This window comes from Lathyrus oleraceus, chromosome 6 (genome assembly GCF_024323335.1).
Source record: "Lathyrus oleraceus cultivar Zhongwan6 chromosome 6, CAAS_Psat_ZW6_1.0, whole genome shotgun sequence".
Taxonomy (NCBI): Eukaryota; Viridiplantae; Streptophyta; class Magnoliopsida; order Fabales; family Fabaceae; genus Lathyrus; species Lathyrus oleraceus.
The window spans coordinates 302,601,639-302,673,727 of NC_066584.1; the positions used below are offsets into that span (position 1 = coordinate 302,601,639).

The 72,089-nt window shown below is 32.8% G+C and overlaps 4 protein-coding genes and 2 pseudogenes across 4 annotated transcripts; all 6 read left to right on the forward strand.

Moving 5' to 3' along the window:
• The first annotated feature begins 517 nt into the window (after window positions 1-517).
• LOC127098165 (ureidoglycolate hydrolase) lies at window positions 518-4,052 on the forward strand. Its single transcript, XM_051036674.1, has 12 exons — window positions 518-799; window positions 878-963; window positions 1,346-1,420; window positions 1,613-1,741; window positions 2,015-2,101; window positions 2,187-2,389; window positions 2,472-2,574; window positions 2,793-2,884; window positions 2,962-3,024; window positions 3,204-3,444; window positions 3,528-3,568; window positions 3,846-4,052. Exons 1-12 carry the CDS (start codon window positions 533-535, stop codon window positions 3,941-3,943), a joined length of 1,485 nt encoding a protein of 494 aa, XP_050892631.1. The 5' UTR covers window positions 518-532; the 3' UTR covers window positions 3,944-4,052.
• Window positions 4,053-4,882: 830 nt separating this feature from the next.
• On the forward strand, window positions 4,883-8,087 carry LOC127098166 (protein WVD2-like 3). Its single transcript, XM_051036676.1, has 7 exons — window positions 4,883-5,049; window positions 5,706-6,282; window positions 6,410-6,498; window positions 6,614-6,707; window positions 6,828-6,899; window positions 7,023-7,133; window positions 7,575-8,087. The coding sequence occupies exons 2-7, from the start codon at window positions 5,710-5,712 to the stop codon at window positions 7,854-7,856; spliced, it is 1,221 nt and encodes a 406-aa protein (XP_050892633.1). The 5' UTR covers window positions 4,883-5,049; window positions 5,706-5,709; the 3' UTR covers window positions 7,857-8,087.
• An 8,329-nt stretch (window positions 8,088-16,416) lies between these two features.
• On the forward strand, window positions 16,417-28,803 carry LOC127095321 (uncharacterized; annotated as a pseudogene).
• A 2,370-nt stretch (window positions 28,804-31,173) lies between these two features.
• Window positions 31,174-32,768, forward strand: LOC127095322 (uncharacterized; annotated as a pseudogene).
• Window positions 32,769-40,223: 7,455 nt separating this feature from the next.
• LOC127095323 (uncharacterized) lies at window positions 40,224-41,857 on the forward strand. Its single transcript, XM_051034028.1, has 3 exons — window positions 40,224-41,084; window positions 41,283-41,432; window positions 41,636-41,857. The coding sequence occupies exons 1-3, from the start codon at window positions 40,224-40,226 to the stop codon at window positions 41,855-41,857; spliced, it is 1,233 nt and encodes a 410-aa protein (XP_050889985.1).
• Window positions 41,858-49,310: 7,453 nt separating this feature from the next.
• Window positions 49,311-50,947, forward strand: LOC127095324 (uncharacterized). Its single transcript, XM_051034029.1, has 3 exons — window positions 49,311-50,171; window positions 50,370-50,519; window positions 50,726-50,947. Exons 1-3 carry the CDS (start codon window positions 49,311-49,313, stop codon window positions 50,945-50,947), a joined length of 1,233 nt encoding a protein of 410 aa, XP_050889986.1.
• The last annotated feature ends 21,142 nt before the right edge of the window (window positions 50,948-72,089 follow it).

Consider the following 72,089-nt stretch of genomic DNA (forward strand, 5'->3'; position numbering starts at 1 on the left):
CCTCGCACCGGAACTCCTGCAAAAAGACTTCCGGTATGCATTTTTCCAAACCGGAAGACTTTAGGAAAGACTTCCGGAACACAAAAAAAGCAAACCGGAACACTTAAGGAAAGAGTTCCGGTTCATATAAAAAAAAATTCAAAAAAATTTGCATACCGGAACTCTTCTCCAAAGAGTTCCGGTATGCATTATGTGTGTTCCGGAAGTCTTTCCTAAAGTCTTCCGGTACGTTTTTTTTTAATTTTTTTTTTTTTTAATTTTTTTTTTTACAGAAATGGAAAATATACCCTATTTATATGAGGGTATTTTGGTCAAAAAAAATTTAATGTAGGGGTATGGGTACAATTGTAGGGGTATAGGGTAAAATTTTCTAAGAGTTCTGACGCGATTTAATTTCTAATACCGTCCGAAAATGCATATCCAAAATAAATTTGAAGATGTATCTCCGAAATATGTTAACCTTAAGTTAGAATTCTGGATACTTAGAGTTATTTTTGCATCTCTAAAAATAAATGATATTTTTATATTTACTATGGAGAACACGTGCGCGTGCAAAGGCATCTTATATCTCAATGCACTATGGATGACTAGGGAGTGTGTGATGAATTTGAGCAACACACTCAGAATGGTTCATCACTATGTCATTCTACTCTTCTGCTTATGCACCTCAATTTCAGCCCATCAACATGAACACGACCCTTCAATCATCTCAACCATGGAACAATTTTCCGGTTACTCAATTCACGAACCCACTTCCATCTCTTCACTATCTGTTGACGCTCAGGGTTTGCAGAACCAGGTGCTCAATCATCCATATATTCCTTTTGCGGCTTCTGATGCTCAATTTTTGACATTTTGAACTCTACCTTGTTCTTAGATTGATCAACTTTCAGGATTTTCTGACGCACCTGCTCCAGCAGTAACCAGGGTTTTGTATACTCACAAGGATGTTTTAGCTCGAAGGTTAAAGTTTCAAATTTTAGATATTTTATACTATGTTAACTTGAATTAGTAGCAAAGTGATTAATGTGTATTGCTATAAATTTAGGTATTACCAAATATTGTCTAGGTATTTGAATAGACCAAAAAAGATGATTAGTTTGTATTGCTATAAATTTAGGTATGATAATAATTCTTTGCAAAACAACATAGTTGATGTTGTACTACATTGATTCAAAGGTTAAATTAGTGGTGCAAAAAGGATGTGTAAGTTTTTTTTCTTCTAATTTTTGTATATATGAATGACATTAAGTCTAAATAAAGTAGTCGACGAGCTTGACTATATTTCTCTCTAGAATGTGAGATATTCGCCTTTATAAACTTTAATATTGTCTTCAATCCGTAGGTATGTAAAAAACCTCATGGGAATTGCTGGTCTATCTGTGAGAGAGGATGCTGTTGGTAACATATTTGGTCGTTGGTGAGTGTTTGTTCTTCTAATGTTTGTTCTCGAAAGCTTTCTGTATTTAATAACCATTCCATAAGCTTCTAATTATCTCTCACTGATAGCTAAATATGATCAACTCATCGTTGACTGGGTCTTCCGATTCATATTAACTTCGTAATCTATTGCTGGCTAATAGATGTCTATACCTGTGCTTATTTTATGTAGGGATGGCAGTGAACCCGAGCTTGCTGCAGTTGCAACAGGTTCTCACATCGATGCCATACCTTATTCGGGAAAATACGACGGAGTTGTTGGTGTTTTAGGTGCTATTGAAGCCATCAATGTCCTGAAAAGGTTTTTTGTTTCTTATTATGGCCGATACAGGGCTTAATTGAATGTGCAGAATATGATATTGATAGTTGTCATTAATTGGTTTCTTCTGATTATTAGTAAGCAAGGCTGGAAGTTTTGGCGTCTTGAAATTTACTACGGCCTTTCACTGTTCTGTATTAGTCTGTGTAAATGATTTTCAAAAGATGAATTTGTCATATATAGTGTGTTTGGAAAGCCACGTTTTCACGGTAACTGCGTACGATTGACAATTTCTACAATTCTCTGCTTTTACAGGTCTGGCTTCAAACCTAGAAGACCATTGGAAGTCATATTATTCACATCAGAAGAACCCACACGCTTTGGAATAAGTTGCTTAGGAAGGTCAGAAACAGCCGCTGTTACTTTGATCGACTAATTTAGACACCATACTCTACTCTAAGTTTCAACATTTGTTACTTTTGTGCAGCCGCTTATTGTCTGGGAGCGAGAATCTTGCAAATACTCTAAAGACAATAACTGATAGTCAGAACATATCCTTCTTAGATGCTGCACGGTCTGCTGGATACGCAAAAGATGAAAATGATTTATCGAGTGTGTTTTTAAAAAAAGGAACATATTCTGCTTTTGTAGAACTGCACATAGAACAAGGGCCTATTCTGGAGGATGAAGGTACATATCTCTGGGCTAACATAATCTTTGTGTTGGCCAAAACTTTAAATGATCGTATAATGTCATTTGTTTCTTGATCCAGGCATATCTATCGGCATAGTCACTGCCATTGCAGCTCCAGCAAGTCTAAGGGTTGAATTTGAAGGCAATGGTGGCCATGCAGGTGCCGTCCTTATGCCTAACAGGTGGCTGCTTGCTATCTTAAAATATATATTTTTCATTTTCTTCCATATATTGCATCCTTCTTCTTCTCGATAGTTGCAGTAACTTGAATTGAAGTAGTGCGCTATTGCTTGATTGTGTTATATTTTCCAGTTCTTTTCATTGATCCCTTTTGAAGTTGAAATTTCCTAATTCACGACCTCTAATGTTCCAATTATAATTTTTAAATCACGGGGATCAGAAATGATGCTGGTCTTGCAGCCGCCGAATTAGCCCTGGCTGTTGAGAAACATGTCTTGGAATCTGGATCTATTGATACTGTTGGCACTGTTGGTAAGTTATTATTGTAGCACCTCAATTTGATTAAACAAAAGCGCACCTTCATTTAAAACAACCTCTTATTTTACAAGGTATCCTTGAACTGCATCCTGGAGCAATCAATAGTATCCCTAGCAAATCGCACATAGAAATTGGTATGTATTTACAAGAAACCTGAGTCGTACCTGGTATTCATACAAGAGTTGTTTATTCGTTTATTTTATTTCAGAGAATTGCTTAGATTTTTCCCCTTGCCTCTGGATGATTCCAGTTACTAGTATACTATAGTTGGTAACATAAATATTTACAATGCAGTTGTTTTGTGCTTTTGCAGATACTAGGGACATCGATGAGGAAAGAAGAAACCAAGTTATTGACAAAATCCATGAAACAGCAATTAGAATAACCAAAACACGAGGTGTCAAGCTCTCCGGGTTTCATGTCATCAATCAGGATCCACCGGCTCCATCTGATGAAGCAGTCATCAATGCAATGGAAACTGCAACAAAAGAGCTAAACTTGACGAGCAAGTTAATGATTAGTCGAGCCTATCACGACTCTTTGTTCATGGCCAGGTATTTGCAAGAAGACAGGTTCAAACGGGTTTAATTGTGCTTATATAAACTATCTGTTGCTCATGTATGTTATGTAATTGCAGGGTGTCTCCAATGGGCATGATCTTCATTCCATGCTACAAAGGTATTTACTGTTCTTCTTTTTGTGCTTTATGCATCAATCTGATACCACTTATCCAATTGTTTTTTCAATCAACAATCAAGCTGAACCTTGTAGTGTCCTACACCTACACAAAAACCACACACGTTATTACGTTTAATTACTTCTATTTTCTTAAATTATTACGGGTGTCGACCTATCAGTCTCGTGTCTGAATAGATGCAACTCAATCTATTATTTTTGCTAACATCTTTATAAAGGAAATACTTAATCAATATTCTCGTTGTTGTCGCTTTTGCAGGATACAGCCATAAGCCTGAAGAATTTTCCAGTATTGAAGACATGTCAAATGGTGTAAAAGTATTGGCTTTCACCTTAGCCAAATTGTCCCTTCAGTAACATAATATCTTATGTAGTAATGACTTATGTTGATTCTCATTGCAAGACAAGGACATGTAATTTATTTCTGTTACACCTCAGCAATTAAATAAATTTCAAAATTTAGATATACCCCTACCAGAATAGTGTTACTATATCCTTGTAGTTGGACCATTCTTGAATGGAGGGAAAAGACATGTTACCTTTGTCAATTATCCACAAGTTGCATTCAAAAACTTAGCTACTATGATTAAAATAGCCTTTAATATTGAAGTTAAAAGCCACAGTATAAGTTATGAAATGGTAAATATTGATTATAGAAAAAAATGGTAAGAGGGTGTTGGGCATTTATCAAGGGGTTATGCAAGAGCAGTCAAGTATATTATAGAGTCTAAGCAATGCTTTAGATGAAGTGTCTTTTCTTCTAATCGCTTTTATACAAAGATATGGACATCATGTTTTGTGGTCATCCTTACAAGTGAAAAAAAAAAGAAGCTAAAACTATCATCGTATGAAAGGTTTGAGTTTTTTTAATTAGTTATATTAGTGAGGTAATTAAGTGTGCTTAGCTGGATAATAATACAACTTATGTGTGGATATATTATAATATGATGACAACCGACACTATATTAATTTGTACTTTACGTCCAGAATGAAATCAATAATATACATATTTTTACTATTATTTTGAACTTAAATATACATTGAAAAAAATTAAATTTTCTTGGAAGTTTTTAGCAGGAACATGTTTGAAAAAGATTGATTCCCAAAAGCTTATAACTGGTGGCTCTAAACAAAGCATTTGATAAAGTATTTTCTTTTCAAATAGATGTAGAGGGAAACAAAAGCAACACCCAAAACATGCAATTAAAATAAAAAAAGTAAAAATGTATTAATAGAAAAAAAAAATAATGAATCTTTGACAGTAGAATTTGGCAGAAATTCAAATTCAAAAATTGGAAAGGTGGAACTTAACACCGTGAAGAAACGGCGTGAGACCGACTAAACACATATAAATAAAACCACAACATCAAAACAAAACAAAAACTCCAAAATTTACGAACTCATAATAACTCAAACAAACACAGTCACTTCCATTATTTCTCTCCAGATCCCAAACTCCAAATGTAAGTCATTCTCATCTCCCCTTTGCGTTTTCATCCACTTTCTTTCTGAGATCTGTTCTAATCCCTGTTTGTTTCTCTCTCCTTACGATGTTGTTCAATTGTTACTATGGATCCAGTTTTGGGATAATGATAATAATGTGTACATTTTGAATTTTACAATTCACAATCTTTCGTTTGTGTCTGTGTTTCTTTAAACCAACCACTTCGTTTGTCTAGCATAGGATGCTTTGTTGGATAACCATATAGTTATTGAGTTGTTAATTTTGAATTATTAGAGTTTTAATCATTGATTCAAGATGCTTGCCAACCAATTTCATTACTTTCCTTTTATGTGTTTTTGTTTTACTTTACTTTGGTAGATAATATTTATTTATATGCTAACAACTTCAATGCTTTTGGAATTTGTCCTGTTTGTTACTTAGTTTTTTTTAAATTAATCTTTGGTCCCATAGTTCAACTTTTTTTTTGTTGAAAACAATTATTATGATTTCTAGAGAATATTCTCATACTTTTCTAGGGTTTATTAAAATAGTTAACTTTGTAGCATGTTTGGTGCAAGAGTATTTATATACATGTTAGTATAGATATGTTCCAAGAGATTGTACATTCTGATAACAATTCAACTACTTTTGTTCTGACACTTTGATGTTCCATAGTGCAATGGGAATAGAAGATTCAGATATTTGTGTCATCAAGGAGCCAGATCTTGTCGTAGTCTACTCCGATGGAATTTCGCATGATTCCGTTCATGAAACCGGAACTGATAATAATCATGATATTGCAGAGACTTATGAGCATATCAATGAGACTACGGAACATCATAGTTCAGGGGAGAGCGCAAAGGAATATGAGGTGAAGGAATGTACAACGGAGGTTTCTGTTAAGGCGGCGTCTGATGTTCCTAACATTAGAAAAAGTGACGAGAAGTTAGCCTCGGATTTTGAGGGCGTTCTCAATGGGAAAAACTCGAAACCGTATAAGACAAGGGGTGGTGACAAGCCGTGGGATACTGTGAAGCATGGTGCAAGACCTTCTGTTGGGGGTATTCGCAGTAAGTGTAATGGAAGTGTTCAAATCAAACCTACCGTTCCGCAACCATTTTCCCTAGCAACTGAGAGGCGTGCTACAATTGTAACACGTCCTACTTTTGAAGAAGATAACAAGGGCGGCAACGGAGTAAAATCTGTAAATAAAAAGAAAGTGCTCACTTCCAATATGCTCAAACAGAATCAGGTATATACTGATGTTGAATCTGCTTCCTCCATTGTCGAATAGGTTGATGAGTTATTTATGGTTAATTTGTTACTTTGCACTCAGAGTTAATCTTGAAACATTTATTTTGACTGTTTATGTCTTGCAGTTGAAGCCTCCTTCAGTCACAAGAAAACCGTTGAAACCTGATAACAAGAAGCATTCTGATGAGGACGATTCTTGTTCAGTTGCATCTATGTATCCTTTTAAAACTTTTTGTTGAAGGGTGTTAAAATCTTATCGCATGTTTTTCGTGTTCTTGCAATGATTCTTTCATTTTATGAAATTGATATTGCTCCTTGACCATGTAAAGAACTGCTGCTTCTGTGCAATCATACAAGTCCAGGGCAACTGTTGCTTCTGCTCCAAGCTTTCGGTCGACTGAGCGTGCACAAAGAAGGAAGGAGGTAAAACTTGTGGATTAATTAGAGCCTCTTTACTTAAGACGCTTTCTGTACCCAATTCCACTGATAAAACAAACATGAATTTTTTTAAAAATGCATGGTCCCTTATTGTGTGTGCCATAGTTTTATTCAAAATTAGAGGAAAAGCAACAAGCAATGGAAGCGGAGAAGAATCAAAGTGAAGCAAGGAGCAAGGTACAAAAGACTTTCTTAATCATCTCCAAAACCGTGAATTACATTGCCATTTTGTTACTTCTTTTCTGCATATAAATATAAACTTATATTAGTTTTGTCAACCAAAATTCTTCAACATTTAAGGAAGAGAAAGAGGAAGCCATCAAACAGCTGAGGAGGAGTTTAAAGTTTAAAGCCAGCCCTATGCCAAGTTTTTACCATGAGGGGCCTCCACCTAAGGTTGAACTGAAGAAGGTATGTAATGTTCTTGTACTTATGCTTAGGATCTGTTTAGATAACAACTTAATTAAGCGCTTATCGTATAAATGCTTATGCAAAAGCTATTTTTATGCCAAAGGATAAAATGAATTCAAACTGTTTATATATAATAAGCTATAAGCCGTTTTTTATAAGCTATCATGGGAAGTTAAGGAAATAAGCTGAAAATAAGTTATAAACATTTGTTTTCATAAATTCTCCCAAACAATCTCACAAGTGCTTATGTCAATAAACACACCCAAATAAGCCTTTATAACAGTATCATGTACTAGGTTCAATCTTTGCAGCAAAGACAATGTTGTAGTTCATGTTAATCTCTCAACAAATGTAATCAACAGTCACATAAAAACAACACATAATCATCATATTATATATGCATAAACATGTTCATGACAAAAGTTAACATGTATGGACCAGCTACCACCGACACGTGCAAAATCTCCAAAGCTGGGCCGGCGAAAGAGCAACAGTGGTGCAAGTAATTCATTTGAAGGGGTCAAGGAGAAAGGCGCTGTTGCTCAGAGAAAACATCGCATGTCGAATGCTAACAACGGTAACTTGAGTAATGTGAACAATGACAGTGGCATGGCTGGTCTCGAAAACAAGATCGAGCATACCAAACTGATAGAAGAAGTTAATACGATCAAAGTGACTGGACAGGGAGATATGGAGATCAGCAGCGAGTCAAGTTTTCAATAAGATTAGAGTTTTTTCACTTCTAATTGAAGTGTTTTTGGGGAATGGAGTATTGTTTCTTGCAACTTTCTGAAGGGTGTTGTTGACTTTATTTCGTTTAACTTATAAGCACTTGTTTCTGTGTGCAGTGTTTGATATGTGAAAATGTTTATTTGTAATTTATCTCAACTTATTTGTAAAAATGAAAATCCTATTCTCATAGGGAGCTATTTAAGCATTGTCTGTCTAAATGAACTTCAGGGTCACACTGTTTGAAGTTATTGGAAATTGATGTTGTTCCCTGAACAGCAATAATCCAACAAAGGTTCATCATCCTAACCAGATATAAAAACCTAACTACACACAGGAAGGAAAAAGCATTTTAACACAATAAGAAACAAGAAATGATGATAAGAGAAAAACTAGGTTCTCTACATTCATTTTTTTTTGGTTAGCCCCATACGCTGCACTATCGTTCAAGGTGTTTTTGGTCTTTTCTAATCATAAATTTTGTTGATTCACCTTGCAATTTGAGTTAGAGATAAAAATTCAAGAGACTTAAATATAGAAGTGTATGATGTTTGATTCAAATCTTGCCTACGTAAGTTTTGTCATGAATAGTCGGTTTTAAACTTGGGTAAAATTGTGTTGGGCAATCGACAACCAACGTAAAATTATGTCAAATCTCTATCTATGATATAAATCAACTACAAAATAATGTGAATATTAGGTAGTGTATATAGGGGCGTTCAAAACCGAATCAATCCAATAGAAAATTATAAACCGAACCAAAACAAACCAAAAATTACATTTAATTCGGATGTGTTTGGGCAATATTTTAACAAAACCGTGCGGTTCAGTTTGGTTTGCGGTTTGTATTTTGTAAATCAAACCAAACTGAATAAAACCAAATTATATTACAACCCAAATTTCACTTAATTCACATTCAACCTAAACCTAAATCTATCATGCCTTAGCCTCACGATTACAAATGATTTTCTCTTACTCACACTTAGGATTTTATTTTTTATTTTCTCAAATCTCTCATAACTGTATCACGCCTTCTTCAGCAGATACATATTGTCTCTTCTTCTCTAATCTCTACTATCTTATATTCTTTCTTTTTCACTTTCTCATTTTCATGCTAATGTTCTTTTTTTCAATTTCGTTTTTATCGCATATCCTCTTCTCTAATCTCTCATCTCTTATGTTCTTTCTTTTTCATCTTCGCTAATCTCTAATCTCCTATATATTTTTCTTTCATTATAAGTTTTTGATATTGTTTTATACTATTGTTTAATGTTTATTATTCCTTTTTTGTATAATCTGATTTTTGTATATTAAATGGAAAGTTGTCCAAAAATGATGAGTTTTTTTGTTATTTGATAATGTATGAATGATTAAATACAAAGTTATGTTGTCATTTATATGTGTATGTATGACTCAATAAAAGTTTTAGAAAAAATCGAACCAAACCAAACCGCATTGGTTTGATTTGGTTTTATTTTTAAAAGGCAACCGAACCAAACCAAATCACAATTTTTTTCTCTTGCGGTTCAGATGACTTTTAGAGTCAAAATCGTTCAAATCGCACTATGAACATCCCAAGGTGTACATGAGTTGGATTGAATCGTGGTTGACCTAATTCGAGACCAAATCAATTCTAACTTCAATGAGTTGAGTTCATCATCCAACCCACAATTTCACGGTCAAATCAAACCAAACCAACCCGCTCATTTGTGGATTGTGTTGACTTGAGTTCGGAGGTTGTTTCAAATAATTTTTTTTTTGATATATAAAAAAATTGTAACAAAATTCAATATAATTACACTCATTTCTAACACTCAAATTGAATGAAATATATCATGTAATGTCTAATAAAATTTACCTACATGACATAACACTTGATAATAGTAGAAAAATCTACAAAACTTGTCATTTCTATAAAACACGTAAGTTGGAAATTGTACAAAATAAAATAAGAAACAACACTTAACCTTAGAATTTTGTAAACTCATTGTTCTAGTAGTAGTATTGTTGGTAAATAAAATTTTTTGACAAAATTATAGTTAGTTGTGCGATATTAATTTTATATTTTCATTTAAAATAATAATAATAAAAGAAATAACTAATGACATATCAACAAGTCCACAGGTTGAACAACTCAAATTATATAGGTTGTTGCGGGTTGGGTTGGGTACATCCGTAAATGAACAGGTTCAGATAATTTATGAGTTGGTTCAGTTTGGGTAAACGGGTTCGTTGGTTGATCATCACCCATGAACACTCCTTGTCATTCTCTGTAAGTATTATACTGTATAACTCGAGTACATTATCAAAAGAGTAAGGGTTGCTACATCGCCGTTTGTATGCAGTGAAAAATAAGTAAGGGTTCTCACGTTTTTCGTGAAGAGTGTGAGTAAAAAAGTTAGTTCATGAGAGTATAATTTATTTTGGATCATGGAATATAGACACGCTTACTAGAAAATCTATAAAAAATAGTGTACAATATGGTTAGGAGGTAAATTAATTTCACGTGCCTACAAGAAATTAAGTGGAAAGGTAGGCAAAATTATTATACAACTTAGTATCTACGTTTTGGTACATCATAAAAGTTAGATCGAGAAATGAGGCGGTAATTATTGTGGACAAGGAGTGGAGGAGTGAAGAATTGATATAATGGAACAAGACATCTTTAATGTTAGTGCTTGCGCATCTCATGTTGAGTTAGCAGAAAATCTTAAGGTAAATTTTTTTGGAGGATTTATAAAGTTTAATTCAGAATATACCGTAAGGAGATAAACTTTTTCTAGGAGGGAATCTAAATGAACATGTAATAAGTGTAGCAAGAGATTTTGAGAGCATGCAAGATGGATATGGTCTCGAGGAGGTAAATTTAGAGGGCAAATCCATCTTAGAGTTTTTGTAGGATTTTGATCTTATTATAACTAATACCTTATTTTAAAATAAGAGACGAGCATCTTATAAAATATAAGAATGAGGTGATGTGTTTTCAGATAAATTTATTTCTTATTAGGAAGTCAGATAGGAAGATTTGCTTGAACTATAAAATTATTCAGGGAGAGAGCTTAACTATCCAAAATAGAGTATTAGTTATGAATGTAAGAATAAATAGGAGAGAAAAGAGAAGTAGTCACATGGAAGCACCACATATCAAGTGGAGGCATTTGAAGGATGAAAAACAAGGAAGTTTCCAACACAAGATATTGAAGGGAGGTTTTGGACAACCACAAAGAAGTGTGAATGATATGTGGAATAAGATGGCCAAAGAAATTGGAAAAGTAATTAGTGAGATGTTGGGAGAACCAAGAGGTTGTGAACCTAGGGCTAAAGAATCGTGATGGTGAAATGAAAGTGTTTAAAGTAAAATTAGAGTAAACAAGGATTGTTTTAAAGAATGATCTAGGTGTAAAAATGTTGAAATTTGGAAAAAGTATAAGAAAGCTAAGAATGAGACCGAGAAGGAAGTGCATGAAGCAATACTCTAAATTGTCTACCAATATTTAAGAACCAAAGAAGAAGGAAAATCTATATATAAACTTATTAAGGAAAGAGAATGAAAGACAAGAGATTTGAATTAAGTGAAGTGTTTTAAAGATGAAGAATACAAAGCATTGGTTCAAGAAAAATATATAAAGGATAAGTGGACGACATATTTTTATAATTTATTTAATGAAGGATATGATATCTCATTAGACTCTAGAAAATTCAATATTAAAGAAGAGTATCTGAACTATAATTACTACCGTCAGATTCATAAATAAGAGGTAAAAGTAGTATTACGAAGGATGAGTAAGAGTAAGGCAGTTGGGTTAGACAACATACCTATTGAAGTGTGGAAAATTCTTGGATGTAGCGGTATTGAGTGGCTTACCACACTCTTTAATAAAATTATGAGGTCAAAACAAATGTAAGATGAATGGAGAATAAACACTTTAGTTATAATCTATAAGAACAATGAGATGAACAAAATTGTGCAAATTATAAGGGGCTCAAACTTATGAGTCATACCATAAAATTATGGAAAATAGTGATTGAATGAAGACTAAGAAAAGAGGCTCAAGTCATTAAAAATAAATTTGGTTTCCTGCTTGGGAGGTCGACCATGGAAGCAATCTATCTACTACGACATGTGATGAAGCAATATCGGATGGACCAACAAGCCTTGCACTTAGTTTTTATTGACTTGGAGAAGACATATGATAGAGTTCCTAAAAAGAATTTGTGGAAAGTCCTAGAAAAGAAAGGGTTCAGGATTTCATATATCCGAGCTATCTAAGATATGTATGAAGGGATATAAATTAGTGCACTGACACAGGAAAGAGAGAAATATGATTTCTTCATTACAATATGTTTGTACCAGGGTTCACTCTAAGCCTATATCTTTTTACTTTAATTTCTGAGTGACTCGCGAAACACATACAAGAGATAGCACCGAGATGCATACTTTTTAGATATGATATAGTCCTACTTAAAGAATCGAAGGTGGATTTAAATGAAAGGTTGAAGGCATGCTTTAGAAACACATGGATTTCACATAAGCAGAAGTAAGAAAAAGTATATGGAATCTAAATTCAACAAAAGGAGAAACGTTTCTAACTTAGAGGTGAAAGCTTGAGACCATATCACTACACACGTCGTAAGTTTAAATATCTTGGACCCATAATACAAAATAATAAGAAATAGAAGAGGATATAAACTATCAAATTCAAGATGAGTGACTGAAATGGAGGATATCTTCAGGGTTTTATGTGACACAAATGTATCACTCAAGCATAAGGGAAAAATTTATGAGACGGTCGATGTTATGCGTGACAAAATGTTGAGAGGTTAAGAATCAACACAAAAATAAAGTAAGTGGAACAAAGATGAGGGTGTTGTATTGGATGTATGATAAGACTAGACACAATAGGATTAAAAATGACAATATTAAAGAGAGTGTTGGAGTAACATCTATAGTAGAAAAGATGGTGGAAAATAGATTTAAGTGGTTTGAACATGCAAAAATAAGACTTATAGATTATGTGGTAAGGAGAGTAAATTATATGGAGATAAGTCAAACAACTATAGGTAGAGGAAGACATAGAAAAATTATGAGAGAAGTTATTAAGAAAGGTATCAAAATTAACAATTTAGATATAAAAGTATGATTCTGAATAAGATTTTATTGTATACAATTTAGTGAAAAAAGACTTGATTGTTGTTGTATACATATTGATTCGATTTAAAATGACATTTTATAAAAATTTGATTCAAATCGATTAAATTTAATGTAATTTATTTCAAATTGGTTTTTAGTTATTTAAATTTACATATTATAATTTTTCATTTAATAAAACTTTTAAAAATATATTTTAATCTAAAATATATTAAAATTTAGTATTATGACATGAAAAATAGAAAGTAGTAAAAGAAAAAGATTAATTTAAACTAAGTTGCAATAAAAAATAAAAAATAAAAATTAACTAATAATAGATTAAATTTATACTTTATATTAATATAATTTTTTTTATTAAAATATATGCATGCGGTTTGATTCTCTTTTTAAAATTCAATCTCAAATTCGATCATTCTGGTTTATACAAAATAATATTCAAACACAGTCAATAATATTTAATTTTACGTGATTTTCAAGTTTTGTAAATTCATTTGTAATTTCATTTTAGATTGATTTTTAGATTTGAACATTCCATACTAGAACGAATTTTCAATTATTGATTTGTTTATTTATAATTTATAATGCTATTCCTAATTTAAATATTTAAAATTAAGAAAAAAACATGTATTTAGTTTAAATGTGAACAATAAATCTAGAGGCAGTATTATAGGACTATAAATAAGTTAAATGAGTCAAAATTTCACATCAATTAGATTAAATAATAATTTATTTAATTTGAGATTAAGTTGACACCTGACTCGGATACAAAAAAACTATTTAAACTCAAAAGTAGCTCGTTTAAAATTCACGAAAAACTCAATTCAGTTTGTTAGACTCAACCAATTTGCTTGAATCATATATTGTTAAGATTAATTACTTTTGTTGTGTAAAAAAAAGATTAAATATTTTTTCCAATATTTTTTTAATTTTAATTTATTTTATTAATTAAAATTATTTATATATATATATATATTATATATATATATATATATATATATATATATATATATATATATATATATATATATATATTAGGTGCATATTATTAAGTGATACAACACCATATGCACTGTTCATCTTTGAATCAACACCAAAGAATTATCAAATAACAACTACTTGATTTTGATATGCCGTGCTCAACATTTGTGACTCAAACAACAACTACTTGATTTTGATATTAAACTACAACCTATTCCTATTATGTGCGACAACACTAGTGCTATTAATCTAACCAAAAATTCGGTGTTACACTCTCGCACTAAATATATTGAGATACATCACCACTTCCTACGTGACCATGTTGAAAAATGAGACGTCGTATTTGAGCATGTTGATAGCAAAAATCAACTTGCGGATATCTTTACAAAACCTCTTGCGACTGAATCATTTTTCAACATTCGAAAGGAATTGTGCATACTTGATATCTCAAATTTCGCCTAAATATGAATTTTTTGCATGCATTTTATATAAAATTTCTCTAACTTTCCTTGGAAGTTCAATCACATATGAGTGCATGCTTCATCAATTCATAAGTGAGGTAATATTGTTTTATTTTCCCTCTTTGGAAGTAAGTCTTTTACTTTTGTATGTTGTCTATGTTCCAAATGCTTGATATACTTGATGTACGAACCATACAGGTCGACACATGACCTATACAGGTCGACTCATGCATCAAGCAGGTCGACACATGACTTACATAGGTCGACACATGCATTAAAAATCTTAAAAATTTGCATTCCTTTTTAAATCTTTTGCATTCTTTTTTGCCTCAAACTTGCACACACACATATATATACTTCATGCATGCATCATTTCTAGTAAGGTTCTAGAGAAAACCTACATTAAACCGGGATTTCAAAGTGTTCTCATCATCTTCAACCTCATTCTATGCATACACACAAACAAACTACACATAATCATTCTTTGTTTGGGTGCCATCTAGAATCGGTTGATAACGTCCAATTTAGGTTGTTGAATTGTAAATTGGGTTGAGATCTTTGAGGATTTCAAATAAGAAAACCAATGTGGAGTTTTCCTTAAAGATCAATTAGGGATTTGAAGGTTTTAGACAAAATTATGCAATTTGGATCCGATCGGGTGAAGGATTTGAAGAACAGAATGTTCTTGCAAAAGAGTAGCGTGGAATGATGGATCATATTGATAAATCTTAGGTTACAACAATTCACAATTTGGATTCGATCGAGTGAAGAGTTTGAAGAAAATAAGGTTCTTGCAAAGGAGTAGTGTGACACGGTGAATCAAATTAGCTTTGTTGAGTTACTTGATCAAGCTCAGATCAAGGGAAGAGAAAGTGTCAAAATCAACATCAAACTTTGGGTTGTAAGGTTGGATTGCTACATTTATCTTGTATTATGCTTTTGCAAAGTAAGGTTAATTTCATTATCTCAATTTGAGTTCAAATTGAGGACATACGTACCCATAACGAGGTCAATTGAGGAACTGCATAAACAAATCCTTGTGTACTCTCTCTCTCTCTCTCTCTCTCTCTCTCTTTTATTTTTCACTTGTAAATTATTGAATTCATCGATTGTGTAATCAATACGTATGGATAAATTTTTGATAAACCTTTTGAAAGTGGTTTTGTTGAGTAGATCACAATCAATTAGATTATGGTTGGATTTGAAGATCAACAAAACCATACATATTTCCAAACGAAATCGATTGTACACAAGATGTTCGATAATTTGTCTCAACAGTCTCTACTTATAGTATTGTATTAGATTGGTTGTGATTAATTTGTGGTCATTATCATCGCTTTGATTCAATATACGCATATCCGAGTTTTTCAATAGCGGTTCGGTTATATGATTTGATCCAGGTCACTTCAGCTACGTCATAACGTTTTTAAAACAATTTTTGTTCAAGTTTTATAACTAACAATCTATTCACCCCCTCTAGATCGTTCCCTATCATCTAACAATTTCAATATATGAGATGTACTTACATGATTATGTTATACATATTTCTTTATCGAACAAACTTAGTTATGTGTTTCTAAATTCTTTTTAAAAACTGTGATAATGTTTTTTAAAGGTGTGATAATGTTTTTTTATACAAAAATTGGTGATATAATGTTATTAATCCAAAAATAGGTATGTACAATACCATATATTTGCATACATTTTTCTGAACAGTTAACAATCGTGCAAAATAGCAGATATTACACTATACTATCTATAAATAGTTATATAATTGTCCGAAATGTACTTCATATAAAAAACCTCAAACTCAACACAGATTAGTATTCAACTTTAACATTGATCAACTGGCGCCAAGTCATGCTAGATTAAGCATATTATTGAGAATTTCTATATTATAAAAGCATCAAAATCAACTATCATATGCACAAAACTTCATCACCATAACAAATAAAACATCTCTACCATGAGGTTTATATGTCAAAGGGTAATATCTTTATCATTAGTGTTGGTGTTTCTATCAACCTCATCATGTGCAATTTATTCAGGGGATGAATTTGAAAATAAAAATATAAAATCAGCTACTTTTGTTTCTGAAATGTTTGAAATAGGTCCTGGAAAAGTTGCAGCTAAAACTTTTTTTGATGTTGAATTTCCAAAGGGCCATGTTGGAGTAAAGAGCTTTGATGCTGAATTAGTTGATGAAGAAGGAAATTCTGTCCCATTATATGAAGCATACCTACATCATTGGTTTGCGATTAAATATCATGCAAAAGATTGGAATATGTTAAAAATAATTCCTAAAAATCCCTTAGAAGGTGCTATTTATATTAGAAACGAAGGAAAATGCAATAGTTACATTCTTCCTGCTTATTGGGGTTTGGGAGGTGAATCATGAAGGAGAATTGCGACCCAAAGCGCAGCGGAAATTAAAATTTTCTCCTTTAGAGTTCCTTACGAATGGTCATGATCAGTGATAGAATATTTACCTCTTGTGACGGTTGAAACCTTTGGTGCAGATCTCTTGTGACGATCAAAACCTTTGATGCAGATCCACGAAGCGATCACGAACGTTGAACGATGACAACGTCTCTACTCAGTCCACACGAACGGGTTCCTTCAATCTCAGTGCTAGCTGGTACGAATGAAGGCTTTGAGTGAGAGATAGAAAGAGAGTGAAAACGAAAAGAATGCAACCGCAAATTTTTGCTTCTGCACAAGGGTTCTATTTATAGAACCACTTGTGTGGGCTTCAAGCTAAAAGCCCACTTAAGTGTATTTTGGCCCATATCTTATAATATGCCCAAAATCACTTAAGCTCATGGTACCTTACCATATTTCGTATTCTACTCAAGTACATCGTACCTTACGATGCTCTATAGCTCACTTAAGGGCACCGTACCTTACGGTATTCCTTAGTTACTCTATCTCTCATCAATCCGTCCTTTGTGTGTGACCCTGTAGGTTTTCGTGACGTTGGCAATTATATTAAATCACGCATTTAACATAATAAACAGTGAGCGGTATCTAGCAACACATCACTGCTACCCAAGACACGAAAATGTCATGTGATCTGACAATTCCTTCTGTGATAATACTTATGTGTATAATTACCCTTTTGCCCTTATGTCTATATTGAACACAAGGCATAGACCGTGTCATCCTTGTCCAGTTCAATATTGGGCCCATAGACATTTATCCTGTTATGCAGGATGGGCAAATTCCATCTAGGTCACTCATGTCCCTCAGCATGCTTTGTGGAGTACCCATCAACTGTCTTTATGGTTATCCAGTTACGGACAACGTTGGATCAGCAATAAAGCACTCGACTCTACATCTAGGATCCATAGTGGTTTCAGGTCGAATAGTGGAATACACTATTATCACCATGAGAATAACTTATGACACCTTGCATAACTTTCTATATAGTATTCTCATAGCGGGTCAATCCGGTATAAATATTACTCATAATATTCATACCTATGTTTAAGACTTGATAACTCTTTATCCATGATCCATGAGATGTGATCATCAGTCTACAAACATAATAGTCTTAATGCTTTAATGTTATCCCACTTCACACTAAAGCTCGACTACGGATACTTTAGGAATAGTGTCCTTATGTTTAATGTGTTCTCATGATTAAGTCACACTTAATACATTAAACGGACTATCTATTCCAGGGACTTTATTAATCAACTATAATAAAGAGAATGCCTTTTATTATTCGATACAAGTACCAAAATGTATTTGCCTCTAGGGCTTACACCAACAATCTCCCACTAGCACTAGAGCCAATCAGGCATACCCCGTATGCCCATTGATCTAGTATGGCCATCATGCTTCTGCTGCGCAAGAGGCTTTGTCAGTGGGTCAACTATATTGTCAAGTGTGGGTACTTTACATATTTTCATACAACGTCTAAGTATGTGTTTGGATCGTTGGTGAGATCTAGGCTCCTTAGCTTGTGCGATAACACCATTGTTATCATAACAGAGACCAATGGGATCCACAATGCTAGGGACTATGCCAAGTTTATTGATCCAAATAGCTTCCTTTGCTGCACTTAAGGCAGCAACATACTCGGCCTCAGTTATAGAATCAGCAACTGCATCTTGCGTTGAACTTTTCAAGCTCACAGTGCCACCATTTAAGCAAAACACATAACCATTGGAATCATTCATATTAAAGCGTCTCATCACCTTGTCTATGTACTCTGACTTAGGCCAAGCATTTTATGATCTATCTCTATAGATTCTGATTCCTAATATATAGGCTGCTTCACCTAGGTCCTTCATAGATAAGCATTTCCCCACCCAAGACTTTGCTTGTTACAGGGTAGGGATATCGTTTCCAATAAGTAATATGTCATCTACATATAATACCAGGAATACGATCATGCTCCCACTAACCTTCTTGTAGACACAAGGCTCATCTTCGTTCTTGATGAATCCATACAGTTTTACTGTTTCATCAAGGCGAAGATTCCATGAGTAGGTCACAGGCTCATCTTGATCCATGAGTAATACATCACCTTGATCAGATATCCATATATCTCAGGTAGGTGACGTATCCTGCCTGACCTACGCTGGTCTTGTTCTACTTGAGCAGGTTGCTCTTACACAACCACTTGTGTTTCCTGCTCTAATTCCTCCATAGGTGTATCGATAATTTGTGATTCTTGAATTTCTTCAAGTTCCACTTTCCTCCCACTGATTCCTTTGGAAATAAAATCCCTCTCTAGGAAAACTCAGGTTCGAGCGACAAACATTTTGCCCTCAGAAGGATTGTAGAAATAATATCCTCTTGTTTCTTTAGGATACCCCACAAATAAGCATTTGTCAGATTTGGGCTCAAGCTTAGTTGAAACTTGTCATTTCACATAAACCTCGCAACCCCAAATCTTTATGTAAGACATATGTGGTTTCTTACCACTCCATATCTCATATGGTGTCTTCTCAACCTTTTTGGATGGAACACGGTTAAGTGTGTAAGCTGCTGTCAATAGTGCATGTCCGCAAATGGAGTTTGGAAGATCAACGTGACTCATCATGGATCGGACCATGTCTAACAGGGTTCGATTTCTTCTCTCAGATGCACCATTCCATTGGGGTGTTCCAGGAGGAGTAAGTTGGGATAGGATCCCACACTCTTTCAGATGGATCAAACTCTAGGCTTAAATACTCACCACCTCGATCTGATCGAAGAGTTTTAATATTCTTACCTAGTTGGTTTTGTACTTCATTCTTGAATTCCTTGAACTTTTCAAAGGACTTTGATTTGTGTTTCATTAAATACACACAACCGGATCTACTGAAATCATCGATAAATGAAGTACTGAAAACCTCCTCTGGCTGGAATGTTCAGTGGTCCACATACATCAGTATGTATGAGGGCCAAAAGATCATTAGCTCTTTCACCTTTTCCTGTGAATGGAGATTTTGTCATCTTCCAAGTACTTTGTGCAGTTTCTCTTCCAGTGTTCGGTCTTACCGCAATGGAAGCAGGTGCCTGCCTTTGTTATGCCTCCACTAGGCCTCAAAACAGTAACAGTGGGTCTGGGTTTGGCAACTTCCTTGCCCTTCCCTTTATCACCCTGCCTGGTGGGCCTTTTGTTCTGTCTCTTTCCATTTCCGATCATCAGAATGGACTTCCCTTTTGTCTTCAAATTCTGCTCGGCAGTTCTTAACATGGCGAGCAGTTCAGGAAGAGATTTGTCCATATCAATCATATTGAAATTTAGGACAAATTGACTGAAACTATCTGGCAACGATTGCAAGACCAAATCAGTCGCAAGTTCCTTTCCGAGGGGAAAACCCAACCTTTCAAGCTTTTCCATATACCCAATCATCTTGAGCACATGGGGACTTATAGGGGCTCCCTCAGCTAACTTGCCTTGAAAAAGGGTTTTTGAAACTTCAAACCTCTCATGCCTTGCTTGCTCTTGATAGAGCATCTTCATGTGTTCGATCATATCGAACGCTGTCATGTTCTCATGTTGCTTTTGCAACTCTGAGTTCATGACATCCAGCATGAGACAAGCAGTTTCATTGGCATCATCGACATGCTTCTTATAAGCATCTCTTTCAGCCTTAGGTGCAGAACTAGGAGGTTCCTCTTCAGAAACAGGTGTCTCCAAGACATACAGCTTTCTATTATGTTTGAGGACAATCCTCAGGTTTCGGTGTCAATCCAGAAAATTTGTCCCAGACAATTTTTCCTTATCAAGGATTGATCTCAAGATTTTGTTAGAGGTGTTTGCTGTCATGGTAATCTACATAAGGATTAATGAAAATATAAGTATCATTGACATATTTAATCAGGCCTTTAATTAAATATACTCCCACTATTTTACTCAAAACAAATGACCCTCATCATTTGATTCGGAAAATCCCGTTGGAAGATTTTCTAGTGGGTCGAGATCCATATTTCACTTCGTTCTAAGTCCGCGTAGGCGGATTACACAAAACTAGGTTATTTAGGTAGGAACTCCTTCCAATTGTATCTCATACAACTCTCGAATATTTCAGTTGGGTGAATAACTCCTTATTCCAATCCATCATATGGATTATTCCCAACTCTTGCTTCTAAACATATATAAGAAAATTATAATCAAGTTTGACTCATCGTTTTAGCAGTTGGATATTACAATTATCCCATCGCACCTTAACTAATACAAAACATGCACCTCGCGTAGGCGAAACCTACATATCCGATACCAGTCTTGATGAGTGCTAAAACTTGGAAAGCAAACACATATAATATTATTATAATTTGTTTAGTTAAGTTTGACCCATTGTTTTAACAGTTGGATATTACAATTATCCCATCGCACCTTACTAATATATAGATCATGCACCTCGCGTAGGCGAAACCTACATTATCCATTACTAGTCTTGATGAGTGTTAAAACTTGGAAAGCATAAACTTAATATTTAATTTTGAGGGAATTGCAATTGTACTGATCTCACCGGCTTGTTTATCATATAAATCGTCTCTCACATGCATCAACATACATTCACATACATTCACATGCATCAACATACATACACAATGAAACAGTTATGGCCCCTAGCGCAATTGTTCTCCCAAGCCAATGAGAGAACCTAAGCTAACCTAATAACGATCTAAGCTTCTCCAAGCAAGATCTTCAAGGTTGTCCTCCTTTAGTATTGAATTCTTCTCTAAGCTTCTCCAAGCAAGATCTTCAAGGTTGTCCTCCTTTGATCTTGAATTCTTCTCTTTCTTCATAACATTGTCTTCTTCTCTTTCTTCACAGTATTACATTCCAGAAGAAACTCATTTTACATACGAGGGTTTGAGATGAGAAAAGAAGTTACATTAAGAGATCAAAAGGAGAGGCACGACACGCAGGTCGTATTTAAAAAACTCAAAACAAAATAAAGGATAACTAAGGCCATAACTGATCACCACAAGGCAATAATAATAAACACATTGTTATTATTAAATTTTAATTCCTTTAATTAATTAAAACCAAATTAAATTTCGGCGACCGATCACACTACGCAGAGTTAGCCGGGGGTTCCGCTGCCCGGTCAGCGGACGGGGTCAAGGGGCAGCGCCCCTGTCCAAAATTTTAATGAATAATTCATTTGAAATGGACATTGTTTTTGCATCCACACAACTCTTGCGCAGGCACAAAACAGAGACCCTAAATTTTTTGACTCTGTGAGTGTGACGACCGTCACAGGCGTGTGACGACCGTCACAGGCCATGTGAGTGTGACGAGCGTCACAGGGTTGTTACGACCGTCACAGGTCAAAACAGAAATGCCTAAAATTCTGTGAGTCTGTTACGACCGTCACAGGTCAATCTATGGGTCTGTTACGAACGTCACGCGTCTTGTTACGACCGTTACGCATCCAGTTTGTTACGCTTGTTATGCTCGTCACACGAGCTTCACGCGGCCAATTAACAAACTTTGAAACAGTCAACACACGTGTTCCAAAAACCCTAAATTGACAACTCCTTGACGGCACAACCCTTGCGCCGTCACCAACCCTAATGCGCCAATTTCAGACCGTCAAACACACCTCGATTGTTGATTCAGTATGATTGATCAACATGTCATTGCTTCACCATACTAATGTCGGATTCCGAAGCAAATGACCATTGATCGCTCAAAGGAAAACAATCATTTAGTGTTCGAATGAATGAAATAGAAACAGTATATCACATATACTGTACTTTGCATTAGGATTACTTATATCATATATAAGTTGATCGGTCTCAATTGCGTAACCTATGGACGATCGATGTATCGCTGCTTCACCATACTAATGTCGGATTCCGAAGCATAGTCAACATCAATCATCCAACTCGTACACTCATGATGCCAAATTTAATTACCCGTTTAATTAATTGATTCATTCTGTCTTTTAATCATATTAATACAGAAATTAAACACCTATCCGATTCATGGTTTCGTGAGTGGCTCTGATACCACTGAAGGAGAATTGCGACCCAAAGCGCAGCGGAAATTAAAATTTTCTCCTTTAGAGTTCCTTACGAATGGTCATGATCAGTGATAGAATATTTACCTCTTGTGACGAATGGTCATGATCAGTGATAGAATATGTTAAAAATAATTCCTAAAAATCCCTTAGAAGGTGCTATTTATATTAGAAACGAAGGAAAATGCAATAGTTACATTCTTCCTGCTTATTGGGGTTTGGGAGGTGAATCAAGAGGAACAAAATCGAATATACCAGATCCTTATGCTGTAGAACAAGGAAATCCTTCATATGTTCCAATTGGATATGAAGAAAAGTGGCTTCTCAATCTCATGGTTATTGACACACGTGGCACAAAACATAGAAAACATTGCACAGAATGTAGGTGTAACCGTTTTAATTTGCCAAATAATTTTTATAATGTCACACTTGGCATCGATGGAAAGTCGTTGAGCTCAAATTATAAAGGAGGAATTTTTTGTTGCCAAGATAATTTACAATGCAAATTGAAAAAGGATTTTGAGGCACCTACAAGAAAGCTTTCCCTAAGATACAAAATAACATGGGTTGAATGGAACCAACAACAAATTCCTGTTAGATTCTATATACTTGATTCAACCGATCGAGTTAGAAAAAATGGTTCCCAAATAATTCATGATTGCCAGGTAAGTAATTGTTTGTTATTTTATTTTTCATATTTTTGTCAAGTTTTCATTTGTAGTTTCATTATAGATTTTATATTTAAAAAAAAACTCATACATCAAACAGAAAAACACTTTATAAATATATATTTTTATTTTCTAATAAATTACAAAAATAATATTATTTATCAGTATTAACTATTTTCATTTAATTGGATTACAGTCAGAGTTTACAATTCCGTCAAATAATGGTAAAAAACACTCCCCTCCTCATATTGAGAAAGCAAACATTCCAATTGAAAGAGGTGGTTATCTTATATATGGAACTTCTCATATGCATACAGGTGTCATTAATGCAACATTATATGGACAGGTAATGTTCTCTCTATATAATATTATAATTTTCTTATTTCATTGTAATCTTTATGATTATGTTGGTACGTATGTTTTAATAAACTATGAATACTTGACATGTTGCTTAAGTGATACATTTTATTCTTTTTATATTGTTCTAAGTTGTATACTTTAAAGCATCCTAAAGCACCTCTAAATATTATAGCATTTTTATTAACTTAGGATGGAAGGACTCTGTATACTTCGAAACCAACGTATGGAGATGGAAAGGAACCAGGTAATGAGAAAGGTTATGTTGTGGGAATGTCAGGAAGTTATCCCAAACCGGGTTCAATCAAGATAAAAGATGGAGAAATTGTGACAGTAGAAACAAGATATAAAAGTGGTTTGCTTACTGGAGCTATGGGACATATGTATATCTATTTGGCTGATCGATTACCATAAATTATATATACACCTCAGGCAGAAAAAAATCTATATTGTATGATATCAAGTGACTATGATATTAAAATAAATAATTTATTAATACAAACAAAATTATTAATTGAAAAATTTATTCAAAAAATCTTTCCCCCACTAATCAAATATAATGTTATGGAAGAATGAAGCTACTAGATAACAGTTAATTATAATAGTTTGTTATAACTACTATACTACAATATAGTTTTCCAATACCACCCGCTTACATCCAACAATATATATAAACTCGTTTTTAAATACATCCGCTTACGACCAACATTTATCTATCTAAATCATTCTTATAAAAACAAAAATTTTAAACGAGAAATATTCTTTTTATAATTTTATTTCAAACTTTATATTTTGTTGTATGTGAGACTTCAGTTTATCAATAGCAAGTTAAATTAATGGCATACGATCGACCTTCTAAATTTAAGCAAGAGTTGGTATGTCGACTAGACCACATAATTTCCACTTTACCAATATATTTATAAGCAAAAACCACTGCTTTATTACAAATTACTTATTTGAATGATATAAATTATAAAATAATTTAATTCATAAGTTTAATAATTAGTTGATGATACTTAGACTCAGAGAATAATTTATAGATGAGTTACTCTGTTTAATAACTCATCATAAATAATGATTTTATTAAATTTAACCATTAATTAAGAAACTCTTATTGAGTAGATCAACTCTATTCAATATGTAGGTCGTTGTTGTGCACACAATCTCTCTCTCTCTCTCTCTCTCTCTCTCTCTCTCTCTCTCTCTCTCTCTCTCTCTCTTTTGTTGAATTTTAATTCATTGTGTCGAAGCAGGTTGTTCGACAGAACAAGGAAGTGCCGAACCACCTAGTGTGTTAAGTTGCGTTTGTGTGTCGAAGTGTCGAAGCCTGCTGCTTCACACATGATTCCGACTTATGCCTATTTTAGTAGTGTTAGCTATATTGGGCTTTTATAGTTTTGGGCTTTGGCTTTAGGTCCAAGTTAACCTAAATATATAAATAGAGGGAGTAACCCTTATTTTTGTAATGAAGTGAATGAAACATTCATAACACTTGTAATTCACAGTATTTTACTGTTGCAAAGCGAATAAGAAGTTTTCCACAGTTCGTGGGCAGAGAGAAACTCTGTAGAATTTAATTCTTCTTCTCCTTCATCGTTCTTTACTTTCTTTCTTTCTCCATTGTTCTTCTCTTTTCGTTGTTATTGTGTGGGTGATAACAATCTTGTTCGTCAAGATTGATTGAAATTCTCCATAGGTTTTGGTGGATTTCCAATATTTGGTATCAAGAGCTCCGGTTAAACGACTCGTGTGAAGAAAATCACCATGGCAACGAATCATCCAATTAGACATTTTCCAGCAAATCTTCCCATTCTTAAGAACAACAATTATGAGAATTGGTGCGAGCTGATAAAGGTTGTGTTCTATTATCAAGATCTTTGGGATCTTGTGAAGGAAGGAGTAACAACACTTGCAGAAGCCGCGATAGATCAAGAACTCTTCCAACAAATATTCATCAAACGTCATTTTTGCAACAAGTTTGTTTTTCACTGAAACGAGTTATATATCACTTTGTTTTTCACTGATTATTTTGTCTAGGGTTTTACGTTAGCTTATCTTTTGACCATTTTTTTCTACGTTTTTCCATTTGTTTTTATTGAAACGTTAGTTAGTATAGTCTTTCTTGATCATTTTGAGGTTTATTTAGATAGTCATTAAACTCAACAAATATCATTTTTCAACAAGTTTGTTCTTCACTGAAACCAATTATATATCACTGAAACGAGTTCTATATCACCGAAATGAGTTTATATCATTTTGTTTTTCCTACTTGTCTCTTGATCATTTTGGTTCTACGTATTTCTCTCTTGATAGTCATGGTCGACTCAACACACACCTCCCATACAACATCTGCTGCAACATCTGTTAATACAAATCGTAGAAGAAATATGAGAGGTGTTTGTTAACTCCCAATTTCGATGCCTAATATGGATAAGGGAATTAATTAAGGAAATAAAGTTTCCTGTGAAGAAATTGAATGTTTCAACAAAACTATACATTTGAAATTCCAGTCGAAGCTACCTTGATGCAAGAGTAAAGATACCATGTGGACTTAGAAATATTTCTCGCAGCTTGGAGATGTTTTCAACAGAAGCGTCACTGGTGGTAGTTCGATAAAGGATTTGAATTCAAATTAGGGAGGGAATTCTTTGTTCTTATCCAACTGCTGAGGAAATATTTCTCGCAGCTTGAAGAGGACTTGAAAGACGCCATAAGGGAAGATGTTCATGTATTTTATGATTTTTTTGCAAGTATATATGATCATTTATTTTTAGTTTAATACTAATAACATCTCTATTGTGTAAATGTAGGAAGGGTTCATTGTTAATCCAGATGATAATAATGTGAAAAAGAAGATGCTTACATATTATGGTGAACGTTGGAGATGCTTTAAGACACAATTCACCCATGATTATATAAAACATGGAGAAGATAAAGAAAAGCCTCCATACAATGTGTATTTATTTATTGATCAAGATGTTTGGGAGAAATTTGTAGGGTCTCGCACCACTCCTTCCTTCTTGGAAAAGAGCCAAAAAGGAAAGGAAAATCGAGATAGAAATATCTATCAACATAGATTGTCTCGTGGAGGATATCAGAAACTTGAAAAGAATATGATGGAAGAAAAAAGAAAACAAAGGGAGGAAGAACTAGGAGGTTCTATAAATTATGGTCACACCCCATCTCCACCATCACGCCACGAGAAATAGAAGAGGGCACGTCAAAGAAACGACGGCGAGTTCACATCAGATGCTACTCGCGAAGTGATTCAAAGGATTGTAAGTAGATGCTTTTTTGAACAATATTTATTTTGTTAAATCAATTTGTTTTTCTACCAACCAGGGTAGAATTGAACCCACACTGTCAAAAGTAGATAAGATTGAGACAGTAGGAATGATCATTGACAGTATTCCAGACCCATGCTTGGGTATTAAATCAAGTCATGATCCAACTCAGTTATTCATACTTTCTAGGATTTATGTCCATAATTTAATTTCTGGGAAATGTGTACCTAGACAATTCCATATTACAATCTTGGTCCTCGTAAGTATAGATTTTATGTTGACATCTGTTTATATTCATACGTTCCATATTACAATCTTGGTCCTCGTAAGTATAGATTTTATGTTGACATCTATTTATATTCATACGTTCTTCTACTTTAACATAAAGATTTCCTCTTGCAGGTACATCCATGAGTTATGTGTTGAAAGGAAACTTCAAAACAAGCATTGCATCTTAGATCTGATGCACATTGGTCTTACTCGCAGTTCGACAAGAAACAATATCCTTCTTTACTTAAAAGATAAGTTGAAATGGAACATCAAAGATTGTTATTTGGCCCCGTTTTACTGCAAGTAAGTATATATTAATTTGTGTTTTTATTTATAAATCAATTTTATAAGTATTAATTATTCTGAATATTTATGCAGTGATCATTGTCAACTAATTGTTATATGTCCCAAAAAAAATACTATAGTTGTGTTTTGCTCGTTACACTCTGATCTTCCCGAAGAAGTGGTTAACGCTTTGAATGGGTAAGTCGTATTATTTTTAACTTTAGTTAAATATTTTTTATTCATGTTTAATTTTAACCGACACATGTAGAGCAATGGAAGAGTATAATGCACTCAAACATAATGTACTTGGTAAAAAGTCAGTATATGTTTCCCCAAAAGTAAGTATATTACTTGTGCTTTTTGATATTATATTATTTGTGTGTATTAGTGTGATATAAATATATGAAAAATATTTGTAGCGAAGAAAACAACCTGACAACCATTGACGTGGATACTATTTTATGAGATATATGCTCTATATTGTGTCCACATGCATTACAAATGGATAGATGAAACATAAGGTATTAATTTAATCCACATTTGCTTAAGTTCAGGTTGTTGTTGTTAGTTTATCATAATTTCATTTTTGTTCTAATTATAGGAGTTTAACAATAAAACGCCATACTGAAAAGAAGATATGGATGACATCCGATCACGTTGGGCCAAAGTCTTTTTATCTTGTTATGATTCTCTAAAATAATAGTTTTTTCTTAGTTGTAAATGTGTAAATTCCCTTAATTTGTTTGGTGCAAATATGTAAATGTGTGTATTCTGTCTTGATGATCAGAACAATGTAAGTTTCCAACCTTGGTTTAAATGATATGATATATTACAATTATGTCGCATATTTTGTAGTTTTTGTGTAAAAATGATACAAGCAGGTGAAACTAAGATTTAAAACAATTTAAATCTTGTATTCATTGGTTAATAGATTTATAATGATATGATACAAGCTAATGAAAATGATATAGGCAAAGTTATACAGACTAGTGAAAATGATACAGACAAAATATGAGATTTTATCCTCGGTTATTAATTACAACTGAGATAAATGAATACCTTATCACCTCATTCTTTAAATACAACCAAGAGGTATACGGCGCGTGCAACAAAATTTAGAAAATACAAAATATGCAGTTGATGGGGATCGAACCCATGGCCTTTTAATTTATTACCTCGTTTTTAGAAACACCAATGTGACAAGTGATTTCTTTTCATATCGCCCTTTGTTACCTCTCTCGTGTAGTTGAGGTTAAATGCATTTTGCAATTGATGTTAGATGTTTGTAGTAGTGATATGACTCGTTTTGCAATGCAACATGTCTATGCAACTCTATGCATATGCATGTATTACTAACTCAACATTTGGTTCCCTCTAGAATCGGGTCCGCTCTTTTGAAGCCATAAGATTCCTCTTCTGAACTCCAATTCCCCTCTTTGAGCTTGGGACAAGTCACTAGTCTCCTCTTTTGAACTAGCGAACCTGCCTCTTGACACAACTCAACATGAATGTATGAACATGTTAGAAAAATTTAATGCGTTAAAACCCCTATTCTGATCATAACATAAATGCATTAACAACTCAAGTTATCCCCTCTTTGGATTACATCGCACCAAAATCACAAAATACACATTATCAATAAAAAATGCAATACAAACATGTTAATAATTCATCTCAACAGAATTATATTTCAAACAACACATCAATTTAATCCACTCATTATGCAAACATAATGATCACAATAATTAATCATACAATGTTCCGTAAATAACATCAAAACATAAATAACATACAACAACGTAGTTCCCCCTTCTAACTACCACCAGCACAACAACAACTATACATATTCATATACAATAATCACACAACTTAAATATTCATACACCATATACATACAAATTTATGCATACAAAATAACATGCTTCGTTAATCACATAATAACACCAAATAGAAATATCGATTTAATTATAACAATTAAATAACTTTTCTAAATTAATTATTAACACTCAACAACCCAATGTAATAATGCAATTAATTAACTTAAATCACCCAAAACATCCCAACAATAGTTAACATGAATAACATGACAACACAACAAATAAAACCCAACTCAGCAGCTAGAAAAATAGCTACCGACATTATACCTTAATTAAAATAGTATATTCATGACATTAAGTGCATATTCAACCTCTTAAGGCATTACCATGAAATAGTACTACGTGTTAGCTCTCCAACGCTTTGAACCGCATCCCAAATAGAGTCATGGATCTCAAGTTATGATATTTTTCGTTAGGCATAATGGAAGTCATGAGTGTTGACGAACATCACCCAAAACTGAGTTTTTTCCCACGGCCAGTTCGTCACTAAGTCCTATAATCTGTGGGTAAATACCAAGAGTTTACTTTTCTGCGTTTTCCACCATAGAAGCCCTTCTGGACCTTCGATTTTGATTCCGTAAAAAGCCCCGATCTTAGAATTTGACATGCTAAAATTATTTAATGATTAAAACAACAAGTTAACACATATAATTCTCAATTTTCTATAAAACATATTAACCCCAAAGCTTCAAACCTTCGATAGTGGTGAAAAATATTAACAATTTCAAAACAGTAATCACATATCAAATTATATACAAAATGCACATCAATTCAGCCAATCAACATCATAATATCATGGAAACTCAAAGTTTCATGAACAACCCAATGCCCTATTGGAGGTTAAAGACTCCTCTACCCTACCCCTCATGTATAAGCCCTATTGAAAGTTATTCTCCCCCTTACCTTAGAATTCCAACAAGCAAGCTCTTCTCCAATTGTTTTTCTATCCTCTTCTAGCTCTAGGGTTCTCCCCTGGCCTCTTTCTCAATCTATATAAGAATTGGATGAAACCTAACTCTCTCTCACCTTTTAGAATATATACTTAGGGTTTTCTACACAATTATTTTTAATTACCTCATTAGCCCTAAACACTTTTAATTCATACTATCACCCCAAACTAACTTTTAAAAAACTGTTATAATGTTTTTTAAAGGTGTGATAATGTTTTTTATACAAAAATAGGTGAGATAATGTTATTAATCCTAAAATAGGTATGTATAATACCATATATTTGCATACATTTTTCTGAACAGTTAACAATCGTGCAAAATAGCAGATATTACACTATACTATCTATAAATAGTTATATAATTGTCCGAAATGTACTTCATATAAACTAAAAATCCTCAAACTCAATACAGATTAGTATTCAACTTTAATATTGATCAACTGGCGCCAAGTCATGCTAGATTAAGCATATTATTAAGAATTTCTATATTATAAAAGCATCAAAATCAACTATCATATGCACAAAACTTCATCACCATAACAAATAAAACATCTCTACCATGAGGTTTATATGTCAAAGGGTAATATCTTTATCATTAGTGTTGGTGTTTCTATCAACCTCATCATGTGCAATTTATTCAGGGGATGAATTTGAAAATAAAAATATAAAATCAGCTACTTTTGTTTCTGAAATGTTTGAAATAGGTCCTGGAAAAGTTGCAGCTAAAACTTTTTTTGATGTTGAATTTCCAAAGGGCCATGTTGGAGTAAAGAGCTTTGATGCTGAATTAGTTGATGAAGAAGGAAATTCTGTCCCATTATATGAAGCATACCTACATCATTGGTTTGCGATTAAATATCATGCAAAAGATTGGAATATGTTAAAAATAATTCCTAAAAATCCCTTAGAAGGTGCTATTTATATTAGAAACGAAGGAAAATGCAATAGTTACATTCTTCCTGCTTATTGGGTTTGGGAGGTGAATCAAGAGGAACAAAATCGAATATACCAGATCCTTATGCTGTAGAACAAGGAAATCCTTCATATGTTCCAATTGGATATGAAGAAAAGTGGCTTCTCAATCTCATGGTTATTGACACACGTGGCACAAAACATAGAAAACATTGCACAGAATGTAGGTGTAACCGTTTTAATTTGCCAAAGAATTTTTATAATGTCACACTTGGCATCGACGGAAAGCCGTTGAGCTCAAATTATAAAGGAGGAATTTTTTGTTGCCAAGATAATTTACAATGCAAATTGACAAAAGGATTTTGAGGCACCTACAAGAAAGCTTGCCCTAAGATACAAAATAACATGGGTTGAATAGAACCAACAACAAATTCCTGTTAGATTCTATATACTTGATTCAACCGACCGAGTTAGAACAAATGGTTCCCAAATAATTCATGATTGCCAGGTAAATAATTGTTAGTTATTTTATTTTTCATATTTTTGCCAGGTTTTCATTTGTAGTTTCATTATAGATTTTATATTTTAAAAAAACTCATACATCAAACAGAAAAACACTTTATAAATATATATTTTTATTTTCTAATAAATTACAAAAATAATATTATATATCAGTATTAACTATTTTCATTTAATTGGATTACAGTCAGAGTTTACAATCCCGTCAAATAATGGTAAAAAACACTCCCCTCCTCATATTGAGAAAGCAAATATTCCAATTGAAAGAGGTGTCATTAATGCAACATTATATGGACAGGTAATGTTCTCTCTATATAATATTATCATTTTCTTATTTCATTGTAATCTTTATGATTATGTTGGTACGTATGTTTTAATAAACTATGAATACTTGACATGTTGCTTAAGTGATACATTTTATTCTTTTTATATTGTTCTAAGTTGTATACTTTAAAACATCCTAAAGCACCTCTAAATATTATAGCATTTTTATTAACTTAGGATGGAAGGACTCTGTATACTTCGAAACCAACGTATGGAGATGGAAAGGAACCAGGTAATGAGAAAGGTTATGTTGTGGGAATGTCAGGAAGTTATCCCAAACCGGGTTCAATCAAGATAAAAGATGGAGAAATTGTGACAGTAGAAACAAGATATAAAAGTGGTTTTCTTACTGGAGCTATGGGACATATGTATATCTATTTGGCTGATCGATTACCATAAATTATATATACACCTCAGGCACAAAAAAATCTATATTGTATGATATCAAGTGACTATGATATTAAAATAAATAATTTATTAATACAAACAAAATTATTAATTGAAAAATTTATTCAAAAAATCTGTCCGCCACTAATCAAATATAATGTTATGGAAGAATGAAGCTACTAGATAACACTTAATTATAATAGTTTGTTATAACTACTATTCTATAATATAGTTTTCCAATACCACCCGCTTACATCCAACAATATATATAAACTCGTTTTTAAATACATCCGCTTACGACCAACATTTATCTATCTAAATCATTCTTATAAAAACAAAAATTTTAAACGAGAAATATTCTTTTTATAATTTTCTTTCAAACTTTATATTTTGTTGTATGTGAGACTCTAGTTTATCAATAGCAAGTTAAATTAATGGCATACGATCGACCTTCTAAATTTAAGCAAGAGTTTGTATGTCGACTAGACCACATAATTTCCACTTTACCAATATATTTATAAGCAAAAACCACTGCTTTATTTCAAACTACTTATTTGACTGATATAAATTATAAAATAATTTAATTCATATGTTTAATAATTAGTTGATGATACTTAGACTCAGAGAATAATTTATAGATGAGTTACTCTGTTTAATAACTCATCATAAATAATGATTTTATTAAATTTAACCATTAATTAAGAAACTCTTATTGAGTAGATCAACTCTATTCAATATGTAGGTCGTTGTTGTGCACACAATCTCTCTCTCTCTCTCTCTCTCTCTCTCTCTCTCTCTCTCTCTTGTTGAATTGTAATTCCTTGTGTCGAAGCAGGTTGTTCGACAGAACAAGGAAGTGCCGAACCACCTAGTGTGTTAAGTTGCGTTAGTGTGTCGAAGTGTCGAAGCATGTTGCTTCACAGATGATTCCGACTTATGCCTATTTTAGTAGTGTTAGCTATATTGGGCTTTTATAGTTTTGGGCTTTGGCTTGAGGTCCAAGTTAACCTAAATATATAAATAGAGGGAGTAACCCTTATTTTTGTAATGAAGTGAATAAAACATTCATAACACTTGTAATTGACAGTATTTTGCAGTTGCAAAGTGAATAAGAAGTTTTCCACAGTTCGTGGGCAGAGAGAAACTCTGTAGAATTTAATTCTTCTTCTCCTTCATCGTTCTTTACTTTCTTTCTTTCTCCATTGTTCTTCTCTTTTCGTTGTTATTGTGTGGGTGATAACAATCTTGTTCGTCAAGATTGATTGAAATTCTCCATAGGTTTTGGTGGATTTCCAATATCTGGTATCAAGAGCTCCGGTTAAACGATTCGTGTGAAGAAAATCACCATGGCAACGAATCATCCAAACAGACATTTTCCAGCAAATCTTCTCATTCTTAAGAACAACAATTATGAAAATTGGTGCAAGCTGATAAAGGTTGTGTTCTATTATCAAGATCTTTGGGATCTTGTGAAGGAAGGAGTAACAACACTTGCAGAAGCCGCGATAGATCAAGAACTCTTCCAACAGATATTCATCAAACGTCATTTTTGCAACAAGTTTGTTTTTCACTGAAACGAGTTATATATCACTTTGCTTTTCACTGATCATTTTGTCTAGGGTTTTACGTTAGCTTATCTTTTGACCATTTTTTTCTACGTTTTTCCATTTGTTTTTATTGAAACATTAGTTAGTATAGTTTTTATTGATCATTTTGAGGTTTATTTAGATAGTCATTTCACTCAACAAATATCATTTTTCAACAAGTTTGTTCTTCACTGAAACCAATTATATATCACTGAAACGAGTTCTATATCACCGAAATGAGTTTATATCATTTTGTTTTTCTTACTTGTCTCTTGATCATTTTGTTTCTATGTATTTCTCTCTTGATAGTCATGGTCGACTCAACACACACCTCCCATACAACATCTGCTGCAACATCTGTTAATACAAGTCGTAGAAGAAATATTAGAGGTGTCTGTTAGCTCCCAATTTCGATGCCTAATGTGGATAAGGGAATTAATTAAGGAAATAAAGTTTCCTCTGAAGAAATTGAATATTTCAACAAAACTATACATTTGAAATTCCAGTCGAAGATACCTTTATACAAGAGTAAAGATACTATGTGGACTTAGAAATATTTCTAGCAGCTTGGAGATGTTTTCGACAGAAGCGTCACTGGTGGTAGTTCGACAAAGGATTTGAATTCAAATGAGGGAGGGAATTCTTTGTTCTTATCCAACTGCTGAGGATATATGTGGGGCGTAGTGGGCAGTTACATACATGCATAACACCACTTGCCTCAATCTGGTGAATAGGCTATTAGAAGCAGTTATTTCGATTGGTATAAATGGGAGGTGTTAGTGTTAGGATCGGGGTGTTTTCAAGTGTGTACAAATTTATCAACTTACCAAAAATATCCGTGTGTAGAGAAAGTGTAAATTGAGAAAATGTACGTTTGATGTTGCACCATGTTTTCACTTAAAGCAATTTAACCAATCTTTTCTTTTTAGATATTTATCTTCATCGCCATTTACTTTCCAACACTTTCCTTGCTTTCTTTGTGTTATTTTTCCTTTATATTCTTTAACAAGTTATCTTAAGTATGAACATTTTCGAAGTGTTTATCGTTCATCAGACTTCACCCTAAAAACAATTAGCACATGTCCTAGGATCAATCTGATTGGTCCTGTAAGTAACCAAAGTATTTTAATTTGGAAGACCAGCGGTTGTTTACCAATTTTCAAGATAAATAGTGCCACGATGTATATCAAGGTGAAAAATGCCCACAAAATTGGTGTTCTCTACCTAGTTATAGTTGATGCTGCAACCGACATGGGTTATGGTGAACACACTGATGATTTTATGGGTTACATTGCGTTACAAGGTAGAAGTAAAATAAGCATATTGATAGATAGTTGGCACGATGTTGAAGAGGACTTGAAAGACGCCATAAGGGAAGATGTTCATGTATTTTATGATTTTTTTGCAAGTATATATGATCATTTATTTTTTGTTTAATACTAATAACATCTCTATTGTGTAAATGTAGGAAGGGTTCATTGTTAATCCATATGATAATAATGTGAAAAAGAAGATGCTTACATACTATGGTGAGCGTTGGAGGGCCTTTAAGACACAATTCACCCATGATTATATAAAACATGGAGAAGATAAAGAAAAGCCTCCATATAATGTGTATTTATTTATTGATCAAGATGTTTGGGTGAAATTTGTAGGGTCTCGCACCACTCCTTCCTTCTTGGAAAAGAGCCAAAAAGGAAAGGAAAATCGAGATAGAAATATCTATCAACCTAGATTGTCTCGTGGAGGATATCAGAAACTTGAAAAGAATATGATGGAAGAAAAAAGAAAACAAAGGGAGGAAGAACTAGGAGGTTCTATAAATTATGGTCACACCCCATCTCCACCATCACGCCACGAGAAATAGAAGAGGGCACGTCAAAGAAAAGACGACGAGTTCACATCAGATGCTACACACGAAGTGATTCAAAGGATTGTAAGTAGATACTTTTTTGAACATATTTATTTTGTTAAATCATTTTGTTTTTCTACCAACCAGGGTAGAATTGAACCCACACTGTCAAAAGTAGATAAGATTGAGACAGTAGGAATGATCATTGACAGTATTCCAGACCCATGCTTGGGTATTAAATCAAGTCATGATCCAACTCAATTATTCATACTTTCTAGGATTTATGTCCATAATTTTTTTCCGGGAAATGTGTACCTAGACAATTCCATATTACAATCTTGGTCCTCGTAAGTATAGATTTTATGTTGACATTTGTTTATATTCATACGTTCCATATTACAATCTTGCTCCTCGTAAGTATAGATTTTATGTTGACATCTATTTATATTTATACGTTCTTCTACTTTATCATTAAGATTTGCTCTTGCAGGTACATCCATGAGTTATGTGTTGAAAGGAAACTTCAAAACAAGCATTGCATCTTAGATCTGATGCACATTGGTCTTACTCGCAGTTCGACAAGAAACAATATCCTTCTTTACTTAAAAGATAAGTGGAAATGGAACATCAAAGATTGTTATTTGGCCCCGTTTTACTGCAAGTAAGTATATATTAATTTGTGTTTTTATTTATAAATCAATTTTATACATATTAATTATTCTGAATATTTATGCAGTGATCATTGTCAACTAATTGTTATATGTCCCAAGAAAAATACTATAGTTGTGTTTTGCTCGTTACACTCTGATCTTCCCGAAGAAGTGGTTAACGCTTTGAATGGGTAAGTCGTATTATTTTTAACTTTAGTTAAAAAAATTTTATTCATATTTAATTTTAACCGACATATGTAGAGCAATGGAGGAGTATAATGCACTCAAACATAATGTACTTGGTAAAAAGTCAGTATATGTTTCCCCAAAAGTAAGTATATTACTTGTGCTTTTTGATATTATATTATTTGTGTGTATTAGTGTGATATAAATGTATGAAAAATATTTGTAGCGAAGAAAACAACCTGACAACCATTGACGTGGATACTATGTTATGAGATATATGCTCTATATTGTGTCCACATGCATTACAAATGGATAGGTGAAGCATAAGGTATTAACTTAATCCACATTTGCTTAAGTTCACGTTGTTGTTGTTAGTTTATCATAATTTAATTTTTGTTCTAATTATAGGAGTTTAACAATAAAACGCCATACTGAAAAGAAGATATGGATGACATCCGATCACATTGGGCCAAAGTCTTTTTATCTTGTTATGATTCTCTAAAATAATAGTTTTTTCTTGGTTGTAAATGTGTAAATTTCCTTAATTTGTTTGGTGCAAATATGTAAATGTGTGTATTCTGTCTTGATGATCAGAACAATGTAAGTTTCCAACCTTGGTTGAAATGATATGATATATTACAATTATGTCGCATATTTTGTAGTTTTTGTGTAAAAAATGATACAAGCAGGTGAAACTAAGATTTAAAACAATTTAAATCTTGTATTCATTGGTTAATAGATTTATAATGATATGATACAAGCCAATGAAAATGATATAGGCAAAGTTATACAGACTAGTGAAAATGATACAGACAAAATATGAGATTTTATCCTCGGTTATTAATTAAAACTGAGATAAATGAATACCTTATCACCTCATTCTTTAAATACAACCGAGAGGTATATGGCGCGTGCAACAAAATTTAGAAAATAAAAAATATGTAGTTGATGGGGATCGAACCCATGGCCTTTTAATTTATTACCTCGTTTTTAGAAACACCAATGTGACAAGTGATTTCTTTTCATATCTCCCTTTGTTACCTCTCTCGTGTAGTTGAGGTTAAATGCATTTTGCAATTGATGTTAGATGTTTGTAGTAGTTATATGACTCGTTATGCAATGCAACATGTCTATGCAACTCTATGCATATGCATGTGTTACTAACTCAATATTTGGTTCCCTCTAGAATCGGGTCCGCTCTTTTGAAGCCATAAGATTCCTCTTCTGAACTCCAATTCCCCTCTCTGAGCTTGGGACAAGTCACTAGTCTCCTCTTTTGAACTAACGAACCTGCCTCTTGACACAACTCAACATGAATGTATGAACACGTTAGAAAAATTTAATGCATTAAAACCCTTATTCTGATCATAACATAAATGCATTAACAACTCAAGTTATCCCCTCTTTGGATTGCATCGCACCAAAATCACAAAATACACATTATCAATAAAAAATGCAATACAAACATGTTAATAATTCATCTCAACAGAATTATATTTCAAACAACACATCAATTTAATCAACTCATTATGCAAACATAATGATCACAATAATTAATCATACAATGTTCCGTAAATAACATAAAAACATAAATAACATACAACAACGTAGTTCCCCCTTCTAACTACCACCAGCACAACAACAACTATACATATTCATATACAATAATCACACAACTCAAATATTCATACACCATATACATACAAATTTATGCATACAAAATAACATGCTTCGTTAATCACATAATAACACCAAATAGAAATATCGATTTAATTATAACAAACAAATAACTTTTCTAAATTAATTATTAACACTCAACAACCCAATGTAATAATGCAATTAATTAACTTAAATCACCCAAAACATCCCAACAATAGTTAACATGAATAACATGACAACACAACACATAAAACCCAACTCAGTAGCTAGAAAAATAGCCACCGACATTATACCTTAATTAAAATAGTATATTCATGTCATTAAGTGCATATTCAACCTCTTAAGGCATTACCATGAGATAGTACTACGCGTTAGCTCTCCAACGCTTCAAACCGCATCCCAAATAGAGTTATGGATCTCAAGTTATGATATTTTTCGTTAGGCATAATGGAAGTCACGAGTGTTGTGAACATCACCCAAAACTGAATTTTTTCCCACGGCCAGTTCGTCACTAAGTCCTATAATCTGTGGGTAAATACCAAGAGTTTACTTTTCTGCGTTTTCCACCATAGAAGCCCTTCTGGACCTTGGATTTTGATTCCGTAAAAAGCCCCGATCTTAAAATTTGACATGCTAAAATTATTTAATGATTAAAACAACAAGTTAACACATATAATTCTCAATTTTCTATAAAACATATTAACCCCAAAGCTTCAAACCTTCAATAGTGGTGAAAAATATTAACAATTTTAAAACAGTAATCACATATCAAATTATACACAAAATGCACATCAATTCAGCCAATCAACATCATAATATCATGGAAACTCAAAGTTCCATGAACAACCCAATGCCCTATTGGAGGTTAAAGACTCCTCTACCATACCCCTCATGTATAAGCCCTATTGAAAGTTATTCTCCCCCTTACCTTAGAATTCCAACAAGCAAGCTCTTCTCCAATTGTTTTTCTATCCTCTTCTAGCTCTAGGGTTCTCCCCTGGCCTCTTTCTCAATCTATATAAGAATTGGATGAAACCTAACTCTCTCTCACCTTTTAGAATATATACTTAGGGTTTTCTACACAATTATTTTTAATTACCTCATTAGCCCTAAACACTTTTAATTCATACTATCACCCCAAACTAACTTTTAAAAAACTGTTATAATGTTTTTTAAAGGTGTGATAATGTTTTTTATACAAAAAATAGGTGAGATAATGTTATTAATCCTAAAATAGGTATGTATAATACCATATATTTGCATACATTTTTCTGAACAGTTAACAATCGTGCAAAATAGCAGATATTACACTATACTATCTATAAATAGTTATATAATTGTTCGAAATGTACTTCATATAAACTAAAAATCCTCAAACTCAATACAGATTAGTATTCAACTTTAATATTGATCAACTGGCGCCAAGTCATGCTAGATTAAGCATATTATTAAGAATTTCTATATTATAATAGCATCAAAATCAACTATCATATGCACAAAACTTCATCACCATAACAAATAAAACATCTCTACCATGAGGTTTATATGTCAAAGGGTAATATCTTTATCATTAGTGTTGGTGTTTCTATCAACCTCATCATGTGCAATTTATTCAGGGGATGAATTTGAAAATAAAAATATAAAATCAACTACTTTTGTTTCTGAAATGTTTGAAATAGGTCCTGGAAAAGTTGCAGCTAAAACTTTTTTTGATGTTGAATTTCCAAAGGGCCATGTTGGAGTAAAGAGCTTTGATGCTGAATTAGTTGATGAAGAAGGAAATTCTGTCCCATTATATGAAGCATACCTACATCATTGGTTTGCGATTAAATATCATGCAAAAGATTGGAATATGTTAAAAATAATTCCTAAAAATCCCTTAGAAGGTGCTATTTATATTAGAAACGAAGGAAAATGCAATAGTTACATTCTTCCTGCTTATTGGGGTTTGGGAGGTGAATCAAGAGGAACAAAATCGAATATACCAGATCCTTATGCTGTAGAACAAGGAAATCCTTCATATGTTCCAATTGGATATGAAGAAAAGTGGCTTCTCAATCTCATGGTTATTGACACACGTGGCACAAAACATAGAAAACATTGCACAGAATGTAGGTGTAACCGTTTTAATTTGCCAAAGAATTTTTATAATGTCACACTTGGCATCGACGGAAAGCCGTTGAGCTCAAATTATAAAGGAGGAATTTTTTGTTGCCAAGATAATTTACAATGCAAATTGAAAAAGGATTTTGAGGCACCTGCAAGAAAGCTTGCCCTAAGATACAAAATAACATGGGTTGAATGGAACCAACAACAAATTCCTGTTAGATTCTATATACTTGATTCAACCGACCGAGTTAGAACAAATGGTTCCCAAATAATTCATGATTGCCAGGTAAATAATTGTTTGTTATTTTATTTTTCATATTTTTGTCAGGTTTTCATTTGTAGTTTCATTATAGATTTTATATTTAAAAAAAACTCATACATCAAACAGAAAAACACTATATAAATACATATTTTTATTTTCTAATAAATTACAAAAATAATATTATATATTAGTATTAACTATTTTCATTTAATTGGATTACAGTCAGAGTTTACAATCCCGTCAAATAATGGTAAAAAACACTCCCCTCCTCATATTGAGAAAGCAAATATTCCAATTGAAAGAGGTGGTTATCTTATATATGGAACTTCTCATATGCATACAGGTGTCATTAATGCAACATTATATGGACAGGTAATGTTCTCTCTATATAATATTATCATTTTCTTATTTCATTGTAATCTTTATGATTATGTTGGTACGTATGTTTTAATAAACTATGAATACTTGACATGTTGCTTAAGTGATACATTTTATTCTTTTTATATTGTTCTAAGTTGTATACTTTAAAACATCCTAAAGCACCTCTAAATATTATAGCATTTTTATTAACTTAGGATGGAAGGACTCTGTATACTTCGAAACCAACGTATGGAGATGGAAATGAACCAGGTAATGAGAAAGGTTATGTTGTGGGAATGTCAGGAAGTTATCCCAAACCGGGTTCAATCAAGATAAAAGATGGAGAAATTGTGACAGTAGAAACAAGATATAAAAGTGGTTTTCTTACTGGAGCTATGGGACATATGTATATCTATTTGGCTGATCGATTACCATAAATTATATATACACCTCAGGCAGAAAAAAATCTATATTGTATGATATCAAGTGACTATGATATTAAAATAAATAATTTATTAATACAAACAAAATTATTAATTGAAAAATTTATTCAAAAAATCTTTCCCCCACTAATCAAATATAATGTTATGGAAGAATGAAGCTACTAGATAACAGTTAATTATAATAGTTTGTTATAACTACTATACTATAATATAGTTTTCCAATACCACCCGCTTACATCCAACAATATATATAAACTCGTTTTTAAATACACCCGCTTACGACCAACATTTATCTATCTAAATCATTCTTATAAAAACAAAAATTTTAAACGAGAAATATTCTTTTTATAATTTATTTCAAACTTTATATTTTGTTGTATGTGAGACTTCAGTTTATCAATAGCAAGTTAAATTAATGGCATACGACCGACCTTCTAAATTTAAGCAAGAGTTTGTATGTCGACTAGACCACATATTTTCCACTTTACCAATATATTTATAAGCAAAAACCACTGCTTTATTACAAACTATTATTTGACTGATATAAATTATAAAATAATTTAATTCATAAGTTTAATAATTAGTTGATGATACTTAGACTCAGAGAATAATTTATAGATGAGTTACTCTATTTAATAACTCATCATAAATAATGATTTTATTAAATTTAACCATTAATTAAGAAACTCTTATTGAGTAGATCAACTCTATTCAATATGTAGGTCGTTGTTGTGCACACAATCTCTCTCTCTCTCTCTCTCTCTCTCTCTCTCTCTCCTCTCTCTCTCTCTTTTGTTGAATTGTAATTCCTTGTGTCGAAGCAGGTTGTTCGACAGAACAAGGAAGTGCCGAACCACCTAGTGTGTTAAGTTGCCTTAGTGTGTCGAAGTGTCGAAGCATGCTGCTTCACAGATGATTCCGACTTATGCCTATTTTAGTAGTGTTAGCTATATTGGGCTTTTATAGTTTTGGGCTTTGGCTTGAGGTCCAAGTTAACCTAAATATATAAATAGAGGGAGTAACCCTTATTTTTGTAATGAAGTGAATAAAACATTCATAACACTTGTAATTGACAGTATTTTGCAGTTGCAAAGTGAATAAGAAGTTTTCCACAGTTCGTGGGCAGAGAGAAACTCTGTAGAATTTAATTCTTCTTCTCCTTCATCGTTCTTTACTTTCTTTCTTTCTCCATTATTCTTCTCTTTTCGTTGTTATTGTGTGGGTGATAACAATCTTGTTCGTCAAGATTGATTGAAATTCTCCATAGGTTTTGGTGGATTTCCAATATCTGGTATCAAGAGCTCCGGTTAAACGATTCGTGTGAAGAAAATCACCATGGCAACGAATCATCCAAACAGACATTTTCCAGCAAATCTTCCCATTCTTAAGAACAACAATTATGAGAATTGGTGCAAGCTGATAAAGGTTGTGTTCTATTATCAAGATCTTTGGGATCTTGTGAAGGAAGGAGTAACAACACTTGCAGAAGCCGTGATAGATCAAGAACTCTTTCAACAGATATTCATCAAACGTCATTTTTGCAACAAGTTTGTTTTTCACTGAAACGAGTTATATATCACTTTGTTTTTCACTGATCATTTTGTCTAGGGTTTTACGTTAGCTTATCTTTTGACCATTTTTTTCTACATTTTTCCATTTGTTTTTATTGAAACATTAGTTAGTATAGTTTTTCTTGATCATTTTGAGGTTTATTTAGATAGTCATTTCACTCAACAAATATCATTTTTCAACAAGTTTGTTCTTCACTGAAACCAATTATATATCACTGAAACGAGTTCTATATCACCGAAATGAGTTTATATCATTTTGTTTTTCTTACTTGTCTCTTGATCATTTTGTTTCTATGTATTTCTCTCTTGATAGTCATGGTCGACTCAACACACACCTCCCATACAACATCTGTTAATACAAGTCGTAGAAGAAATATGAGAGGTGTCTGTTAGCTCCCAATTTCGATGCCTAATGTGGATAAGGGAATTAATTAAGGAAACAAAGTTTCCTATGAAGAAATTGAATGTTTCAACAAAACTATACATTTGAAATTCCAGTCGAAGATACCTTGATGCAAGAGTAAAGATACTATGTGGACTTAGAAATATTTCTAGCAGCTTGGAGATGTTTTCGACAGAAGCGTCACTGGTGGTAGTTCGACAAAGGATTTGAATTCAAATGAGGGAGGGAATTCTTTGTTGTTATCCAACTGCTGAGGATATATGTGGGGCGTAGTGGGCAGTTACATACATGCATAGCACCACTTGCCTCAATCTGGTGAATAGGCTGTTAGAAGCAGTTATTTCGATTGGTATAAATGGGAGGTGTTAGTGTTAGGATCGGGGTGTTTTCAAGTGTGTACAAATTTATCAACTTACCAAAAATATCCGTGTGTAGAGAAAGTGTAAATTGAGAAAATGTACGTTTGATGTTGCACCATGTTTTCACTTAAAGCAATTTAACCAATCTTTTCTTTTTAGAAATTTATCTTCATCGCCATTTACTTTCCAACACTTTCCTTGCTTTCTTTATGTTATTTTTCCTTTATATTCTTTAACAAGTTATCTTAAGTATGAACATTGTCGAAGTGTTTATCGTTCATCAGACTTCACCCTAAAAACAATTAGCACATGTCCTAGGATCAATCTGATTGGTCCTGTAAGTAACCAAAGTATTTTAATTTGGAAGACCAGCGATTGTTTACCAATTTTCAAGATAAGTAGTGCCACGATGTATACCAAGGTGAAAAATGCCCACAAAATTGGTGTTCTCTACCTAGTTATAGTTGATGTTGCAACCGACATGGATTATGGTGAACACGCTGATGATTTTATGGGTTACATTGCGTTACAAGGTAGAAGTAAAATAAGCATATTGATAGATAGTTGGCACGATGTTGAAGAGGACTTGAAAGACGCCATAAGGGAAGATGTTCATGTATTTTATGATTTTTTTGCAAGTATATATGATCATTTATATTTTGTTTAATACTAATAACATCTCTATTGTGTAAATGTAGGAAGGGTTCATTGTTAATCCAGATGATAATAATGTGAAAAAGAAGATGCTTACATACTATGGTGAGCGTTGGAGGGGCTTTAAGACACAATTCACCCATGATTATATAAAACATGGAGAAGATAAAGAAAAGCCTCCATACAATGTGTATTTATTTATTGATCAAGATGTTTGGGAGAAATTTGTAGGGTCTCGCACCACTCCTTCCTTTTTGGAAAAGAGCCAAAAAGGAAAGGAAAATCGAGATGGAAATATCTATCAACATAGATTGTCTCGTGGAGGATATCAGAAACTTGAAAAGAATATGATGGAAGAAAAAAGAAAACAAAGGGAGGAAGAACTAGGAGGTTCTATAAATTATGGTCACACCCCATCTCCACCATCACGCCACGAGAAATAGAAGAGGGCACGTCAAAGAAAAGACAACGAGTTCACATCAGATGCTACACACGAAGTGATTCAAAGGATTGTAAGTAGATACTTTTTTGAACAATATTTATTTTGTTAAATCATTTTGTTTTTCTACCAACCAGGGTAGAATTGAACCCACACTGTCAAAAGTAGATAAGATTGAGACAGTAGGTATGATCATTGACAGTATTCCAAACCCATGCTTGGGTATTAAATCAAGTCATGATCCAACTCAGTTATTCATACTTTCTAGGATTTATGTCCATAATTTTTTTTTCCGGGAAATGTGTACCTAGACAGTTCCATATTACAATCTTGGTCCTCGTAAGTATAGATTTTATGTTGACATCTGTTTATATTCATACGTTCCATATTACAATCTTGCTCCTCATAAGTATAGATTTTATGTTGACATCTATTTATATTCATACGTTCTTCTACTTTATCATAAAGATTTTCTCTTGCAGGTACATCCATGAGTTATGTGTTGAAAGGAAACTTTAAAACAAGCATTGCATCTTAGATCTGATGCACATTGGTCTTACTCGCAGTTCGACAAGAAACAATATCCTTCTTTACTTAAAAGATAAGTTGAAATGGAACATCAAAGATTGTTATTTGGCCCCGTTTTACTGCAAGTAAGTATATATTAATTTGTGTTTTTATTTATAAATCAATTTTATACATATTAATTATTCTGAATATTTATGCAGTGATCATTGTCAACTAATTGTTATATGTCCCAAGAAAAAAAATATAGTTGTGTTTTGCTCGTTACACTCTGATCTTCCCGAAGAAGTGGTTAACGCTTTGAATGGGTAAGTCGTATTATTTTTAACTTTAGTTAAATATTTTTTATTCATATTTAATTTTAACCGACATATGTAGAGCAATGGAGGAGTATAATGCACTCAAACATAATGTACTTGGTAAAAAGTCAGTATATGTTTCCCCAAAAGTAAGTATATTACTTGTGCTTTTTGATATTATATTATTTGTGTGTATTAGTGTGATATAAATATATGAAAAATATTTGTAGCGAAGAAAACAACCTGACAACCATTGACGTGGATACTATGTTATGAGATATATGCTCTATATTATGTCCACATGCATTACAAATGGATAGATGAAGCATAAGGTATTAACTTAATCCACATTTGCTTAACTTCACGTTGTTGTTGTTAGTTTATCATAATTTAATTTTTGTTCTAATTATAGGAGTTTAACAATAAAACGCCATACTGAAAAGAAGATATGGATGACATCCGATCACGTTGGGCCAAAGTCTTTTTATCTTGTTATGATTCTCTAAAATAATAGTTTTTTCTTGGTTGTAAATGTGTAAATTTCCTTAATTTGTTTGGTGCAAATATGTAAATGTGTGTATTCTGTCTTGATGATCAGAACAATGTAAGTTTCCAACCTTGGTTTAAATGATATGATATATTACAATTATGTCGCATATTTTGTAGTTTTTGTGTAAAAAATGATACAAGCAGGTGAAACTAAGATTTAAAACAATTTAAATCTTGTATTCATTGGTTAATAGATTTATAATGATATGATACAAGCCAATGAAAATGATATAGGCAAAGTTATATAGACTAGTGAAAATGATACAGACAAAATATGAGATTTTATCCTCGGTTATTAATTAAAACTGAGATAAATGAATACCTTATCACCTCATTCTTTAAATACAACCGAGAGGTATACGACGCGTGCAACAAAATTTAGAAAATATAAAATATGCAGTTGATGGGGATCGAACCCATGGCCTTTTAATTTATTACCTCGTTTTTAGAAACACCAATGTGACAAGTGATTTATTTTCATATCGCCCTTTGTTACCTCTCTCGTGTAGTTGACGTTAAATGCATTTTGCAATTGATGTTAGATGTTTGTAGTAGTGATATGACTCGTTATGCAATGCAACATGTCTATGCAACTCTATGCATATGCATGTATTACTAACTCAACATTTGGTTCCCTCTAGAATCGGGTCCGCTCTTTTGAAGCCATAAGATTCCTCTTCTGAACTCCAATTCCCCTCTTTGAGCTTGGGACAAGTCACTAGTCTCCTCTTTTGAACTAGCGAACCTGCCTCTTGACACAACTCAACATGAATGTATGAACATGTTAGAAAAATTTAATGCGTTAAAACCCCTATTCTGATCATAACATAAATGCATTAACAACTGAAGTTATCCCCTCTTTGGATTACATCGCACCAAAATCACAAAATACACATTATCAATAAAAAATGCAATACAAACATGTTAATAATTCATCTCAACAGAATTATATTTCAAACAACACATCAATTTAATCAACTCATTATGCAAACATAATGATCACAATAATTAATCATACAATGTTCCGTAAATAACATCAAAACATAAATAACATACAACAACGTAGTTCCCCCTTCTAACTACCACCAGCACAACAACAACTATACATATTCATATACAATAATCACACAACTCAAATATTCATACACCATATACATACAAATTTATGCATACAAAATAACATGCTTCGTTAATCACATAATAACACCAAATAGAAATATCGATTTAATTATAACAATTAAATAACTTTTCTAAATTAATTATTAACACTCAACAACCCAATGTAATAATGCAATTAATTAACTTAAATCACCCAAAACATCCCAACAATAGTTAACATGAATAACATGACAACACAACACATAAAACCCAACTCAGTAGCTAGAAAAATAGCCACCGACATTATACTTTAATTAAAATAGTATATTCATGTCATTAAGTGCATATTCAACCTCTTAAGGCATTACCATGAGATAGTACTACGCGTTAGCTCTCCAACGCTTCGAACCGCATCCCAAATAGAGTTATGGATCTCAAGTTATGATATTTTTCGTTAGGCATAATGGAAGTCATGAGTGTTGACGAACATCACCCAAAACTGAGTTTTTTCCCACGGCCAGTTCGTCACTAAGTCCTATAATCTGTGGGTAAATACCAAGAGTTTACTTTTCTGCGTTTTCCACCATAGAAGCCCTTCTGGACCTTCGATTTTGATTCTGTAAAAAGCCCCGATCTTAGAATTTGACATGCTAAAGTTATTTAATGATTAAAACAACAAGTTAACACATATAATTCTCAATTTTCTATAAAACATATTAACCCCAAAGCTTTAAACCTTCAATAGTGGTGAAAAATATTAACAATTTTAAAACAGTAATCACATATCAAATTATACACAAAATGCACATCAATTCAGCCAATCAACATCATAATATCATGGAAACTCAAAGTTTCATGAACAACCCAATGCCCTATTGGAGGTTAAAGACTCCTCTACCCTACCCCTCATGTATAAACCCTATTGAAAGTTATTCTCCCCCTTACCTTAGAATTCCAACAAGCAAGCTCTTCTCCAATTGTTTTTCTATCCTCTTCTAGCTCTAGGGTTCTCCCCTGGCCTCTTTCTCAATCTATATAAGAATTGGATGAAACCTAACTCTCTCTCACCTTTTAGAATATATACTTAGGGTTTTCTACACAATTATTTTTAATTACCTCATTAGCCCTAAACACTTTTAATTCATACTATCACCCCAAACTAACTTTTAAAAAACTGTTATAATGTTTTTTAAAGGTGTGATAATGTTTTTTATACAAAAATAGGTGAGATAATGTTATTAATCCTAAAATAGGTATGTATAATACCATATATTTGCATACATTTTTCTGAACAGTTAACAATCGTGCAAAATAGCAGATATTACACTATACTATCTATAAATAGTTATATAATTGTCCGAAATGTACTTCATATAAACTAAAAATCCTCAAACTCAATACAGATTAGTATTCAACTTTAATATTGATCAACTGGCGCCAAGTCATGCTAGATTAAGCATATTATTAAGAATTTCTATATTATAAAAGCATCAAAATCAACTATCATATGCACAAAACTTCATCACCATAACAAATAAAACATCTCTACCATGAGGTTTATATGTCAAAGGGTAATATCTTTATCATTAGTGTTGGTGTTTCTATCAACCTCATCATGTGCAATTTATTCAGGGGATGAATTTGAAAATAAAAATATAAAATCAGCTACTTTTGTTTCTGAAATGTTTGAAATAGGTCCTGGAAAAGTTGCAGCTAAAACTTTTTTTGATGTTGAATTTCCAAAGGGCCATGTTGGAGTAAAGAGCTTTGATGCTGAATTAGTTGATGAAGAAGGAAATTCTGTCCCATTATATGAAGCATACCTACATCATTGGTTTGCGATTAAATATCATGCAAAAGATTGGAATATGTTAAAAATAATTCCTAAAAATCCCTTAGAAGGTGCTATTTATATTAGAAACGAAGGAAAATGCAATAGTTACATTCTTCCTGCTTATTGGGGTTTGGGAGGTGAATCAAGAGGAACAAAATCGAATATACCAGATCCTTATGCTGTAGAACAAGGAAATCCTTCATATGTTCCAATTGGATATGAAGAAAAGTGGCTTCTCAATCTCATGGTTATTGACACACGTGGCACAAAACATAGAAAACATTGCACAGAATGTAGGTGTAACCGTTTTAATTTGCCAAAGAATTTTTATAATGTCACACTTGGCATCGACGGAAAGCCGTTGAGCTCAAATTATAAAGGAGGAATTTTTTGTTGCCAAGATAATTTACAATGCAAATTGAAAAAGGATTTTGAGGCACCTACAAGAAAGCTTGCCCTAAGATACAAAATAACATGGGTTGAATGGAACCAACAACAAATTCCTGTTAGATTCTATATACTTGATTCAACCGACCGAGTTAGAACAAATGGTTCCCAAATAATTCATGATTGCCAGGTAAATAATTGTTAGTTATTTTATTTTTCATATTTTTGCCAGGTTTTCATTTGTAGTTTCATTATAGATTTTATATTTAAAAAAAACTCATACATCAAACAGAAAAACACTTTATAAATATATATTTTTATTTTCTAATAAATTACAAAAATAATATTATATATCAGTATTAACTATTTTCATTTAATTGGATTACAGTCAGAGTTTACAATCCCGTCAAATAATGGTAAAAAACACTCCCCTCCTCATATTGAGAAAGCAAATATTCCAATTGAAAGAGGTGGTTATCTTATATATGGAACTTCTCATATGCATACAGGTGTCATTAATGCAACATTATATGGACAAGTAATGTTCTCTCTATATAATATTATCATTTTCTTATTTCATTGTAATCTTTATGATTATGTTGGTACGTATGTTTTAATAAACTATGAATACTTGACATGTTGCTTAAGTGATACATTTTATTCTTTTTATATTGTTCTAAGTTGTATATTACTTTAAAACATCCTAAAGCACCTCTAAATATTATAGTATTTTTATTAACTTAGGATGGAAGGACTCTGTATACTTCGAAACCAACGTATGGAGATGGAAAGGAACCAGGTAATGAGAAAGGTTATGTTGTGGGAATGTCAGGAAGTTATCCCAAACCGGGTTCAATCAAGATAAAAGATGGAGAAATTGTGACAGTAGAAACAAGATATAAAAGTGGTTTTCTTACAGGAGCTATGGGACATATGTATATCTATTTGGCTGATCGATTACCATAAATTATATATACACCTCAGGCAGAAAAAAATCTATATTGTATGACATCAAGTGACTATGATATTAAAATAAATAATTTATTAATACAAACAAAATTATTAATTGAAAAATTTATTCAAAAAATCTTTCCCCCAGTAATCAAATATAATGTTATGGAAGAATGAAGCTACTAGATAACAGTTAATTATAATAATTTGTTATAACTACTATACTATAATATAGTTTTCCAATACCACCCGCTTACATCCAACAATATATAAACTCGTTTTTAAATACATCTGCTTACGACCAACATTTATCTATCTAAATCATTCTTATAAAAACAACGAAAAATATTATGTTTTATTTCAAACTTTATACTTTTTTGTATGTGAGACTTCAGTTTATCAATAGCAAGTTAAATTAATGGCATACGAATTCCAGAGGGTGTCTTTGGAAGTTATCTTCCGACTACGTGCACACAGCAAAATCCCTAAACCTATAAATTTCAATCTTTTAAAAAAAAACTACTCAAATAAAAAATATATTGTAAAATTTTACACACCTTATAGTTTGATTGATGATTTACAAAATATTATACTACTTTGTAACCCTTAATTTAGATGAAAAATGAACTTGTTTTATTTATTTTTAGTTTTAGAGATTTTGAAGTTTTAGAGTGTTTTTCTAATGGATAACGAGAATAAATGAGGTGGAAACTGACTCGTGCCATATAATTAGGCACTGTAAAAGATTACTTTTAGACGAAATGCATCCAAAAGTTTATTTTCGAAAATGAACAATTTCGGATTTTTATAATATTTTTTAAACATAAGTAGAATGTAACTAGATTTTCTTTTTCATATGTTGAACCACAGTCCATTTATTCAACTTGTTTTGTTGTGCTGGTTTTTATTATTTGTTATATTTCATTTAAATGTACTACTAGATGACTGGTAAAACGGACGTGATCGGCCGTATCGATCCGCGTATCCGTCAAAAAATGGTAAATTGGGTTGGTATCTTGTGTCTGCCTATCCGTTCATTTCGGTCTGCTTTAAGTCCGCCGCATCTTAAACTCGCTAAAGAAAGGGATGGATTGACTCCAGTCCGTCAACCTAGTTATCAAACACTTAAAATATTTATTTCCGTTGGTTGAAAGTTAATACTTAAACTATAATTTTGGGATACTTATTGATGATTCTATTTTATACATTTATTTATGAATATATGTACTATCTTTTTGAGTAAAATTTGTTTAAAATATACGTATAAAAAATTATTCTAAAAAATAATTAAAAATCTAATTGAAATGTAAAAGTAAATTTATTAGTTTATTAAAAAAATAAAAAATAAAAAAATAAAAAATTAGACGGGAAAGCCCACCGCCGTCAATCCGCCACCTTGACGGAGCAGACTAAATTATTAAACTCAATTTTACTTGACGGACTTGTCCGTCCCATTTATTTTTTTGGCGGACTTAAGATAGAGAGAAAGGGACGGATCGAGCGCTCGTTTTGCCACCCTAACTAGTAGTATCTATTATAGCCCCACAGTATAAACAATGTCACTAATGTAGCCTTGACCAATATGATTATGAATTCACATCGTGCAAACGAAGATTTTACTCATTCTTATTTTCTTTTTGACTATGCTACCGATTAATTGGTTTGTATATGATTGCATTCCCTAAGCTTATACTACTTTATCACTTTCCTCCCTAACTGTTCTGTTCTGTTCCTTTCATTCTTTGGACCAGTTTTTAGAGTGGTGGTGCAACTGTGCCATGATTTTGTCAAAGTAAGGATCATTCTTCCTTAATAACTAGGTTAACCATTAATCCCTCTTGCATTTATTGAAATTGCATTTGAGTTTCCACAATATTAAAAATGTTACTATATTTTGGTTTCTACTATCCAATTTCCATTACCAATGGTTGAGCTAAAAATAGTACATGTTAAAAGCTTGATTTGATGCCATTCATCAACAAGAGTTTCTATTCATCTCTTCATCAATTTTCCCTTTTTCCAAAGTGGAAAGCAAAAGAAAACTCCTTTCATAAACACCATTCACAATATTATGAGACACATTTTTTTTCTTTTAACACTTTCACTCATCACTGCCTAAGTCACTCTGACAACATCAACTCTATAAGCAAGTTTGCAAAATTTCTTCAAGTTCATTTTTATAAGTTCTCAAAAAGAACTTAGAGCATATATAAAAACAATTTAAATTTATTTTATTTTTTATTATAAAAATAATTTATGCAAGATTATTACATTTATTTTAATAAACACTTGCCCTATATGATGCAAATAAGTTATTTATTCAAACATTGCCATAATTTAGTTCATGAATATAGAAGGGCCTAATTAGGTTTATATCAAATATAATAGAAAAAAGAGCAATGCAAATAGTATTAAGTTAAGCAAGTAGTGTCTATGATAGGCATTGTTTGGTAAGAGATTGGTAAGGTAGGTATGACTTAAAGGGAACTTTGGCAGGCCTTTAAGAGATGCTAAAAGAGGTATTGTTTACTTTTGCATCACTAATCCACCAATTTCTTTTTTATTGATTTGAAACCATTTAGTATAAATAAGAAAAATGAACCATATTACAACTGTTTCCTTTGAAACCATTTTTCTATGTGTATGAAAAAGGCTTGATAGGATGGAAGGAGCCATAAAACTTTATAAAGTAGAACACATGTTTTCTGACCCCACATATTTTCCCAACTTCACGTATATAATGACCATGAAAAACAATGCATGGCCAAATCAAAATCAATCAGTTCTCTCCACTTCTCTCTCAAATCAATCCTTTCTCTCTCACTTGTCTCCGTAGAAACATACCAAGAAGTTGAGGGGAATGTTGTCTGGTTCGAGAGCATTTGTCTCAATTGTCTCAAGCATATAACAGTCTTTGAGAATGATCTCGGACCAGGCTTCATTCCCCCTAGCTTAAAGTATTTCGCGTCGTCTTGTTGATCCAATGACCAGGTTTTTTCTCTTTATCTTTTCATGAAGAGTTATGTTTCTTTCTTTAGATTTACAATGAACACCAATGAAAAATGTGGATTTTATTTTGAAAAATCATTAGCATAATCTATGTTTTTCTTGCCTTTAAAACATATGTTTTTCCAGCTTATTATATAATTGCTTTGGTCATACATAAGAGTTCTCTGTCTCAAAAAGCATCAATAGTAGTTAAATTGAACAAAACATTGATTATTTGTTTGAAATTGTTTGTGAAATAATTGATGTATAGAAAAAGTTGTAACAAATCTTTTTACACTTGACTTTTTGTCCATTGGCTTTGCTTGTAGAGAGTTGCAAAGAATAGTTTTTAGACCTTTAATTTTGCTTTATTTGTTGCAAGAGTAGGGTATAACTTCTTTTTTGGAGTACCAAATCCATCAAAGTGAAAGCTTTGAATTTTAATCTTCTTTTTATATTAAGAATACAATCATAACACACTCCTCACTTTTAATGCAATGTGGGTCAGAGATTATGCATGAAAAATGCAGTATGGTTATGTTCTAGTTGGATCTTATTCTTAGCCCTAGTTTTGTTTTATACACTACATTCCTCATCCCATGTCTGGTTTTTAACAACAAAACATGAGTTATGAAAATATTTTGTATATATGTTTTGAAGTGAATTATTGTAATGAAAAAATATAAAATATAAATTTTTAAAAATAATGTGAACAACTCTTTTGTATTTTCATTGCTATCAAATATTTTTGTAAGTAGCTTAGTAGTTAAAACACACTAATCTTTTAAATAGAGAGCAGTAAGAAATCTCATATTCCTAGACTGATATATCTCAAAGTATTGCACCTATTAACTTAGTTGTATTTACCATACAACATTTAGTATAACTCTTTTATTAAGTAAAGGGGTTAAACACACTATCAATTGAGCCATTACAATCTTGTTTATTATGCTCTCATATTATATATTTATTACATTATTATTTCAATATACCATCCATTTTCATTTGGTTTAATACAAATATTTTGCTCTTTTTGTTATACTTACTAAGCTTGAAACATTTTGAGAGGGAATGATCGATTAAAATTTTATTTAAGTATTTAATTTTTAAAATTAATATTTAAACATATTTAAATATTTTATTTTTTAATAAAATTCAACATATTTTTTTAATAATATTCAATTTTCTGTATTAGTTTGTATGAATTTTTATGCGACGATTGCTTCTCTAAATGTCGCAAGAAAAACTTTTGGTGTAATACTAATGACTCTTTTGATATTTTGAGAAGACATGTTCAAATAAAAATTTATACAGATTAAAATCACAAACTAGTTTAAAATATTGAAAACTATAGAAAATTGAATATCATTTAAAAAAACTAAATATTTAACTTTGTGTAAATATTATTTTTAAAAATGAAAAATTTAAATAAGTTTAAATATTATTTAGAAACTTAAATATTTAAATGTTTTTTGGATTTAATTTAAAAATTTTAATATTAATATTTTTTTAATATCATTTTTAAAAATTAAATATTTAAATTAATTTTTATTTGACATTACTTCTCAAAATATCTCAAGAATCATAAGTAAGACAAAACGACATATTTGTAACAAATCAATATAACAAAATAATATGGAAGCATAATGAACAAGATTTGTAAAGCAATTTAGTCCTTTGCCTTCTCTGTGCTTGAGTTTTAACCTTATATGTGGCAAATTTTGTTTTGTATATTTTTACTAATTTCTTTTAAAAAATAATTGAAAAAAAAAAGCCGAAGTGACATTCCATGTCCTGTTAAAAAAATGAAGTATATAAAATCACTTGTTAAGTTAGATAAAGTTGAGATAGTAAGTAGGTTCCGAACCCAACTTATGAGTAGACGTTGTAAAACCTAATGGATTTTGACATGACTCAAACAAGTATGTTGTTAAATCTTTTAGTTACTAACCAACCTAAAAAGTTTGATTTTTTTCAAGTAACATTTTTTCCTACATATAAACATAATTTATCCATCATTGAACTCAGTTTCATTCTACAACTATAATTCAAAAGATGCATCCGAAGTATTCACGTGGACCATCATCTAAAGCATCATGTGAAAACTCCATCTAAAGAATCATTTAAAGTCACTAAAAAAACAGTTTGCAGTCACGTCACAATGTGAAAAATCATTTCACAACACGTTTTTAGCGACGTGAACTTTCACGCTGCGGGAATACAGGTGGCAACTCTGTTGTCATGTGAAAATCATTTCACAACGTGTTTTTCAGCTTTATCTACTGTAATTCAGAGTAGCAGGGATGATAGAAAAGGGGACAGTGACTTGCGACGTGATTATCACATGGCAAAGTTGTGAAGTGAATTTCACTTCACAAAGTTTTGTCTATTGTAATTCAGAAAAGCAGCGAAGGGGACAATGACTTGCGACGTGATTATCACGTGGCAAAGTTGTGAAGTGAATATCATTTCACAACTTTATTTTTTTTATAAAATAAAAAATTGTAATTATTATTTTACGTTTTAATATACTAAGATTAATAATAAAGTTTTTAATATAAGTAAATACAAAATAAATAATAATTTATTTTTTGTTTTTAAATATAAAATAATAATAATAAATTTATAATATACTAAAAAGAAAAATTAATATCTTACAAAAATTAAAAATTAAAATAAAATAAATCCTATGGATCATCGGGATCGGGAAACTCGTCAAGCTTAAGATTATCGTCATCCATATGTTCTTGACCACCAACTTCTTCACTTCCACCAAACGTTAGATTACCGCTCCCTTGAGATTGCATAAATTGTTGCATCATTTTCTCCATATTAGTTTGCCTCTCCGTCATTGCCTTTATTTGATGTTGTTGCGCCTCTATTTGGGCCTTTAGCGCCGCCTCACGTTGCGTCGACTCGCGTCTCGCCTCTGTTAGCGCCAATTGTCTTATTGTTTCTAGCATTTCGGGTGTCAATTGTGGTGGATGTGACGTTCCTTTCCTGTCTCTAACTCTTTGAAATAAAGTTCTATCCCATTTACTCAAGTTGTCGACCAAAGATTTTGCACCAAAAAAACACCCATTAGGTCCCTTTCCGCCATTTACTAAACCCCAAATATAAAAATTCAAATATGAAATATGTTGATGAAATGAATTAAGAAATGAATGAAGAAGAGGAAAGAAATTGAGGGAAAAAGAGATGTACTGAGTCTTGAGTCTGGGCGTGAGAGAGAAAATGCAATTTATATAGCCAATTCAGTGACGTGAATTTCACGTCGCAACTTACGAAGTAAAATTCATATCGCAACTCCCCAACGGTCAAATAAACATGTCAGTCAAACGTCCCTCATCAAGTCAGCGTCCCCTTTTTTTTTTTTTTTAGTTTTTGAATTTCAAGTTGCGACGTGATTTTCATGTCACAACTAAAATTTTTAAACTTTTAAATCTCCCCTCACCTGCTAATTGTGCACGTCTGACTTCTTTCACTTAATTTATTTTACTTTTAAAGTTGCGACGTGATTACCATGTCACAACATTTTGTTTAATTTTTTTTATCTTTCACACGTGCTAATCTGTACACATCTGACCTCTTTTACTTTTTTATTTTATTTTTAAAGTTGTGACGTGATTAACACGTCACAACATTTTGTTTAAAATGTTTTTATTGCTAAAAGAAGTAATTCACTTGGTAAAGAATGATCTTTGATTATTATTCTAACAAGTGATAAAATATTTCGCTTTCACTATATTTATTTTTCTCCTAATTATTGCCATACCCCAAATTTTCCCTACATAATTCCTACGATTCATCTGACTTTTGACTCTAAATTCAATCACATATTCATTTGCGTATTCATTTGCATATTCACGGCATATTCATCCATGTGCATTATTGATTCAGAGGATGGTGTTTATGGTACAAGTGTTGGATAGCTACTGTTATTGTGTTCTTGAAAACCTAGCATGTGGTATTTTTGTATTACGCTTGATTTTGATCTGAGATGCTTGTGGTTCAGGTGGACTACATCATGGCAATGGGTATGGTTATGAACTGCAAGCGGGATTGACTAATCTTTCAGGGAGTTAGTCATTTGGTATGAATTTGAGGCAAGGCTTTGCAAATCAGAGTCAAGTCAAACAATCCATTGTTTCATGCAAGTTCTATTCAAGTACAGATTCAGATGTTCAATACAATACATGGTAGAAAGTTATTTCTCTTTATAAAAACATCTCATTCAATTACAAAAGAGTCCCATAAAACCAAAATTACATATTTTTCATCATTTAATCCATAGTTGACTTTTGGTCAACTATTGACTTTATGGTCAAACGCTTGACCAAAATCAATTGACCATGCTATACTCTATTCATTTCATTTCTCCATGGGTCCCTCTTGTTCAAGCTTTTGCACCATGTTTAAGTGTTGTTCAATACCACACCACGAGTCAGACCTGCAAAAACATACCAAACTGCATACACAATGAGTCACATTCCCAACATGCCACGAAATCGCAAAAGAGAAGAAAATACACTTTTTCATGTTGGCAATTGGTTACGCAATAAAAGGTAACCGGTTATGCATCCCTCGGCATGACATTTAGTAGCCAGAAAAAACCTTTTATTCCTGCATGTAACCGGTTATGCAAAATCAGGTAACCAGTTACACATCTCTTTCCAACACTTGCAGCAGCCCATAAAACACTTGCCATCGGGTGTATAACCGGTTATGCAAAATCAGGTAATCAGTTACACCTGCTACAATCAGTCTTTTAACACACTTTTTCGTGTGTGTAACCGGTTACATCAAATTTGGTAACCTGTTACACCTGAGACATTAGCAGAAAATATTGCATTTTTTAGCATTGTAGAGTTTGTTTTCCATTTCCAATTCACTTCCAAACCAGTTCCAATACACCTTGCAATTTGCACCCAATTATGCAGCAACCTTACATTACACTAACTCACTCCCAACCACACTTCAAGTCATCAAAATTATAATATTTGAGCTACTCTGATATCCCCCAACTGTCATAACAGTCCCACTAACAGCTCCAACTAACTTTTTAACAGAAAATCTAACACCATTAACTTCACAACCAACTTGTTCATTGAATCCTCTAACACTAACTACCGTCCTAACTTCCAACTGCCATTGCCCGGAAAATCCGACCAAAATAGTTAGTATTTGCATGTATATAAACTCATCACTCTAATCAAAATCAGAAGTTAGCTATCACCTAATCATTCTCTCAAAAATCACTCATTGCAAATTCAATTTTCATCCTCTCACTTCATCTTCTCCAATTCCTCTCCCTACATTAAAGTTCTATCATCATAGGAGCAAGCTTCACATTGAAGTTTGTTATCAATTGAGCTAAACCTCCTACAATGCATTCTACACTAATCTCATATTCACAAAAATCAACATCAAGAACAACAATCTAATTTAGATTTTTTCATAGTCAAATCATTGAAGAGAAGAAGTAGAAGATCAAAGAAGCATACCTCTATTTTCTTCATCTTCATCACCTTCGAATTTCAGTAAGTTTCAAGACAATCTTCCGTCTTGTAGGTCGGCGGATTTTTACCCATTCTTGTTTGCTGAATGTTTTATACCATAATGTAGCTTGTACATTGGAGAATCAAAGCCCCAAGGTTTGGTGGCTTGATTCTCCTTCATCTCCATTTAATTTTAGTTTTTGTGCTTAGGGTTCTTGACTTTAATGCTCCAATTCTCAGAATTGATTAACTCTTGGTTAGAAGTGATAAAAGATTAGGATATATGAGGTTGTGAGGAGTAGAAATGTGGTGCTATTTTTTGATTCTGGCCAACTCTGCCGCCTCCGGCGCGGTGGTGTCGGAGCTCCGATGGTGGTTATTTTTTTACATGAAACTTTTAACATTATATGTAGAGATGAAGAAGCATGCATGCTGAATTTTCTCTACAATTCCTTGAAAATTATGTTTGGATTAGGTCATTAGTCCCACTACTTTGCTTTCCACACCCCTGTTTTTCTTATGCTACCTTTGTTGAATCCAACAACAACTCCTTGTGTTTAGGTCTTTTCTATCAGGCCCAAAACCTCCATTTCCAGGCTGCGCACCCCCTGGATTATGCACCCCTGCAGATTTAATTATTTTTTACTTTATTTCTTGTTTTTTACTATTTCTTTGTCAATTCTTGCTATGCTTTTAATTCATGAACATGCATGTTTTAATTCATGAGCATTCATGTTTTAATTCATGTAAATTCATAATGAATTCATGTATTATGGTTAATTAGCATATTTTATCTTTTGGCATTTGATTGAATTAATTCTCCATTAATTCATTTCCATGCCATGTTAACTCATGATAAATGCACATGAAAAATGGTTAGGATAGATTTCTACTTGAGACTTTAGTTTTCAATTAAAAAATCATTAGAAATTAATTCTTTCACTCTTGATTGCATGCATGAATTATTGTTGCATGAATGGTTTACTTGTGCACTTTAATAATTCTTTTATGCATGGATAATAGTTTAATGTACTTAATTTTATCATTGTCACTTGATTATTTTAGGCATGGTACCATGGTTTGTAAGTTTGTATGAACCTTTCCCATTTTCTTGTATGGTTTGTAATTCATCCCCCCGTTGTGGGTAAAATATCCCTCATTCCCATGAACATGTAATAGCTTAGGAATTACCTTACCTTTATCGTTTTTCTTTGCATGTTGACTAACAAGATAAAATAAAACGATAAAAAAAGGAACTTTTTCAAAAGAATAAAACACACACTACGCCAAAAACTGGAATAGACAGCACACCTTAGAGGGCGCTTTATTACAAAAGCGCTCTCTAAAGTGAAGCGAAAAAATAAGGAGCAATAGACATCGCACTTTAGAGGGCGCTTTTGTAATAAAGCGCCCTCTAAGGTGAAGCGAAAAAATAAGGAGGAGATAGAGGGACAACAATACATGGCGCTTTTTAGAAAGCGCCCTCTAAGGTTACCCTTAGAGGGCGCTTTTAATAAAGCGCTGTTATAAGTCCATGTGCATTTCCAGTTTATAAAGCGCTTCTGGAAAGCCTTAGAGAGCGCTTCCATAAGCGCCCTCTTAGGCCCCCTTTAGAGGGCGCTTTTTTTCCACAAGCGCCCTCTAAGGTCCCCTTTAGTAAACATTAAAATTATAACATACTGCGCGTTTTGTTATTTCACTCTCTGTTATTTTCGTTCTTTTTCACGTTAGGGTTCTAAGGCGTTCTCCTTCCACCTCTGTTAGATCTACGACGTTTCCTCCTTCTACCAATCAAAGGTACACGATGCATACATTATTACTTGCACTATTGCTTTGTTTTAGCTTTGCCCCATTTCAGTTTTATGTTATTGTTGTCTATGCTACGTTTGTTTCGACCTGTAAAGTTTCAATATTCATAGTCATTTAAATAGTTTGGGTTTATTAGGTAATTGACGGTTGGTTTTTAAATTGCTGAATTTGATATCGCTATGAATCACATTCAAAGACTGTTGTTAGGGTTCGGTTATGGTTGCATTATAGAGACATTAGAAACCTTTGATTCTAGTAACTTAGCGTACATAGTGTAGCTAGTAACTTAAGAAGTTTAGGTATGGATGTTATTTGATAGAGTAAATGGAGACATGAATGCCCTGCACAGAGACTAACTCAATAAAGCGAAATTGTTTTGTCTCATCCCATTTTTGGTTTCTCTTCTGAAATTGTTTTTTGTGTATTATAATTAGTAATGGATAATACATGGATGTCTTCCAATCGATTGTCAAGAGAGTACGAGAATGGGGTATCAGAATTCGTTAAGTTTGCCGTTGCGCACGCCGAAGACCCCAGTAGAATGATATGTCCTTGCTTGGGTTGTTGTTATGGGAAACGGGTTGACGCAGTTCAGTTGACATCGCATCTAATGAGGCATGGAATTGATCGAAGTTATACATGTTGAAATTTGCAGGGTGAGAAAAGTAACAAGAATGTTGAACCGGGGGATAGTACGACCTATGCCTCAAACTATAGTGGCGCAGATACATACGATTGTGATCGAGTTGAAGAGATTGCAGAAGCACTTGAAGGAGATCTTAAGGATTGTCCCGAAATGTTTGAGAGGTTGGTAAGTGATGCAGAGAAACCTTTGTATGATGGTTGCACTAAATTCACAAGATTGTCTGCGGTATTAAAGTTGTACAACTTAAAGGCGGGCAATGGATGGTCGGATAAAAGTTTCACAGAGTTATTAGCCCTTTTGAAAGATATGCTTCCTGAGGATAATGTTCTTCCAAATAGAACATATGAGACCAAAAAGATGTTGTGCTCTATTGGCATGAGCTATGATAAGATACATGCATGTCCAAACGATTGCGTTTTGTTTCGAAATGAGTATGCATCGTTAAATGAGTGTCCTAAATGCGGTGTCTCGCGATATAAGAACAAGTTGTCTCCAGCAAAAGTCTTGTGGTATTTTCCTATTATTCCGAGATTTAGACGCATGTTTTGTAGTGAAACCGATTCAAGACACTTGACCTGGCATGCAGATGAAAGAATTATAGATGGAAAGTATCGACATCCGGCAGATTCACCACAGTGGTTGAAAATTGATAATGATTATCCTAAATTTGGAGAAGAATCAAGAAACCTTCGCTTGGCATTATCTACTGATGGAATGAACCCACACGGTATCCAGAGTATCTCACACAGTACATGGCCTGTGATTATTATGATTTATAACCTACCTCCATGGCTATGTATGAAGCGTAAGTACATGATGTTGTCTATGTTGATTTCTGGACCTAAACAACCAGGGAATGACATAGACGTGTACTTGAAGCCCTTAATCGAAGATTTAAAGATTTTGTGAGAGACCGGTGTGGAGGTTTATGATGGATATAGGAAAGAAAGTTTCAACTTGAGGGCGATGTTGTTTGGCACAATTAATGATTTTCCAGCATACGGAAATCTATCAGGGTATAGCATAAAAGGTCAATGTGCGTGTCCTATTTGTGAAGATAAAACAGATTGGAAGCGCTTGGAGTTTGGTCAGAAGAATGTCTTTCTCGGTCATCGGAGATTCTTAAATTCAAATCATCACTACCGTGGATGGAGAAAGGCGTTCAATGGAGAGACAGAACAAGGCAGAGCTCCACCTATATTGACGGGTGATCAAATTTTTGAAAAGGTGAAAGATTTGGATACTCAGTTTGGCAAGCCTTTTGCCCAGACACTTGTCAAAAGTGGGTGGAAGAAGAGGTCAGTTTTTTTTGAATTGCCGTATTGGAAGTCCTTGTATGTGAGACATTTTCTTGATGTTATGCATATTGAAAAAAATGTATTTGAAAGTGTTATTGGCACGTTACTCAATATACAAGGAAAGTCTAAGGATGGCCTTAAGGCAAGAAAGGACTTGATAGCGATGGGAATAAGAACTGAATTAGGACCCTTGAAGAAAGGAAAACGAACATATCTACCGCCTGCTGCTTATACTCTATCTAGAAAGGAGAAAAAAAATTGTGTAAGTTTCTAAGTGAAGTTAAAGTTCCAGAAGGGTACTCTTCAGATATTAGAAGACTTGTGTCTATGAAAGACCTCAAGTTAAAGAGTTTAAAGACCCATGATTGCCATGTTATAATGGAACATTTTCTCCCAATAGGTATACGTTCTATTCTTCCAGAAAAAGTAAGAAGCTCTATAACTAAGTTGTGTTCTTTCTTCAAGTCAATTTGCAGTAAGGTGATCAATCCTGCGATCTTACCAATGTTGCAAAAAGAAATCGTTATTACTTTGTGTGAGCTTGAAATGTTTTTTCCTCCATCATTTTTTGACATAATGGTACATCTAGTTGTTCATCTTGTGAAAGAGACACAATTGTGTGGACCAACTTATATGAGATGGATGTACCCTGTTGAACGTTATATGAAAATATTAAAAGGGTACGTGAAGAACCGAAGTCGACCAGAAGGTTGTATGGTTGAAAGATACATTGTTGAAGAAGCGATTGAGTTTTGTACTGAATATTTGTCTAATGTTCAGTCAATCGGACTCCCCAAGTCTCAGCTTGTCGAAAAGAAAGAAGGAAAAAATCTAATTGGAAATAAAATCGTGGCAGTATCAAGGGTTGAACGGGATCAAGTGCATTTGTATGTTCTGCACAATGAGAATGAGGTTGAGCCGTATGTTGAAATTCACAAGGATGTTCTCCGAGGTTTAAATCCCAATAGAAATGAAAATTGGATAGTACGAGAGCACAATCGATGTTTTATACCTTGGTTTAAGGATCATATTTATTCAAAGTATTATTCAGATCCCGCTTCAATAACAGAAAGGTTGAGATGCTTAGCATATGGTCCAAGTTTCCATGTTTTTTCTTATAGCGCATACGCGATTAATGGATACACATTTTATACCAAAGAACAAGATGATAAAAGTACTATGCAGAATAGTGGTGTCACCGTGGTAGCTGAAGCAATGCACATATCAAGTGTGAAGGACTTAAACCCCAAATTTGCAAATCTGTCGTATTTTGGTGTTATCGAGCGCATTTGGGTGTTTGATTATGTGAAGTTTCAGATTCCTATATTTGGTTGCAAGTGGGTTGAAAATAATAACGGCATTCGAATGGATAAGTCAGGATTTTTGCAAGTGGATCTTAATAGGGTGGGATACAAAGATGAGTCTTTTATTCTAGCCTCTCAAGCTAGACAAGTGTTCTATGTCAATGATCTGAAAAGTACGAAATGGTCTATAGTTCTTTTTTCCAACAAAGTAATTGATGAAAACACTAGAGATCAAGGTGATATTGATGTTGAGATTGAATCGTTTACCAGAAATGATCAAGATGAGAATATTATATCAAATGATTCATATATTAGAAATGATCATAATGAGGGTATTTGGATCAATCCAACCGTCCGTGTTGTTAAGAGACATGTAAAACATATTCCAACCAAGAAAAGAAAGAGAACTTAGTGAAAAAGGTACAGGTCAAATGATTTTAATTGTTTTCTTTATTACAGGTAAAATGACTTTTATGATTTTAATTGTTTTTACATTTGTCATCTGATTTTATTGTTTTCTTTATTACAGGTAAAATGGCTATTATGAAGTCAATCATTCGTGCAAGGGGCAAGGGATACTTGAAAGTATCAATTGATATTTGTTTAGATGGAGATGTTCCATTGTCGTCAAGCCTCATTCGCGTAGATGATGATGCTGGATATTTGAAAGTATCCCTCTACGACAATGGAACATGTCCATCTAAACAAATATCAATTCTATCTTCAAAAGATAAGGGACCAAAAATATAAGGGGATTACGCAGCAAATCGAGTCAGTTGCATAAAAAAAAGGTATAAACACAATTATATGATATTTATGCATAGAAAATGTTAATTCTTGATCTTATACATCACCTAACTAATTTTATGATATTTTAGGTTCATGCTATTGATATTGAACAAAAAGAGGTTGTTGCTAAGAAGACTGCTGCTAGCAAAAAAAACATACATCTCAGAGATGCTTTTGCTACTTAGTTTTATTTCTTTTTAAGTTATGAATTGGTTGTATATTTAGAATCTTTAGAAGTTAAACGATTATATATCAGTGGATTGTTGTATATGTATGGATTGTTGTATATAAGGCTTGTTGAATGCAATGTGTGAAAAAGGGCTTCAAATTATACAGTTTTGGGTGTACTACTTCAATATACAGGTTGTCTAAAATAAATAAAAAAATATAGCGCTTTTTAAAAAAAATAAATTAAATAACCACCCACTTTAGAGGGCGCTTCCCAAAATAAGCGCCCTCTAAACCCTTTAAATTTCCACTTTAGAGGGCGCTTTCCAGTAAAAGCGCCCTCTAAACCCTTAAAAGTTTCCACTTTAGAGGGCGCTTTCCAGTAAAAGCGCCCTCTAAACCCTTAAATGTTTCCGCTTTAGAGGGCGCTTTCTTTAAAAAGCGCCCTCTAAAGTGGCCCTTAAAGGGCTTAAAGAGCCACTTTAGACAGCGCTTTCACCAGGAAAAAAAGCGCTGTCTTTACCTATGCCAGCGCCAGATTAGAGGGCGCTTTAAAGCGCTGTTATAGGCCAAAAAAAGCGCCCTCTTTTCCCTTATTTGGCATAGTGACACTTAATTCAATGTCAAGTGCTTTTCCAAATCAAATTCATTTGAAATCAATGTGAGTGCTTGATCCAAAGTCAAGTATCTCATCCATTCCATTCCATTCTCACATTTCTTTCTCTATCTCTATCTCATTCTTCTCACATCTTTTACAAATAAATTCCAAACACTTGATCCAACGTCAAGTGTCTTTTAAAAACAATTTCACAATAAACTAGAAGACAAAGATAGGGTGTACGTACTTGTGAACAACACTCAAGTACTTCGGTTGTCAGCCATACCTAGCTTGTGGACCGACACTTGACTACCATTCAAAAGACTTAACAATAAAACGATTTCAATTTGGTGCTTTGAGAGTGAAAAAGAGTGGTTAGGGCGCCACTATCCTCTCAACCCAAGTATTGTGATCGTTGGTCGTACTTAGCCAGTGGTTAGATGCTTGTCTCCCTCTAAGTATCAATAATTAAACTCACCAAACAAATTTCATAAACAAAAACTCTTTGGATTAAAAATAGGGGTTAGGATGCCATTATTCTCTCAATTCCCAAGTACTCAGATTGTCGGCCGTACTTAGCTTGTGGTCTGATACTTGTCTCCGCTCTACCGCAACAAATAAAATCCAATTTTCCACCTTAGGGCATTGAAAACCTTTTCACAAGGGACATGTTACTTCCGTTCTACCATGGTATGAACAATGCTTAAGTCTCCCATGCGCGAGCACGCAAGTCATGTTTAAATATTAGAATACGATCCAAGCGCGTCCATTCTACCATAAATAAACAAACACTTAAGTCTCTCATGCGCGAGCATACAAGCAACATTAACTGCTAGAACACGAATATTAATATTGTTCATTAAAAACAACCAACACACACTATGTTTTATACTCGGAACTACGAGGCTCTAAGTTCCTTATTGCACTATGAGGATACGTAGGCACGAGGGTTTGAATCCTTGGTGAGCACACTAATTTAAAACTTATTTTCTCTCCATTAACCAATAGCAAGTAACTTTCAGATATCAACATCCATAGGCACAAAGAACAAGTAAAGTGGTTCCCGTTGAGTACATCAATAGACAACCAGAGAATAACACTATGTGAAAATTGTTACAACACATAATATACCCTCAACTAACTCAGGCCCCCAGTACACCACACCCTCCAAAACAAATATTTAACTACATCTAAGAATACTCTAATACAAGAGTATAAGAGAACAAAGAAAGTCAAATACAAGCTTAAAGTGCTTTTGACTGGTGCATCTTGGAATAAAGAACTTAAATCCTATATATTACCCTGGATTCCCTCTTCCTTTACAAAACTAAGCGATGTAGGACTTCAAGGAATTTGTATCCTATATATAGCCTTGGACTCTCTCTCTTCATTCACAAAACTATGCAATATGGGAATTCTTCAACATGTATATTTTCAACCAATCCCAACAATCTCCACCTTGATTGAAAATAATACATTAACTTTCATTGTCTTCACTGACAATCATACTCCACCATAAATAGTATCACATTGTCATCCCCGACAATCATATACTTCATCAGAAGAATAAATTTCACTTGAAGCTATACCACTCCAAGAATTTCACATGTCAAAAACTAAGTTAAAAACTTATGGTGCGACTTCCTTGTTGGCAGGGAGCTCTTCAACCACCGACATAATTTTTCACCTTGTGGAATCTTGATTGTATCAACACATCTTTGACTTAAAATTTTCACAAGTCAAAAAAATTCTTCCATCAAATTTTTCTAGCCCAAGCTGCACAATGGAATTTGTGACTGTAGCTCAACAACTCTTTCAAAACACTACTCTTCTTTTCTGATGTGGAAGATCAGATAAGATTGCAACCATAAAGAACACTAAGAACATTTATCCTCGAATCAAACCAGAGAAAAAAACCACGACCATTGTTAATAGACAACCAGAGAATAACACTATGTGAAAATTGTTACAACATATAATATACCCTCAACTAACTCAGGTCCCCAGTACACCCACATCCTCTAAAACAAATATTTAACTACATCTCACAACACTCTAATACAAGAGTTTAACAGAACAAAGAAATTCAAATGCAAGCTTAAAGTGCTTTTGACTTGTGCATATTGGAATGAAGAACTTGAATTCTATATATAGTCTTGGACTCCTTTTTCCTTCACAAAATTAAGCGATGTGATACTTTAAAGAATTTGTATCATATATATAGCATTTGACTCTCTCTTCATTCATAAAACTAAGGGATGTGGGACTTCTTCAACATGTATATTTTTAACCAACCTCAATACTATTATCTACTATGTGTGAGTGGGTGTAGGAAAATTGTTATTCCTTACCCACTTGATCCACAATTTTCTATATTTGAGAAACAAATTAGGAATAGAGAATGCATGTCAAAGTTGCAATAATGTTATCTATTATTATTTCAAACATTGAGGTCAGTAACATTGATGAATTTGGTAAGGATGCGGAAAGAGAGGGATTCGAACCCTCGATAAACAAAAGCTACATGGCAATTCCAATGCTACGTCTTGAACCACTCAGCCATCTCTCCTACATAATGATAATATATCTCATTACGTCATAAATATACATTAATTTTCATTTGCATCAAATATTTTTCACCTGCATTGAAACAATTTTTATGCACATTAGTTTTTTTTACATTAAAATTTTATTGTCTTTTAAAATTTTAATTCATCTTGCATTAAGATTATATTTAGCATTTGAGTTTTAATTAAAAAAAATTTAATGGTGTTGACTTGAATGAAATATTCTTTGAATCGAATCAAGAAGAAAATATTGTTTGAGATTTGAATCACAACATGCCTTAAATCGAATAAAACTTTGTCAATTCTCAAACAAATTGCTTATGAATGTTTGATTCGAATCATCCAATATCTTAATTCAAATCAAATATAGTTGTTGTTGAGTTTGAGCAAGTCTAATTCGAATCAAAGATCTGATTGATGTGAATCAAACATTTTTCAACTTCTAATTCGAATCACATATAAGTGTGATTCGAATCAAACTTACATCAAATTAGGTCCGCTGAAACTCTTGAACTTCCAATTTCATCCATCCATTATTTCATATATATATATATATATATATATATATATATATATATATATATATATATATATATATATATATATATATATATATATATATATATATATATATATATATAATATATATATATATATATATATATATATATATATATATATATATATAATATATATATATATATATTATATATATATATATATATATATATATATATATATATATATATATATAAAAGTGGAATTTTTCATGTTTCATTCATCTCATTTGCAATATTCATCATCTCTCTACCTAAACCTTTCTTAAAGTTCATCTCTCAAATTCAAAGTTCATTTAAGTTCATCCAAGTTCATCAGTCATCATCAAACTTCATCAATGGAGAATAATAAAGACCCAAAAGGGAAAGCACAGTCACTCTACCACATCTCTTACAATTCAAACCAATAATATATCATTTATTCATAATCAGAAAGATAAGGAAGATTTTTCTAGATCAAAGGTCATAATTGTTATTCTTAATCCATCTACTTCTCCATCAGTTTCTACTTCGTCTGCTCCAAATTTATTTGTTATTTTTCACAAAGTGAAGCATCTAATTTTTGAAGATGATTACAAGAGGTATCATGAAATCTTCTTGAACAAAGTTTATGCTAAGGAACACTATGGTACCAAGGAAGCTGAGACATCTCTAAAAATGAATTTTGTGCAAGCCTTTGAAAAGCATAATCTGCAACGGTTTATGTGTCTGAGTAAGAAGTACAATCCAAATCATGTGAAGGCATTCTATTGTTATGTGAAAATCAAACAAGTGATTTGGAATTGGGCAAGAGCAGACAACAATGATTTGTTCTTAATATGGATTTTACTCACAGATTCAAAGGTAAATTAGGTTAAAAAAAACATCATTGACTTGATAATGATTTGCTAGGCGAATGAAAATTTCCCTCCTTTCCTCACATACATGATTCAGACTATCCTGGAGAGGAACATTATCTTTTCTAATGAGTATGGCTTTTTGGAAACTCTGAAGCTGTTTGATAATAATTTCGTCAGATAAATGCGTTATTATTAGGATAATTCTACATGTATTATTATCAGGATAATTTGTGCAGGATTTATAAGGATAATTCCATCTTAGCATGTATATTATTTCATTTCATATCATCTATATCTTGGTTTTTGGCTTAGTGTTATTTCCCAAATTTTCAACTGTGTTTTCAAATTGACATTGTTATGGTTTTCTGATTGATATATCCATGCCAGCATGTTTTGCAGTTTATGATTTTTTTTCTTTATGTTATTATTTTCTTATTTGTTGTCTTTATCTTTGATGTGGTTAATGGGATCTACAAATGCGCATATTTTTTGCATTTTGCTCGATTGCGTAATTGTCATGATTTCTGCATTTTTTATTGTGTGGCTAGTAGTAATGTGATTACATGATGTCTTGGTTTTGTTGTTATGTTTGTTTTAGTCGTATTTTTGTTACTCTCTTTTTGATTTTTTTTAAATGGAAAGAAAATTTTGAGATATCTCAAATTTTTACACGCGTTAATTATTGAATGCAAGGGGAGTCTAAGAGTTCAAGAGCTTAAGTAATTTGTTTGCTTCTAAATGATAAATAAAATTATTCAAAAATATCTTAAATTTTTCAAACATTAAAAGGGGGAGACTGAAAAATTCTCCATCGATAATATTGTGATTTCATCTATGTATTTTGATGTTTTGTCATTTTTTAAATATTTTTTATTCATCGTTTGTTTTAATTTGGATTTGATCAGTTTGTCGTTATTTCAATTTTACCATGTATCATATTAATATACCTCTGAGATATCCCTTACTCTCACTTAGGTTGAAACCATTGCAATTTTTTTAATTTAAGAAAATTGATCAAAAGTCAATCATGTATGACTTGAATCACACGTTAGAAGTCTTAAAACAAGGTCTTTCAAGGTTGATTTGAATCATAACTTTGGTTGATTTGAATTATGGTCAAAAGTCAACCATGTATGACTTGAATTATACAACTTCGGCGCTGTAAGTGTGATTCAAATCAAAGTTTTGCCTTTATTGAATCAAAGGCTCCTTGACGAGAATCATAATTATGGTTAAATAGAATCATGCATGGATCTTTTTTTGGGAAATCACCTTTGGTTGCATGATTTAAATCAGATAACTGCTTGACTCGACTCACATGATTCAAATTTTGATCTGAATCAAACATGTTATTTCCAAATTGTATTTGTCGCACCGCGAAAAATACAAAGTCGCCACTAGATTTTACTTAGTCCAAAGGAAAGCGAAAATAGCAATAAAACCCCAAGAGAATGGTCTTCACAACCAAGAGCGGATTCGGAAATCGGTTATGCAAGGGGAAGGTATTAGCACCCCTCACATCCATTGTACTCGATGGGAACCACTATGCTTGTATCAATGAGTATGGATGTTGTTTATCTGAATGTTACTTGTTATCGGCTTAATGGAGAGAAAATGAGAATAACATGGGAAAAGAAAATAAGTTTTAAATTAGTGTTCTCACCAAGGATTTGATTCCATTTGCCTACGTATCCTCATTCGTGCAATAAGGAAGTCAGAGCTCCGTAGTTCTGATCACAAAATGGAGTATTTGTTTGGTTGTTTTTACTGAACAATGTTGGTATGTGTTCTACTATCAACTTGCTTGTATGCTCGAGCATGGGTGCATTAAGTGTTTGTTTGTTTGTGATAGAATGGATGCGCTTGATTCGCACTCTAGCAGTTAAACATTACTTTGTCAAGCATGGAGGCTTAAGCTTCGTTCATAGTAGAACGGAAGTAACACACCCTTTCAGAAAAGGTTTTAAAAGACGCCCTAAGGCAGAAAATTGATTTGATTGGTTAGGGTTGATTTTTGACTTGGAGACAAGCATCTAACACTTGGCTAAGTATAGCTAACAATCTGAATATTTGGGAGTTGAGAGGACAATTGCATC

Excerpts from the sequence above, each read along its gene's own strand:
- LOC127098165 (XM_051036674.1), top strand. The coding sequence starts at position 533 with ATGGAGAACACGTGCGCGTGCAAAGGCATCTTATATCTCAATGCACTA. Across the intron at positions 1,421-1,612 it reads GGTAACATATTTGGTCGTTG|GGATGGCAGTGAACCCGAGC; the intron begins GTGAGTGTTTGT and ends TATTTTATGTAG. Across the intron at positions 3,569-3,845 it reads CTTCATTCCATGCTACAAAG|GATACAGCCATAAGCCTGAA; the intron begins GTATTTACTGTT and ends TCGCTTTTGCAG.
- LOC127098166 (XM_051036676.1), top strand. The coding sequence starts at position 5,710 with ATGGGAATAGAAGATTCAGATATTTGTGTCATCAAGGAGCCAGATCTT. Across the intron at positions 6,283-6,409 it reads ATATGCTCAAACAGAATCAG|TTGAAGCCTCCTTCAGTCAC; the intron begins GTATATACTGAT and ends TATGTCTTGCAG. Across the intron at positions 6,499-6,613 it reads TCTTGTTCAGTTGCATCTAT|AACTGCTGCTTCTGTGCAAT; the intron begins GTATCCTTTTAA and ends GACCATGTAAAG.
- LOC127095323 (XM_051034028.1), top strand. The coding sequence starts at position 40,224 with ATGAGGTTTATATGTCAAAGGGTAATATCTTTATCATTAGTGTTGGTG. Across the intron at positions 41,085-41,282 it reads AAATAATTCATGATTGCCAG|TCAGAGTTTACAATCCCGTC; the intron begins GTAAATAATTGT and ends ATTGGATTACAG. Across the intron at positions 41,433-41,635 it reads ATGCAACATTATATGGACAG|GATGGAAGGACTCTGTATAC; the intron begins GTAATGTTCTCT and ends TTATTAACTTAG.
- LOC127095324 (XM_051034029.1), top strand. The coding sequence starts at position 49,311 with ATGAGGTTTATATGTCAAAGGGTAATATCTTTATCATTAGTGTTGGTG. Across the intron at positions 50,172-50,369 it reads AAATAATTCATGATTGCCAG|TCAGAGTTTACAATCCCGTC; the intron begins GTAAATAATTGT and ends ATTGGATTACAG. Across the intron at positions 50,520-50,725 it reads ATGCAACATTATATGGACAA|GATGGAAGGACTCTGTATAC; the intron begins GTAATGTTCTCT and ends TTATTAACTTAG.